Below are 72089 nucleotides of genomic sequence, written 5' to 3'. Positions count from 1 at the left end.
GGTCCTCCTGTGACCCAACAGTACTACCCCCCACATATATATAGTCACAAAGGACAAGTGCAGGGGTGTTCATAGCAGCCCCAAATGAAAACAAGCCATGCTCATTGCTGGTAGAAGGTAATTTACTGTTTATTTATACAATAGACTGTGCTATAGCAATAAAAATGAACAAGCCACCACTACATACAGTAACATGGATGAATCTCAAAAGCATAAGGTTAAAAGAAGCTAATCATGGAAGAGTACGTAATGAATTATTTTGTTTATATGAAGCTCCAAAGAGGGAAAAATTAATCTGTGGTCAGAATAGTTAATTTGGGAAGGTGGTGGATGGGGATTGGGGGAACATGAAGGAAATTTCTGGGAGAGTAGTCATGTTCTATATATTGTGCTAGGTAGTGGTGACACAAGTATATTCATTTGTAAAAGTGTATTAGGCTGCATAATTAAAGTACATGAATTCTATTTTAAAAAAATTTACAAAGACAGTTGATTCACCTATATAAATATTTAGTGGAACATTGTTTTGTGAATGCATAGTAGGTCTTCTAGCAACCTTGGTTCCTGTCTACTAAACTGCTGTAGTATTATATTAAAATATTCACGCAGAATTTCAAATTGTCTCCTGGAAGACATACCTGCTGAGAACCATACTGGGTTTCAGATGTATTCTAAACAAGGTTTCTCAGTAATTTCCATACCACCCAAATTATTACTTAATATTTTTCTTTGACTTACCATTGTAATTTAAATAAATGTATTTTAAGAGAAATATTCTATTATTTATGTAAGTAGAAAAATCAGTCTTGTTTGGCACAGACAGAAAGTAATTATACAAGTTAAATGATGCTGTTATATTCCAACCCAGAACTACTGCCCACAGATCTTTAAGAGAAAGCTTTCTTTCTTTTGATTAGTGTTAGTCATACTAGATTGATGTGAAAAGCAGAAGAGTATCAAATTGAGACCCATTAACATAATCAGAAAGTTTGAAAAATCATTGTAATAATTCCCCTCCAGTACTATTTGTTACCAGTTGTTGCATGGGTTGTGAGCTAGTAGACCCTCATACACATTTAATCATCTTGTTTTTTTCCCTGTGCCTCTCATGGCAGTAAGGAAAAAAAAAAAGTCCACATTGGTGTCTCTTTGTAGGTGAATAGACTTGTTTTACTCCCCTAAGTTTTGCAGCAAATAGTTGGATTTTCTAAAGAACGAACAGACATGAGATTTAATGCATAAAGAAGGGTTAGGTATTATATTTTACCTGGTTATCTATGAGTAAATGTTGGGCGCATGATCTAAGCCCAACTATGTCTACCAACACAACACTTCAAAAGAATGACAGGAGGGGCAACTGGACAGCTCATTCAGTTGGGTGGCGGCTCCTGATTTCAGCTCAGGTCATGATCTCAGGGTACTGGGATCAAGCCCCACAGTGGACTCTGCACTCAGCAGGGGAGTCTGCTTGAGGATTTCTTTCCCTTTCCCTTTGCACCTGCCCCCCACTCACGTGTTCTCTCTTGCTCTCTGAAATAAATCTTTAAAAAAAAAAGAATGATAGGAAAATCAATACAAAAAACAAGAAATCTTTGATTCTGTGTTGATTTTAGGTAAGGAATTATAATCAGGAACACCCTCCACAGAACAGTTAGTATAATTGACACATATCGCACTGGTACTCTTAGCATTCCGAATTTCAGAGATGTATCCCAATATACTGACATAATTCAATGTTATTTAATCTTATTTATGAGTACTATACAAATAATCACATGAATCACTCAAATCATGTACAATATGCCTTACATGTTGGAAAGCGTTGACTCGGGGAAGAGAGTTCTAACTCCAGAACACATGGGAAAAATGACTGCGGTATTAGGTTAAACTATATACAGTTGAGGTTTTTGAAGGTCAAAAATGGTCAACTATTGGCAATTTTATAGGTTTCAGAGTATGACCTTGTAGTAATTATGAGGTTCTTGGTTATAAGCACGGTGGAATGTGGTCCTGTTGGGTGGAAAGAAGAACAAACTGTGAGTTAGGATCCAGTAGTAAGCTCTGCCATTCAACAGTATAGTAAGCAGTAAGTTACTTCTCCTTGAGTAGAGATTGTTCTTGCATATGGAGAAAACATTAACTAGATTTGTGGTTCCTAAAATGTGCACCTTGGCCTCTATGAGTCTGTGGAGTTTATGAAATATGTTCGTGAGTCCATGTTTTCATCAAGCATATCTTACAGAAGGAATAAGTTATATATTGCACATGTATGTGTGATTCCATGATGGTGAATGAAGTTTAAATGCATTCGATTCATAATAGAATTTTGTAATATATTTATTATAAATTATAAGATTAAAAGGTAACCATTGCATTTGATGAATACTCTTAATTGTTTGGGGTTTATTATCAATGTCAAAAGGTAGAATTATTTCCCATCATCAGCTAGTAAAGGATAACATTGAGAAATATTTTAAGCACAAGAGCCAATTAATATCCAGACTAGAGGCAAAGAACAAGTCAAGGATGCACGGGCATTGATCCCTTTATCAGTGTGATGTCTAGTAAATATTTTCATTTGGGCAAACTTATGGAAAAGAGACTTAAGATGTGTTCTCTCACAGAAGCTGGATAAGCTCATGTCTGAAATTAAGTCTTGAGAAAGACAGAGGCTAGTCTGAAAAATCATGAGTGCAGCTCTTTGAACTGGAGCTGAAGGGAATCAAACGTATAAAAAGTCAACTTGAATTTTGAGGTTATATGGCCCAAAGAACCCCAACCTGGATTAAAATAATCTGTGAATATTCAAGACTTAACATGATCTCTAAGGCTTCAAACTTCTTCAAATAGAGAGCAGACTGAGAAAGCTTTTCGACTGTGTAAGGGAGATTCAATATTGTCTTCATATGGGGTCAAGAAGGATAATGGGAAATTTAGGGGTCCCATAGAGCAGAGCCAAGAACTACAATTGGGATAATCAGTTCATTCCCCAGTCCTAGAGAAGTGGGCTGTTGCAACACTTGCTCAGCAGGATTTTAGAGTTGCTATAGTCTGATGATTCTTTGTGCCTCCAATTCTCCTTTCTGGATGGAATTGTGTATTGTGATTACCCCTCTTTGACCATTGTCTGCTGGATGTATGAGGGGCATGCAACTAATTTTTTTAGTTCATAAGTTTCTTGATGTGGACTGGAAGTACTTTCAAGAAGTCTCAGAATATCGGTCTTATACTCTAATTATATGAGACATTTATGACTTTTTTCCAAAGGAGGATGAATGTATTTTGGAGGATATAAAAGAAGGAAATTTATGTTGGAACAAGAGAATAATCTGTGGCAGATTATATGTTTTTCTCAATTATTTGCTGCTCTACTGTGGGAGAATTATACTTTCTGCTTTTTTTTTTTTTAAGTCAGGCTTTGTCATGTGGCTGGCTTTTTTTCACTGCTGCCACAAGAATTGCATGCCCAGATAGGGACTGCTCATTAAGCCTGGGTCTCAGAATGAAGAGCTAGAACAGAGGTGCCATCTACCCTCATCTGACATAAAACACAAGTGAGAAATACATGCTTGTTGTAAATCATTGAGATTTGGAGGTTATAATCTCCTGAAGCATGATGTAGTAAAAACAGGTTAATACCACGAGAGAGCTAAGTATAGCAGAGCCAAAAGCAGAACAAGGGCTGTTGATGCCCACTTAGAGGGCTCTTGTCATAGCATCTCAACTCTTTTCATGAGTTAAGAGTATTTTTGAAAGTTTCAAAGGTGGTCACAATTTTTAAAATACTATTAGAACACACGTGAGTATTAGAACATTAAGATATTTGCCCAGTCCATCAAACTACACTTAGGACACATCTACTCAGCCAAATTAAATAGAAAATGGAAGCAATTGCCTAACTAATTTAAGTTCTGATATCCCTTGGGTTCAATTATCTATATATTTAAAGGGAAAGATACTTAAAAATTATTCATTTTTCTATTCTCTTGGGTTTTTGGGCTTAGGTACAGATGCAATGTTGAAATTTTCAGATTTCCACTAAAGCCATTTTGAAGTATGATAACTCTTGGAATGGAACACTAGATAAAAATGGCCTCTTTCTTTTCCCACTTGAGACCGGATCCAATAAAATCCTGACTAAATTAACTAGAAATCCTTGCATAAGGGTCCAAAGCCACAAAAAATTATTGCATGGAACAGTCTTGAATTATCATACATCACTGCCAACTGCTAAAAGTAATACCCACAGCACTATCATATTTTAGTGTCTATCTCGGAGATATCATTTAATCACTTTTATCTCACATTTGGATTGTCTTGTTTTATGGAATTGCCTTAGCCACGTTCCCCCCCGCCCCCCATGAGCTCATGAGCCCAATGCACCACTTTCTGTGTTCTTAGGTAACTGCTATTTAAATATATTCAACCTAAGTTGTCCTTTATTAAGGCAGAAGGTCTCTGCTCCACAGCTGAATCTGAAAGCTCTTTGGGATGAGATTGACTCTTTATAATAAACCTGCTGTGGACAAGCTCATAGAATGTTTTATTGCAGCAAAAGTAGCTGAATATATTCACTTTATTTTCCATCATTCTTACCCCTTCTCCTCTTAGTTTAGATGGTTTAGATGGTTTTTGTTGTTTTTGCTCAAAGATAATTTTATTTTTCTTAGCTCCCTCATGTTTTAAATTAAATTGTAGCAAAATCTATTCAAGCATTCCTGGATGTCAAGAGAACAGAAAAGATTTTATGAATCACTTTCTAAATGAGCAACCACCCCCCCCAAAACAACCAAAAAACCCCCCGGGGGTGTGGGGGGGAGTCTCAAAGGAAGGAAGGAGGAAAGGAAGGTAGGTAGGTAGGTATATTGTGTCTCAGAAACAGAAGGAGTTTGCCCTGGTGTTTGAGTATAATATTTTAAAAATTGTGGCCCAAATGATAATGGTAAAAAGACCAACACACTGAGTCTCAGAGGTCCAGGTTCATCTTTGGGGTTCTTGACTGACAGAGAACATGAACAGGGACAAATCTTTTCACCTTTCAACTTCCATATTTACAAATTGAAGCCATTAGACCAGTGTATAGTTCTCTTGATTTTCATTTGTGACCTATGATTCTAAAGAAATTGCTTTGGGGAGAGGAACTATTTGGTGTAAAAGGGGTCTTACCCAGTGCATGTTCAAAGAGACCGATGGTCTTCATATGTATCAGCAGTGTTGCTGTCAAAAGTGCGTAAAAGTTCAGGAGATGAAAAAGAAAATTTACTTTCTAAGAGCAGAGCAGTGTTTAATGTACAAATGCTGCTGGCACTACGTTGCTGATCTTATTTGGTAACAGTTCAGCAACCCTTGTTGGGAATCTCTAAAATGACCTTTTTCTGGTTTCGTTTTTATTTTGTTTTTCTCAGACCTTGACTTGTCAGCCACCCAGCATGAAATGTAAGTTTTTTTCCATAAAACACTTAAAAGGAAATATACCCATTCTGAACATTTCTTGAAGAAAATGACCCCTTGCCTACAGAATTGCCAAGGCATTTGTGTTAAAGAAGTGTGCTTTTCACCGGGAGGCAATTTGGTGTATTTTGATTTATGCCCTTGACATGTTTTAAAGGTTAAGAAAATGTTCAGTGTATTTCTCCTTCTGGAGTTAGAGGAGTTGCTTCCTCAGATATGGCTGCTTAATGTTTAATGCTCTTTAAAAATGATTAGAAAGCTGGAATCAGTGAAGGGACAGTTCAGTTTTTGCATGAAGTATAATGTGAAGAGCAGCGGCTGGTGCATATTCCACGTTATTTGGGGGAGTTGAAGCAATTTTAGGTGAGGAGGGGTGAAAGGGGGAGGTGCTTGAAAAGTCATTTCTCTCGTGGCTCTCTTTCTGTGGGGCTGAGTATCTTGTTTGACACTCAGGAGCTCTAAAATAAGGAGGTAAAATAAGCATGCTCTAAGCCACAGCTTTGTCAAGAATTTACTCCCTTTGCTTGTACAAATGAGAGCTGAAAGCTAGAAGAACAAAGGAGATGAAGTGAAAGCACTGCTCTTGCATTTTAGCAATAATGATGAGTTTGATTGAAGTGATGTTAAATTGACTGTGGGGTCTTGGATTCTGGGTCAAAGGTGTAGGTGATGAGATAGAAGGTAGGCCACACTCTGTCCCCTCAGGCTAACCCACTTCATGGAAGCTAACGCGCTTTTTTATTTGTTCATCTCTAGCCCTCATTTCCTTACCATGTAAAATGAAGGTGTTGGACTAGATGATTTTTAGGGTGCCTTTTGTGACATTTCTCTGTTTGTTTTAATTCCCCTATTTTTTTTTTAATTCTTTTGACCTCTGGAACTTTCCTGATATCCTACCCTTTCGTATTGGGAGAAATGGATCTAGTGAGTAGGACTTAATGTGCTGCCTTCCAGAGATATTTAATTATTTTTGGTTGTCGTTGTATATTTTATTTTTAATTTGACTTTGAGTACCACAGAATTTTGTCATTGATTTATGTCAACATTCATTTAGATTCATTTACATTTTTATCACTTCTTTGCTTTTCACTTCTTGTACTTCAAGCTTTCCATCTGTGATCATCTTTCTTACAAAATTCCATCCTTCTTTGGAATTCCCATTAGCTAGGCTTTGCCTCAACTTTTAGTTGGAATATAGTTTTTAGTTGGAACATAGTATGTGGTCTATTAAGATAAGCCCCTATTATTATTGAAATATATATGATTTGTTTACTCATTTGCTTATTATCTATTGACCTCCTCTAAAATGTAGGCCCTAAGGGGGTGGGAGCTCAAATTGCCATATTCCTCATTGTTCTCCATTGTCAGACCAGTTGTGAAGCACTTTGGGGGTGCTCATTAAAGGCTGAATGCATGAATGAATTCACTCATCCACTGACTCGTTCTTTCATTCCACACATGTTGAATGAGTATTCACTGTGGGTCAGACATTGTGCTAGACTTTGGGATTACAAAGATAAATCAGCCTCCATCTCTGTACTCATGGGGCTAACCTTCACGGGAAGAAGTTAAGCGAAGATGGAATGGCAGTACATGTGGCGAGAGCTCTAGCATGAGGTATCATTGATAATTCCTGGGGACTGGTGATATGGAACAGAAAGATGCTTTTGAGTAAGGGTCCTCTAAACAGCACTTTGTACTACTGGCTTGTAAGATTGACCCAAGATTTTGGCTTCTGGAAATGATCTTGGGTAGGTGAAAGTGAGAAGGAGAAATCTGGTTAATTAGTTGTCCTAGATCTCATCAAATTTCTACAATGCAGGGCATGTGAATTTGTGAATCAACAGGCATATTCCAGTGAAACTAATGAGTTGGAAAAAATAGCCCAGAACAAAAAGAACTACTTTGTTGAAAGTGGCCATATTGCACTCCACGGAGTAATGATCATAGACAGCCATTACTTCAGGTTACGATGAAGGTAGTTTCAGTTACCATGGGCCTACAGAGACAGAGCAGTATCCTTGAGAATTTTCCCTTAAGGGCAGAGCACCTTGCTGATCTTCCAACAGAAGGACCTCAAAATATTTGAAGTCAGGGTAACAAGATAAGCATCACAGTCTACCAAAACAAGTAGACTTTAGAATAAAACTACTGAATTCTAACTTCTCTACTTCATAGCTCTGTGATACTGGGTAAAAGACAACCTCTCTGGGAATGTTTCCTATCTTTAAGATGGGGAAAAATATCTACAAGGTTGTGAGTATTAAAAGAGTGTATATAAAATACTTAGCACATAGTAGGCCTTCAGAGTCATATTAATATGAATTGATGGTGACAGTAAATGTACACAATTATGTAAACAAATATGCAAATTAGCTCGTAACTCTTTCTTTGCTGCTATATTTACTATTGTCGATGATTTCTGCCTCACGTGCTAGCAGTTTGGCTCCTTTAAAAATCGTCAGCTCAGGTACATCTGGTAGCCACCCTGCTGTGTTTATACTCAGGTTAACATATCGCTGCTCATGTGATTTTGTGTGAATGGATTTCAGGAGTCATGGAAAAAATCTCATCAATTGTCAAATACTGTCTTGGAGTTTGAAATACTTCCCCAAGGGCAAAGACCTCCCTACCCGCACTGGTCCCCAAATTAAAGATAAGGCTTAGATATTACATTCTTCCTAGAAATGTTTCTTTGCTCTCTCCTCTTTCCCATTTGTCAGTCTACCATTTCCCCTGTGCAGCTTCCAGAAAATAGTCAATCTTCTCTTTGTAGTTTGTCCACATTGCTTATATTTCCTAAATTTATGGAAAGTAAAATGTTATTTATTATAAAATGCATGTAGATATTACAGATGTTGAAATGTGAAAAAATGTGAAATTGGTGAGAATGTGATAAATAATACAGTAGGCTGCAAAGTTTTTGCAGACAGAAACTATATTCAAAGAAACTGGCAAAACTACAGGTTCATTGGGCATAAATAATCAATTTCAGAGTTTTCACTATCGGCTGATTTAGATAGCTGTAAAGTTTAGAAGAGGATGGAGAAATCACAAGGACATTTGAAAGTATGTGATTAGTGGCTGGTGGGAATGAAAGGAGAGACAAATTATGCAGGGAAAGGACATAGCCATAACAGAAGACAAACATCACCAATATTCAGATTTGATGAGGACCTTTCTTACTGAGAACATATTTACAGTCTTAATTTTGCAACATCTCCAAGAAATATAGTTATTTCCATACTACCCTCCCAGTGCTTGTTGGAATATTTTATGCACATAAAAATGTAGTTTTAGGTGGGAGAATCCCAGTGCATTTAAAACCCAAATGCAAGAAAGCATGTTCCCATGCCAATGAATTCATTTTGTAAATAGATGTTTATAATGACTTTAAAGTCCTTATAAAGTAATTTTATAAATTATTAGGTGATAATGAGTTAATATGGCATATATTTGTAAGGGATGAATTATTGTTGTTGAGCTTTTAAGAATACCAATGCTAATTACTGAAAGCTGTATTAGAGTTTAGGGGAAAAAGGCTTTACTAATCCACGTCTGAGGGTATCAGAAGCAAGTGAACAGTATCAATCTGCAACCCATTTGTGTTAGATACATGGTATTTCTCCTGATGTGTTGACCTTTTTCTAAAAGGTAAATTAGGTTAGTTCAGCATAGCTTGTTCTTTGTGCCTATTGATAACTGGGGGTTTTTTTTGTTGTTGTTTGTTTGTTTGTTTGTTTTTTTGGTGGGAGAGGGCAGAAATCTGGCAGGCATTATCAGCCACAGCATGAAACTGACCCCTTAATACCTTTTTCCCAACTGTGAAAACCATGACCACAATTACCCACTTATGGGCTTCTCTCACTTCTCTTTATCAGTTCTCAAAGATTACTGATTTTTGTTTTATGATCAGTTTCTTGTGTTATTTTAGTGTCCTGGATATAATTATTGTAGACTTGCACTCTTGAATTCTTTTAAAACATCTACCTACTTTTATTCCCCTTAAATTTACCATAATTTGCCCTCCAATCCAAAATCCTGAATCTGGCTCTGGAGACCTCCCACCCCTCATAAGCAAACCTGGTGCACCTTTCTTATCTTTAACCATGATTCCTACCTCTCAAGGAGGTTCCTCCCAAAGGAGATGCATCCGATTTAATACATTAATAATTATTGCTTATAAAACCATCTATAAGCTTTCTTGAATCAGGAGTTAAGATCTGGGAGAACAGATTTACAATTAGCACTAAGTAAGGGAAATGCACATAAGTAAAAAGCTTGTTTTAATTCAGCACAAGCCTTTGTGCTAATGAAGGGAAAATGTTGAGGAGCTCTAGCCAAAACTAGACTTATAATTAACATATATACATTGTTTTCTCCCCCTGCAATTAACAATATTCATTGTTTCATACAAAACTTGCCTGAGCAATGATAATTGAGATATAATTGTAAGATGAACAGGAGTCAGGAATCAACCAGGTGAGAAGTTGGAGAAGGCCATTTCAGGCAGGTGACGCCACATATATGACCCCTATGAAACCTTAGTTGGGAGTGCCATTTTGCATTGGAGGTGTCTAAAGGCTAACAGGGCTAGTACAGAGAGAAGGGAAGACTGTCATGGCTGATGAGGTGTTCATAGAAGAGTGCTGATGGAAGAATATGGGGCCAGAAAGCAAGGATTCTGGGCTATGAGGGGCTGTGTATAAAATGCCAATGGGGTCAGATTTTGTCCAAAAGTCTTGATAAGCATTACACTCCCAGGCAGAGCTCTCTTATTTTAGAATGATCACCCTTGGGGTAGTATGAAGAAGCTGGACGTGGGAGGCAACTATAAGGGTCCAGAGGAAAGATGGCAGAAGCATGACCTACCACAGAGAATTGAGGTGAACATGCCCTTGTGGGGTTCTGGAAAGTTCTGGGTAGCCAAGGAAAATAGCCGTAGTATTTAGCCTAAAAGTGTAGAAATAAGTCACAGAAAGAAAGAAAAAAAGGAGCATATTATTTCTCTAAATTCTTTCTTTATTTGGATATTTTATTTTTTCTTCCCAAATTCTTGTGCCCACTCACAATGGCACTCAGTGGGGCTGTAGTGACAATTGACACCACTCCTTCAGGGCAGAAGTCCACCTTATACTGGGAGTCTTCTTGTCTACGGACACAGCAATTTAGAGCATAGTTGCATCACGTACCTGGACTGGGATGTTGTAAATAAATGGCCAGGGACTATTTTGAATGGTAGTGTTTTATTACTGCAGAATAAAAATGACCCAAACAAAGTGAATGAGTATAAACAGGCTCAGGTGTTTATAAGTCCTGTCACCTTACTCTCAGACCACCCAATGCTGAATTCCCATCACAGGCTTTCCCCAGAGAGCCTGAGACCAGGTAGTTAAAAGCTGTAAAGGCACAAGCAGAGGGCAGTTAGTAAGTGTTGGAAACACACTGAGACCATCCAAAGGCAGAATCCTGACTTCCTTGAGTGGTGTGGTAGCCCCAGGAAGAGGAGCAAGTGTCTTTTAGTTAAAAGAATGAAATCTCTTCTTGAAGAGACCAGTGGTAGGAATATTACCTTGCTTTCAACTTTCATCTCACCCAGAAGAAATGAAGGGAAGGTGAGAGGAGGTGAGAGGAGCACAAAGGCCAGACTAAGATCAGAACAGAATCCCTCAGCAGCCGGACTGTTCTCAGGAGAGGGGAAGGAGGGACATTGTTAAAGTCCATAAACAGATAAAACCTACTTTCAAAATTCCTATTCCAGAAAATTAAAAACTTGGCAGGCACATATATTCGTTGTGCATCTTTATAATGTGTGATAGCATCTTTATAATTCAGTATCTTTCTCCATGCTGATAGTCTATTATTCTGTTTTCTAGGGTATTCTGTAAAAGGGCATATGATTTTATATATGCACACACAGCCCCAAGGCCTGTGCCAGTACAAAAGGCACCAGGGCCTTGCATGGGCCAGGTAAGGGACTGCCCACAGGCACCGCAAGCCATGTCATGAGAGGTGTTCATGAAGGACAGAAGCCCAGAGCTTAGACCTGGGAACTGTGTCAATGCCAAGCAACATGACACAGCAAATCAGCAACATGTTTAGAAAGGGAGCATTTAGATGAGTTAGAAGGAATGTTTTCAGATGGAACCTATGAAAGAAGTGTCGTGTTAGGAGCCTTTTCTTGTTAATGTTGGGTTTGTGGAGAGAGGTGACCCTGCATGTTCAGACTGCAGTAGGAATTTGCCATGTTTGTCAGGAATAAACACCTGGCAGACCAATTTTCCAAGGGTGGTCTCTGGACTGGCAGCATCAGAATCACCTGGAAACATGTTAGAAATGCAAATTATTGGACATTTTTTCACATCTACTGACTCAGAAACCCCCTGGGAACTAGAAATGTGTTTTTAGTAAGACCTCCCACTGTAAGAGGGTACAGAAATGTGTGCACGTGGGAGGTATGAAAGGGGACAGAGGAAGGTATGGGCTGGGAAAAGTTGAGTTTCATTTCTTGTAGGTCTAAGTGGCAACCACTAGGTGTCTTACGTGTGTAGGTGACTTTGACTTCCCCTTTCTTGACTCCATGAAGGGTGGAAGAGGATGTAGTAGGGATCCTACCTAGCCCAATAATCTCAAGGTTGATTCAGTAGTATAATGGATTGTCTTCCTTAAGAAATCAAGATGATGCCTACTTTGTTACTTTCTTCCCACATTTCTAATGCTAACCATGATAAATTAAACAAAAAGCCTGTTACGTTGATTTAGTAAGAGCTTAACCACCACTGATTAGTATAATCACTTTGGATGTGGAGGCCACAGAACTCTTCGGGGAGAGACACCTTTCAAATCTTCTCAGCCAAAGAAACCCAGTAGCTCCCAGCTTTTGCCCCCTCGCCCTTCTGAAGCTGTTCAAATAGCTTATGGGGGTTAAAGATTTTTCAAATTACTATTGGAATGATATTAACTTGGAATATTTTCTTCTAGCCCGCAAAGATTTAATTTTTAAAGTTGCTGCTTGATTATTAGCACAATTGGTGTCCTCATTAATAATCTGAGCTGCCAACATCCATGTCCTGGTTACTTCTGTGCTCTGCTATTTACAAGCTGGTTGCAAGGAGCTCACAAGTCATTGCATAATAATCAATTTGCTTTGCTTTCCTTCTAGATTCATTAAATTGTCTTGATGCCCATTAAGCATGCATTTCTCATCAACTAAGTGGTTTAAAATGAGGGCCTTTGAAACACTTCTAATTAGCTGTGTAAAGTTTAGAACAAAGTTAACAGAGACCCCCAAAAGGCTGTTGTTTGGAGTTTGAGGCCACAAATTGCTAGTTGCCAAGTAATGCAAAATCAAGAGTGCAGTTTTTCTTCCCTGAAGATCTCTTTGAAAAACCAAGATAAAAGGAAGTGCACTATTTACAGTAGTTGTCACATTTGTGGCTAATAATTGTTAATTAGGTTAACTCAGTTGCATAAGAAATGTGTTGCCTCACTTGGAGAGTGATGAGTAGGTTTTGTAAACCCTGTAGGCCTTTTCTAAGACTTGAGCCAAGGAGCGCTAACATCTAAAAGATTGTTAAAGTACTCCAGAATGTAAAACATTTTTTCTTGGAGGAAATCAACTGTAAAATTAACTCTTACCCATCTCTAGGAATGGAAGGACCTTAGCAAGGCCACCTTCAAGGTCTTCATGGGGCATGTTGGGAAAATGGATGATCTCCTAGAATTGTCCTCTTAGATTAGCAGGGTTTGTCCAACCTTGGCTGTGCATTGGAATCACTTGGAAGCTTCGGTAAATGGTGATATCTGGACCCCACCCCATATCATTTAAATAAACATTTCTGCTAGTAGGGTAGCCAAAGTGTAGCTATTTTTAAAAAGCTCCAAGGATGATTTTAATGGACAGCCATGGTTGAGCACTATTGTCTTGGAATCTGCTAGTCATCATTTCCTGGTTCCCAAGGAAGAAATATTGGGCCTATTTGGAATAAAAGGATGCCCCTTCCACTTCCCTACTCATTAGAGAATAACTCTTCCTCTATTTCTTTTCCAGAGAAGTAACACAGATTATCCAAAAGTCACTTGTGTGTTTTATTGATTGTTTTATTAAATCTTTAAAAATGTCATCCAGTTGAACTTTGCATAAAGAAATAATAAAATTTGTTTGCATTTGAACTAATCCCATAAGCATTCATAGACTAAGCATAGGGATGCATTTTTGGGGGGAGGAGAGGTGGTGGTTGCTGATCTTAAAATAGACCCTCAAAACATAGAGCAGCTAGACAGTTGAGAGGTGGCTCAAAGATAAATTTTGAGCTCCATAGATTTTCCTTAGTACCTTCAGGTTCTAGAGAGTTCATATAGAATCATGGCCCATACAGGTGAATTAGACAGAGGCCAACACATGACACATTGGGGCTCCACTTGTCTTTCACCTGTGGCCCCGGGTACTATATACTATAATAAGTCTGGCAGAATTCCCTAACTTTGATAGACTGGACTTGGAATTAAATATTTCATATCATTTCTTCATATACTATAAGTGTAAAAAAAATTAGTTTCAAACTGACAACTTTCTTATATTTGACCAGCTTAGAGTTTTAAAACCTTAAACTAATGGAATTCTTCGAGTGTCAGGGTACTGCAAAACAAGAGCCAAACAAGATTTGATATTCATCTATTTTGGATAAAGCGGTCTTATGGGGAACCAGTCTTCCTAACACATTTTCTCCTTGACTGGGCAAACAGAGCAACATCTCATGCTCTGTCTCCCTTTCAAATCTACCAGATGAATTTCTTAAGACTTGGACAAATTTATCATTAGTCAATACTTGGGCGTGTTTTATTGTCTTATACACATAAATATGACTTGTCTCCTCATTTAAGTTACAAATCCCGTGTTGAGAAGAACCACTTGTCCTTCTTTTATATGTCCTGCATTCCATGCAGTACAGTATCAGACGTAACACGGTGGTTAAACAGATGCAGGGGACAGTAGTACAATCAAAGACACATAGGGTGTGTGCGTGCATGTGATCTATACATGTATAAATCAGGGGTGTTGAGGGGAAGAACTGCAGGTCATTCTTAACATTTTATGAGTGTGACCATTGCTCTTGCTAGTAGGCCTGTCACCAAGTGCAGAAACAAACATTATAGACATCAGAATATGGATGTTCTCACTGCTTCAGATGCCCTAACTTCACACACTTACTGCCAGACAGGAAGTAAGGGCCCCAAACTAACATCTGGTAATGAATATTTAAAAAAAAGAATGAGACAAAAGTTAGTAAAGGCGGGTTTTTTTATTTTTTTTGTTTTTTTTTGCTTTAGGCCTTGTTTCAAACTAATTTCACTGTGTCCTCTATAGCTTCTTATGATGTAGAATTTTATTTTCTGGGGAATTGCGGACTCTCTAGAAGAGCATATTAAAAAATTATTCTTATCACTGAAGGCTGTTCTTTGACAGGACATCTGGTAATGAATATTTAAAAAAAAGAATGAGACAAAAGTTAGTAAAGGCGGGTTTTTTTATTTTTTTTGTTTTTTTTTGCTTTAGGCCTTGTTTCAAACTAATTTCACTGTGTCCTCTATAGCTTCTTATGATGTAGAATTTTATTTTCTGGGGAATTGCGGACTCTCTAGAAGAGCATATTAAAAAATTATTCTTATCACTGAAGGCTGTTCTTTGACAGGTACACTCGGAGGCTAAAGAGAAACACCCTTCCCTGGAGGAAATGGGAAATAAGGGGAACAAATGCAAGATATAGTTCTAATGTGTTACATATAGTCTACCTGCACTAGAAAAAGGAGATGAATAATTCAGGAAAAAATAAAGTACAAATTTGAAACCCTTTGTGAACATACTAGCAATCTTAGAAAAAGAGATAAGTAGACTTGGACAAGGCTTTAAAGCTAGATCATTGGACGTCGACTCAGAATTCAGTATTATTTTGTGGCCTGGTTCCAGTCTAGACTGGGCATGGCTGAAAAGTGAGGGGAGAGTGGGTACATGATCAGATTCAGTGACCTATAGCAGTGCAAAGCATATTTCTTCCTTTGTGCAATAACAGGGGAATCTCTGATTTCCGTTTCTATTTTATAGTCATGCTGGTATTTACCTAGAGACCTGTGGTAGGATCGCATCCTAAACTCCCAGACTTGTCTAAATCTGACAGATCAGGTAGAAAAGATAGTAACCAGATAAGTCCAGCATCAGAATTCAATTCTGCTTGTTTTGGCAGTGCTTTGACATTCTGGCTTCTAGTCTCTGCTTGTACGCAAGGCTGGGAAACTGGTGTGATTTTTGTCTTAGCAGTGGACCATGCCTACCAGAGAGGTCCCACTAGTATTCATTAAACTTCTCCTACTTAGCCTTATTGTAACTTTCCCCAGTCAGAACTGTTTCCTCTCTACCCATGACCAACCATGACTTATTTTTCTCTGCCTTTCTCCTCAAATTCAGTGATCTATGAGAATCTCAGACTACCTTCATTCACCTGGATTTTTCCAGATTTGTGATGGTTTGGGACTTCCCCTCCTCCTCATCATCATTTGGGCAGGTTGGAATTATTATGAGGTTGGCTGAGACTCAGTGACTCAGAAAGTTGAAGGTCTGGAAAACTTGCTGGTTGTCTTCTCAAATTCTAACCTCTATTAGCCAATTGGAAATTGCATTTCAGATGCCTTGGGTGAGGTGCCTTCAGAAATCACTACCACTCAAATTCATATTTCAGCTACCATAAAATGGGCAACTGAGACAGAATTAGTTTCTCAGAACACCTCTGTCATGAAATCATGTACCAAAATTGTTTGCTTTTAATAAAAATTTAAACTATATCTGGATGTATTCAGAAAGCCTTTTTAATGACTCTTTCCTGGATGGATTATATTTTCCTGAGGTTGGGAGAGGAGATTATGTATGCAGGGATGAAAAAACTGGCTGCCATCTTATGCGAAATCTCAGTGAGAGTAGGGGGGGTATATTTTAAGGAGAAAAAGATGAAAATTAAAATTTAAAGAACCAATAAAAATTAATGCGATCTCCTTTGTATCTTAGAGAAATGTGTATCTTGGTGCTGTGGAGAAACACCTTCTTGCTATTGTGATTTTAAAGAAGCCCTCCACTTTCTGATAAGTTGTGCTCGGAGAGCTCATTTATAACTTGGATTTTGATGTTTGGTGAATATAACAATTCTGTAAATAACAGTGAGGTCCCCTGGCCTATCCACATGAGTCCATTGAATTCACAGAGTAGCTGAAATACTGCATACTTGCAACACATTAAAATCTTCAATGTTGGTTTTTGAGAAGAGTAAATTTAATTTAAAACCTAATTGGGAAATAGATGTAGACTTTTTAAAAACTCTAGAAGGACTTAAACTCAAGGGAGCTTAGAGCTCCTTTTTTTTTTTTAAGTAGTTTTCATATGACTTTCCTTTTCTTTGATTCAGATATTTATCTACTATTTTTTTCAAATAAGATATGGTTAAGATAATTTCTTGTTTTTGGCTTCATTTGGAAGAGGAGAATAGAGAATTGGAAGAGAGACTATGGACTCTGGGAAACAAACTGAGGGCTTCAGAGGGGAGGGGCGTGGGGGATTGGGATAGACCAGTGATGGGTATTAAGGAGGGCACGTATTGCATGGAGCACTGGGTGTTATATGCAAGTAATGAATCATGGAACTTTACATCAAAAACTAGGGCTGTACTGTATGGTGAAACATAACATAATAAAAATTATAAAAAAAAAGATTTTTCTGTGGTAACTTTGAAGTATTAAAAAGAGATTATTAAAAAGAGTAAGAACAGATTGGTAAGAAAAGGAATTTTTGAGATCTTTATTGGTAAAAGGAAAGCAAAAAGCTAAGTTGGCTGTACAGGTCTTGCTTTGCACAGTTCTGATATGCATGGATTACAGTTACCACACTGGTGTTAAGTAGCACCAGTCCTGAAAATATGGTTCAAATATTAGTACCCCAATATGTTAACTGTACATAATTGCATAAAGAACAAACTTTGCTGGTTCAGTGCACAAATTATTAAGTAAATAACAGATGATATCATGGTCAGTGGCCAGTTACTCATTTTTTTCAAATTCTGTGGTGACTGGTCACCACACATCTATTATTCAGCTGCGCACAGACAGCAAGGCATATGGTCGTGTTGCATCTCCATTTTCCAGTGATGAATCCACTCTTCATTTTACAAAAACAAAATCAAAAGAAAGAAGTAACCAACAAAGATGACAGTGCAGTAAACAAAGAGAAAGTGATAATGCTGGAAGAGAAATTCAAATTGAACATAAATGGAGTTACGGAACAAAGAGCTGACTTTGGGATTGTTGACACTGCAGTCATTTGAGAGACTGCACATACAGCCAGAGAAACTGAGTGAAGGCAAACTTACTGATGTAAAGTGGTTGCAATGAAAAGGATGAAGGTGTCCTAGATGAAGTGATTCCAGTAAAAACTTTGACATTAAAGGAAATCTCAGTTCATAGCATTGAAAGTGCAAAGGGTAAAATCTTGGAAGCCAATCTAAACTTAGGTATATGACAATTTCCCAAGATAGAGAAAAGAAGCTCACTCTGTATTCTAAGTTACACAATGAGAGAGGGAAACACTGTTCACAGAACTCTTGATAAGTTTTTTTTACAAAGAAATAAGCGCTCTAATTCTCAATGTCTCTAATGTTTAAATTGCAGTGTGTTAAATAAATATTTTACTATTTTTCATCACTTTATACATTTATAATTGACAATAAGATTTTTAATATTACAAAAATTTTTAAAGATCAGAGAACAATTTCAATTTTCTCAAATATTGAAGATCCGTTTGCATAGTGTCAGCTTGCCAAATTGTTTTTATGGTCCTGGACTACCATGCAAAGTGAGGACTGCCAGTATTCCTATTAAAGAAAAAGAGATACTGAGTCAGATCTTTTACTGTGAACAAATGAAATGGTAATATTTGTTCAAGACAATTTGATTGGTAGTCTTGAGCACCCTGGAAAACTTTGCATACGAGATGGGGAAAAAATCTTCATTTTGCTCCTTTTCCTGCTTCTATTCTTGCCAAGACATGTACTCCCACCCTATGTTACACATTAAAACACATGCTTCAGAATGTCATCCTTGTAAAGGACAAGGAATTAATGATTTTTTTAGAATATATAAAATCTAAGGAAGGACTAGGTGAGAATGACCAGATGAAGCTATCATATGCATATTTCAAACCACTGGCACTAGACATCTTGGTACCAAGGCCCTCTGGATCCAAGGAGTAACACCTGAGCCCTTGTCTTTGCTCTCACTGGTTCCTGGATGCCTGAGAAGACACATACACCAGACCACCATCCTCAATAAAACTCACCAGATCCTGAACAAAAATGAGACTCTCCTTTCCTTTGAGTCTCCTAGACACTCTTTACCTGCACTCCGTCTATAGTTTCAGTAAACTCTGCCTTCACCTCCTGCTGGCTCACATTTGATTTCTATCCTATGCAAGGAAACCAAGGAACCTCCTGGCTGGTCCTGTGGAATCCCCTCTGGGTCCTCGGACCTGGCCTATAGGAATCAAGAGGACTTAAACAAATTAGGGTCCGGGAATTTGACTCTACTCTGAACCAACAGAAAAAACATTTGAACTTTATTCAGACTCTTAATGCCTTGGAATCACAGACAGATTGGAAAAGGGTATTATCTGGTTGCAGTTTACAGATGATGAAACTGGAGGTCACGCAGGTTTTAAGTGCAGTGACATACCTGAGCCCACATAGCTGGTTAGTGACAAGGGTTAAGAAGAACTAGGATCTCTTGACATCTGGTCTACCTCTTTCTTCAGTGAAGTAAAAGCAGAGTACATCCTTTATGAGACCACCATGGAAGATGGTGGAGAGGTATCTCCGTGTTCACTGCATGGCTCCTATAGATATAAATAATAACTATATTGACAGTGCAAGCTCCCAGTGAATTCCTGTGTTTCCTGTTAATTCTTTAGTGATGTGTGTGTGTGTGTGTGTGTGTATGTGTGTGTTTACCCACCTATCAGAGTGCCTCAGAAGAGCATTTGAAGTAGGACTAGATTTCTCTTGACACTGTTAAATCAAGATCTTTTTCAAGGTAATTCTTAAAAGCTACTTAAGTTTCTCACTAGATAAATACCATCTATTCACCCACTAATTCCTGAGCTTTTTCTTTGCTTGATTGCCTATTTAGTTTGTGTAATTTAATATTTTGGTGTCATATTGTTTTAACTTTTCACTTTTCTTCTTACCAGAGGTAAGCAGATAGATAAGAAAGATTTGTAAATCTTTTAGCTTGAAATTGTTGTCCCTTTCTGTTTCTCTTTGAAATTTAAATAATTTGAGGTGAATAAGGGTTATTTGTACATATTTGGAGTTTGCCTTTTGAAATTTAGTACAAATCACATTTTGAAATTTCTCATGAATTCAATAATACAGTTCAACAAACACATATCACCCTGTTCTTTATAGTGTGTATCACTCTCAGAAGTTACTCTTTATAATGGCTATTTACTTGGTGGCTTTGGTTTTCTAAGCTCTAGTGTTGTCTCTCTTATTCACATGACCTTAGATTAGTGCCCAGGATATAGTAGGACATCCAAAAATATTTATTGAATAATTGATAGGTAATATAAGTACAAAGAACAATATAAATAAATAATACTTAATAACATACATTAAATAATAAGGACCATGACAAGTATCGGGGGATACAATGATGAATAAAAGACAGTTCTTGAACTAAAGGAGCTCCAATCTAGTCAGAAGTGGAAGGCACACATGAAAGGAAAAATACTGCACTGCAGTAAACAAGAAAAACAGAAGAGCATGTTAAAAAAGGAAAGAAACTGCAGTGAGGGGAGAGCAGGCAAGGTGTGAACCTAATTTTGAAGGAGGGCCGGTGGCTCACTCAGCGGACAAGGGAGAGGAAAGAAGAAAGAAAACTCCCAAGAAAGGGAAGAACAAGGGTGAAAACAGAAACACAAAAGAACAAGACATTCCCAGAGAGCTAGCAGTGCCATGTGGTATTGCCTGAGCCGGAAGTGGGAAATGGCTGCAAATGCCAGCAAAGCAAAGGTCAGCTCAGCCAATGAAAGATCAAGTCAGAGCATCAGCTAATGACTTCCCACTTTCTTCTCCTCCTTGCAAGCATTATAGTCATAAAGAGGTATAAGGCATGAATTTTGCAACAACAGTTTAGCTGGGGAGACCTGAGATGAAGCTAAAAAACATAAATAACGGTACAAATTAGCATTAACAGTATGTCAAAGGGTCTTATCTCCATGCTTGTGCATACTCTGTTCCCTCTGTTTGCTCGTATTTCTCTGCCTGGCCCATCCTCCTTTTTTCAAGACTCAGGGGGGCCCTTTTCCTGTTTGGGAAGCCACCTGTCCACATTGACTAAATAACCCATCTCTGCTCCAGTAGTGCCCTGTTCCTCTCTACTTGCCATGCACTCCTGGAGCTTTACCCCCAGTAGTAGTTTCACGTACACCCTTGTACAGCTGTGGAGACATCTTCCTGAAAGAGTCACTTTAGCGCCTCAGCTATATGGGTTCATAAGGCATAATCCTTAAGGACTACATTCTCAGTATTATGTGAGGGAAATTTTGTTGTTGTTGTTTTGTTCTCTTCAAATTCCCTAAAGTCATTATTTCAAGTGTCTTAGACGTGTTTCCTTCCACTTATTAAATGTACAGTCAATTCTTCCAAGCCATGGATGGATCTTTGCTAGATCTCATAGTATCATTGTGTTACCAAATCCCCACATACTCTTTGTGTCAGTTCTCTAGATTATTTCCTAGAAAACACTTCCTTGAATATTTCTCAGTGGGGCATTTTTCTGTGTGTGTGTGTGTGTGTACATGTATGTGTGACTGGCTTACTTCCATTGCTTGTATAACTGTTGTCAACCACTATGGGTTAAAACTGTTCCATGTTACAAAAAGTAAATGATAAAAAGTCTCAGTGGTGTGAACAGCACACTGTAAAACAAACTCACTGGGGATAGCAAAGTAGAGTTCTCTTTGGCTGAGAGCAGAGATAGTATGGTTTGCTAATGTTTATTGGTCTAGAATTATGCAGTTTTGTCTCCCTAGTTCTCATTGGCTGAGAATATTCAGTAATACTTACATATTATAATACGAAGTATAGAAAGTGTTTTATGATACCTTACTGAATATATATTCTTTTTATTTTAGAGAAATAATTGACTTAAGGGGTGTTAGGCATTAAGCTATATATCTGGCATATTAGTTTTCTTTTGCTGTTATAGCAAATTATGGCAAACTTGGCTGAAAACAACACAAATTTATTCTCTTATAGTTCTGGAAGACAGAAGTCCAAAGTAGGTCTCAGTTGACTAAAACTAAGATGTCAGCAGGGCTGCACTCTTTGGAGGCTCCAGGGGAGACTCTGTTTCCTTGACTGTCTTTTTCAGGTTCCAGTTGCTGCTTTCATTCATTAGCCTGTTGGCCCCTTTTTCAAACCTAGCAGCACAGCATCTTCACATCTCTCTTTGACCCTGACTTCCTCTTCTAACCCTCTCTTGCACTTTAAAGAATACATGTAATTACATTGGGCCGTCTAAATAATCCAAGATAATATCTTTAAGTTTGGTTTATTAGCAATTCTTGAAACCTTAATTCCCTCTGGCCGTGTAGCATAACATGTTCCCCAGTTCAGGAGGGTTAAAATGTGGGCACGTTTAGTGAGGGAGCACTTTTCTGTCTACCACATCTCGTTACTCATCTGTCTCTCCATTAGAAAGTGGCTGAGGGCTGTGATTTCCCTGCTTCAGCTCTGCATACTGGCTGGCTCTCTTAGTAGGTACCAACAAGCAGGCTGCAAGAATTCGGAGGAGGGAGCTGTCCCTCAGAGTGTGTGTCATCTGGAAGGAGGCATATTCAAGGGAATGGGGCTTCATTTGGGCCTTGAAGAACAAACATGATTACAAGAAGAGGGATGTGGTCTATCTAAGGAGGGAGGACAGAGGGAGAGGAGATGCAGAAGAAAAAATATAAAAGGCCTGTTTATAGAACTGTGAGCAGAGTGGGGAGAGAAATTTATTTTCCTATGAAGCCGGGCTTTCACTACAGAAACAATGTTGTAGGATGTAAATGACATTTGCAATTACTTTTCTATTTCTTTTTCATGGCTGATTGAGTCTCAATGCTGTTGGGGCTATGGGAGATGTTAGGGAATGAAGCATACCCTGGCTCAACAACGGAGCCTTGATGAGTCCCTTATTTCACAGGGGAGTGGCGAGGTGGGGAAAGGCAGAGTCAGGGAAAGTTTGTCCTTAGCCAAGGACTCCACTAGGAGTCGAAATGTTGGCATTTTTTGATTGCCTTTTTTTTTTCTTTCTCTGACTTCCAGAACAGTCACCAGATTAACGTGCATTTTCATCTCCAACAAATCTGTTATCAGTGGGGCATGACACATAGCCTGATGCAGGCTCATGGCGCTGTGGTAGAGGCTACTGATCAGACGGCCCTGCAATTGCTAAAGAAGAGACAGAACCTTTGGAACATGGAGTGTTTTAAGTAAGAACCCAAGGTTGGTGTAGGAATCACTTGCTCTGTAACCACAGAATGCCCATTCCTGCTTTTACTTCGTTTTCTCAAGTCTCACCTTGATCACAGCAGTAGTATCTCTCCCTGCCTCCCTGCTCATTCATTGCCAAGTAGCCAGATCTGTCTTTCTGAACCATGCATGAGATTATTTCACATTACATCTTAATACCATTCAGTGGCTCCCCCTATCCTAAGCATAGCGTCTAAATTCTTTATAAGTGCTTTCCATGAATAGCTGCCTACTTAGCATCAACTCTTAGCATTCCCACCACCTACTATCTACCTGCATGTCCCACTAACTGTGGAATACCCACATTTGTCCAAGAATTAGTCATTGAGCATCTGCTTTCTGTCTTTACATGAGCTCCTGAATTTCAATAAATTCATCTAACATATCTATTTGACGCTTGCCGGGTGCTTTTGCCTCTGCTCTCTAATGCTGCAGAATACACATGTGTTACTTATTGGTCTGGTAAGGACCACCTTGGCCAGAGCCTTGGCTAGGGCCTGACTTAGGCAGGATGTACCTGAGTCAGTGAACAGGACATTTTCAGAGCATTATTTTTAGGAGAAGCCGTGAAGGGAAGAAATCGCATCAGAAGAGCAGATGGCTTGTATAATTGTGTCTGGATCAGCTATAACCTTAGCGTTGATGGTCCTGGCCATGTTCTCAGCTACTAAACCCTGGTTCCAAGCCAATTACAGAATTCTAGGTTGGGTCTGACTTCTTTTCCCTCTCTCAGAGTCGGAATCCCTGAACATCTTCTTTTTCTTCAGTCTTCTTTCATGAGTCTGGAAGCTTCAACTTTTGGGCACTTAAAACACAGAATATTTGATTTTAATTTTTGAACACTGAGAATAATTCCCCACACTGGTGAGGGCACATGATCATTCCAAATCTCTCCACATCCTCCTCTGGGGTGGAGATTTATTTAAAGCCTAAATAAGAATATGATTGCTCACCTAAGAGTGATTTCCCTGTGACTTTGGCACTGCCCTTTCTTAAACAGACGGAAATATGACACATGCTGCTCAGCTTGGCTGATCTGAGCCATGTAAGTATTTGCTAACTCATATCCACACAAAGGGGCACTCAGAGGCTGCAGTAGTTTGAGCTTGGTCAGACCTATTAATCTGGTCAGCTATATTTATTCTGATGGTTTGTCTTGGCCTCCATCCTTACAGAGGGTATTTCATTACAATTTTTATAATCTTTCTTTGCCTCCTCATTAATCTAATGTCTCCAGACTCAGCAACCCTTCAGTAAGTGTGACCCCCCATTTTTGCAGATCATCTGGCAGTTGACAAGTGTGAAGGAAGGTATTAGGTTTAGAAGGACTTTCTTTCCCATTAGGCAGGTGTCAAATGAGCTGGCAGGCTGGGTTCTATCCATTGGGGGTAGTCTTCCAATAAGGACAGTCAGGCTTCTTTCCTTTGAGCTTCTCTAGGTATAAGTGAGGGCAGGCAGTCCTCTCTCAACCAAAATAAAGGGAATCATTTGAGATTTTCTGGTTAGGCTTCCTCCAGGTGGCTGGCATGGGCAAGATTAGGTCTAGCCACAACTAGGAACATGGTCAATTCCTCCTTGTATAAGGTATCTATGGCAGGTGTCTAATGTTTTTCCTGAATGCATTTCCCTTCTTGTAATAACAAACTTGATAATTCTTTGAGGAGTCACCCGCTGCACAATTTCAGTACAGTTAGGGTAGGCATGCCAAACTCAACATCCAACCCAAACATTCTTTACTATCAAAGAGTATGTTGATGACACTAAACACTATGCCCTGTCATTGACACGTGCAGATTGATGTTTCTTTCCCTAGGTAAGTTCCACCAATCATGCTATGTTACTGAACCCCAGCAGGGGGATGTGGGATTTCTTAAGTGTCTGCAATGGGGTTTACTTGTTCCAGCTGGGATAGAATGAAGCTTGCAGTTGCTAGAGGCCAGCTAGGGATGGCAGGCAATACCAACATTGCTAACAACAGCCATCACTCACGTGGTCAGCTAGATTAATGCAGTATATATAGCTATGGGATATAAAGAATGTATTTGGTTATGAATAATTTAAGACATTTCCTAGAACTTGGGGTAGATTTTTGGCCCAAGCCATTGCAATACAACTTTTATGAGTATTCCTCCAAATGCAAAAAATAGTTCATGTTCTCCTCAAAAGGCTGTATGGCCTAGCAAGGCAAAGACTACTTTGTTACTGAATGTAGCTGATTTTTTTGTCTGTGGCCTGCCGTATGGAGAACATTAGATAGCTTTTGCATAAGTCTTCATTTTTCTTAATGAAGGTTGAGTATCAACCTTGGGGATCCCTGAAAAATCAGGCATCATCTGTTTATACCATTCTTCTGAATGGAACCCTTGGACTTGAGATGTTTGGTTCCATAATAAATTGCAGGTGTTGAAAGAGATTGGCATAGCTCTCCTTAATTGCTTGTCACACAGCTAATCTGATGAGGGGGACATCAGTGCCAGGGAGATGTGTTTTAAGCAGCAGCAGCTGGCAGTTTTCTCACTCACGAACTGAAGCAGATTCTTAGACTAAGAAGTCAGGAGACAAAAATGTTAAGGATTCCTCTCTTTTCTTATAAATAGTTCTAAGAATGTTAGTCGAGGTTTGGCTTAAGTTTGTGAATAAAATGAAAATAAGAACTATATATTTAAAAGAACATAGACTTTGGTGTAAGGGAGTCCTAGGTGAGAATTCTAGCTCATCCCCATTAGCTATGTGTCCTTCAGCAGTCTATTAAATTTTCTGAGTCTCAGTTTCTGCATTAAGAAAATGAGGATAAAAATATCTAACCTTACAGGGTTATTACAATTAGTGCTAACCTAAATACCACACCTAGCATAATGGAGGCCAGAGGTTCTCAAAATGTGGGCCCTGGACCAGTAGCATCAGTATCACTGGGAGCTTGCTAGAAAAGCATTTTTTTTTTAACTTCTTCCCATTCTCTCCCCAAACCTGTTGAAAGAAAAACTCCATGGCCCAGCAGTTTGGTTTAACAAGGTCTCCAGATAATTCTGATACAAGCTAAAGTTTGAGAATTACTGGTGTAGGCAGGCCTTCAAAAAGTGATTGTTTAAATGAAAAAACAAAATGGAGCCAGGATTCAAAATATAAAGTAAACATAAGAAGTCAGGATTTGAAGTCTAATTTCCAGAAGGAAGGAGAAGAGTAGATGAGCAAGGAAGACTATGTAAAACCCACCCTAAATGGAACACAGTGGGATTCGAAGCACATAGTTGTGTGTCCTCGGTAAGACAGTCTCTGGGGAGCCACCTGGAATTGCTGGTCAGCCTGTGGCCACCGTGTTCCCCTGGCTTGCTCCTCAGCAGATGCCTGAGTTACTTCTCTTTCATATCTGATTGCTCTCAAATCAGTCTTCTGGAGTCTCCCCCCCCCCAAATAAACAATATTGAGATTTATATTTGAAATACTTGGAATTCGAACATAAACTTTTATAATGAATTAAGTTTATAAAGATCCTATTTAAAATAATGCAAAGTGTTTTATATTGCGAGAATTATGGCATAACTTACCTCTGAAGGAGAGTCATTGCTGTGTAATAATTACAGGTTTTGCATATAGTCCCTTTTTTATGTTTCCAATGAGGGTTCTGAATATATTTGACCTATGTAAGAGGAATTGTAACATGAACAACCTTTTCAGTATTAGTCACCATACATGAATTTTATATAGCTTTTGTGTGGACTCCCATATGTCCTCATACTTATTCACTCAATCGGATTCCTACCACAGCAGATCAAAAAGAGTGTGAGTTCAGCATTGTCCAGGATTTGGAGGCTATGGCATTATCAGTGTGCAGAGTTGAGGCCACCAGCATTGGGGCACCAGCTGAGCCTGCCCAGTGCTGTTGCAAGGTCAGGGTCTATGGCACCTGTGAGCAGCAGGATGGCAGATTCCATCTGCACAGGCTCCGTCTGCAAATTTCATCTCTAGTCAGCTGGGGTGCCATCCACACCTCCTGGAAGTGCTCCAACCCTGTAATTTTCTTCTGCCTCTCAAATCACGCCTCATCTTTCTAATTGAATAATGCTCCATTTCGTCTTGCTGGTCTTAGATACTTTCTCCTCACATTCCCAGACTTCCTGAGTTAAATAACAGACATCTATCACAGCTCGGTGTATGAGGAAGAGCAGCTCTCTAGAAGTAGGTTCCACCCCTGGAGGCATCTCCCAGCTATCAGGCTACGACACTCTCCGAGGGTCTCTCATACCTCCTCTGTGCCCACAGTCACCAGCTTCTCCCAATCAGAAGATTGACTGGCCCGAAGGGCAGCATCAACCCATGGGACCGTGGCTTGCTGATTAGGAAAGAAGGAACTGCTTTTGCCAGATTTTCTCTTTCGCTTCATTACGGAAACCTCATTTAGTTCTTCAGCTGCTTTAAGCAATATTTCTGGAAGAAGAAACTCTATTATTTAGGAAATTTGGTAGTTGATCCTCATATGCTGCCTTCGGCTGTTATCCCTTCTCAGTGGCTGTGAGCAAATACAAAAGAAATAATAGATGTAGTTCTTTTCACCACTCATTCAATTAATAACCCTGAGTAATTACTCTGCGCAGGCAATTAGAATAGGGAACTATGGATCATATCTAGAATCTATATTTAAGGAACAAGGAATATAAAATCAGTTCTGTTTACTAGTCCGATGGCAAGTCCTCCCTGGAACCACGTCCTATCATGGAAAATCAATGGGGAGGTTAAGAATCTGAAGTGGTATAGAGTCAGGACAGAAGGCTATAAGGATGACCCTTAGGATAGAGGTGCTTCCACTCAACAGTGTCTATTACTGTTAGAATAGTTCCATTAGAGAACTGTCTGTCTAAAAGACAATTCTAACTCAAATGCTTTGAAATAAATAGGAAAAAAAAAGTCCCAAATTTTAAAAGTACATCAGTTTTAACTTCAGGGCAGCGGCATACAGTATGGGGCTTGACCATATACAATTCCTGGGGGCACCATTCACGTAGGTTGTCACCGACCCCGCAATGTACAGCCTGTGGAAATATGTGTGGCAGTTCTGTGTGAATTCTTCTGCAAAGAAAAAAAAATAAAGGCTTTATTTGAAAACATGGTTTATATCTCTTTAATTATTCACGATTTGCAACTTATTTGTAGCCAAACCAGATTTCTGACCTTTTGTTGCCAAACCAGATTTTAGGCATATCTTCTAAATAGGGTGTAACAAAATTTCTCCACCATCAACTTTCCATGAAATGTCCTAGTCCTTACTTTTAGTAACAGTCTCAACCCTTCTATCCCCCTATATTTCCGAACTGGGAGAACTACAGGGTTTTCCTCCCATGGGAAATGCTCATGATCTTTCACTTTTTTCCTTCTTGACCACAAAACTTTACCATTTTATATGACATTTCTTTGTACAGCTCTCCTCTGCTCAATAACTGTAAAATTAGTTTATATTACAGTATTGAAGACATTAGTATGCTTTATAAATATCTCAGATAATACACATGCATTGGACAAAGTGATAACCAGATACCGCTTGAACTCCCTTGTTCTTAGGTTGTAGGGTTTTTCCTCCTCTTCCTCCCTTCCCCCCTCGCCTGCTCTTCTCCTCCTTCTTCTTTTTTCAAAAGCAGCTTTATGTCATAACCTTTGTCTTTGACCCTCCTTCTACATTTTGGACTCTTCATTCCTTACCCATGGGGTCATTTTTACCGTAACTTTCCCATGATCTCCCCTTGTACACACTTTCAAGTTTAAATCATTCCCCCAACATAATCCTTAGCGCAGGTTGAATAAAGGCATGGATTGTTGAAAGGCAGCTCTTGCAGGAAAGTTGGTGATCGCCTTTGGAAGTCTGGGTGCATGGAAGAGAGGGAGAATAGCAGAGGTAAAGCTGAGGTCCTTCAAGGTAGAGAGGGGTGTGACACCCCAAGTTGCTGGATGCATTCCTTTGACAGTGACATAGAATGTCTCTTTATGACTCCAATTGTATTTTATTATTTTATTTTATTTTTATTTTATTATTTTTTTAAATATTTTATTTATTTATAGAGACAGCCAGCAAGAGAGGGAACACAAGCGGGGGGAGTGGGAGAGGAAGAAGCAGGCTCATAGCAGAGGAGCCTGATGTGGGGCTCGATCCCATAACTCCGGGATCACGCCCTGAGCCGAAGGCAGACGCTTAACCGCTGTGCCACCCAGGCGCCCCTATGACTCCAATTTTAAATGTAACTTTTCTTTCAGATGTGTGTGCACACTCCCGTGCACACAAATACTCGTTTTCCAAGGAGAGATGTAGGTCGTCTAAACACCCAGAGAGAAAAAGAATTGTTAAGTGTCCTGTAATTTGCAGTGCCACCTCTTTTTAGCACAGTTAGAACTGAACATTATTATGTAGAGAATGTGTCCTATCTGGTTTATCTAGAAAGCAAAGCCTCAGGAACAAATACAGTGAGTATAGGCCTATCATTTTATTCAAAGTTTAATCCCATGGGATGAGTGTGAGAGACAAAACAGTGACACAGGGCAGGAAAGTCAGCATTTTCTAGACTGTCTTAGGAGACAGTCATTGTTAAGTGTAATTGTTCAAATTCCACAGGAGAAACTGAGTGTTAGGATTGTCCACCAGGGTGAAAAAAGGAAAAATGTATCTGGCGGCTTCTGTGTTTTACTTGTCAAAGTTGACGCCATAGGCAGTTAGTTTCCCCGCACTTAGATTGTGCACGTACGGACTCTAGGGGAGGTTCTCTGATGACGTTCCCAGGGAAACATGGGCGGGGAGGTAGGAGGAGCACCACGCGGGCGAGAGGCAAGGCACTGAAGGCTGTGCCTATGTGAAGTAGTGGGACCCAGATACCAGCAAGGGAACTCTAAAGCGATCCGCAAGACGTGTCTGATACAGTCTCTTCATTTGTCCTGCTTCTCAAGTCTTAGGTCCTCGGACATGAGACAAATTAGAAATCATGTGTAATCTATTCTTTTCTTCTTTCCCTCTCTCTGTCCCTCCTTCCTTCCTTTTTCATTGTGTAAAAGAACATGTCTGTATTTCCTTTGTCTCTCTCTCTCTCTCTCTCACACACACACACACACCCCAAATAGTACCAAATGGGTTATGTGAAAAATAACTATTCTCAGCCAAGTTTTACTCCCAAAAGAAACCACGTCTTAAATATTTTTAAAGAAAAATGACTTTACTGATTTTTTTTTAAAATGGCATATTGTCATTGTTTAAAATTCAAACAAAATAGTAAGTATAACAAAGTTAAAACATTATCTAAAATCCTGCCACTGACAAATAATCATCATTAACATGAGAGGCATAGATTTTTAAACAGCATTCTAAGTATAAAGGTGGAAATAGGTTAATAGATAGATGTAGACACAGTTTATTAAATAAGAAGGCTCCTCATTTTCTATCAAATTAGTTACATTTATTTTCTCTTTGTTTTTACAGAAGTAAAAGACCAAAATCCAATAGAGAGAATTGCAAGTAAGTATGAGGATTGTACAAATCATACTCAGATAAGTATTTTTTTTAACCACAAGAGATGCATTTATCTTAAATATTGTAAAATCTCTATGTAAAAACAAAAGAATTGTGAAACTCAGTAAGAATTTTCAGTGATTATATTTTTTAATATATATATTTTTATAGTACACCAATTAACTCTGTGAAAGATGGGGAAATTAACACTCTTTTTTTTTCACTTTTTTTCTTCTCAACTTTCACTATTATTTTTTATGATTTGAAGGTTGATAACCATTGTAGTCCAAACATTATAGTCAGTATAGAATTATAGTCAGTAACCATAAGTCCCACAGTTACGTAACCTTACTTTTCTATTTAATAGAATTGCGTGTTCATAACCATCATTTTGCAATGCTTTCTGTACTCCTGGTTCTTTATTTATACAATAGTTGGATGGATTTCGTTATTAAAATGGCTTCTAGGAGTTAAATTTCTTGAGTTCTTGCATGCTTAAGAACATCCCTTTGTTGCCTTTTTGCTTAAAGCCAAACCATGTTGGGTAGGATGTTCTTAGATCACTCTATCTTTTCTTTCAGATCTCTATAGACACTGCTCCACAGACTTCCGTATTGACTATTAAACTAGACTAGGCTCCTTGAATTATCTTTTAATTGACTGGATTTGTTTGTGAAATGTCATTGTCATCTTTTTTTATTTTTTTTTATTTTTTTTTAAAGATTTTATTTATTTATTTGACAGAGATAGAGACAGCCAGTGAGAGAGGGAACACAAGCAGGGGGAGTGGGAGAGGAAGAAGCAGGCCATAGCAAAGGAGCCTGATGTGGGGCTCGATCCCAGAACGCTGAGATCACGCCCTGAGCCGAAGGCAGATGCTTAACCGCTGTGCCACCCAGGTGCCCCTGTCATCTTTTTTTTTTAAGATTTATTTATTTTAGAGAGAAAGGGAGAGAGCATGAGTGGGGGGGAGGGGCAGAAGGAGAGAGTCTTCAGGGGCGCCTGGGTGGCACAGCGGTTAAGCGTCTGCCTTCGGCTCAGGGCGTGCGTGATCCCGGCGTTATGGGTTCGAGCCCCACATCAGGGCTCCTCTGCTATGAGCCTGCTTCTTCCTCTCGCACTCCCCCTGCTTGTGTTCCCTCTCTCGCTAGCTGTCTCTATCTCTGTCAAATAAATAAATAAAATCTTTAAAAAAAAAAAAAAGAAGGAGAGAGTCTTCAAGTAGACTCCCCACTGAACACGGAACCAGACACTGGGCTCGAATCCAGGACCCTGAGATCATGACTTGAGCCAAAATCAAGAGTTGGACACTTAACTGACTGAGCCATCCAGGTGCCTGCTGTCATCTTTTGACATACGATATTATATTAATAGTGATTCAATATTTGTATACATTGTGAAATGGTCGCCACAATAAGTAGAGTTACCATCTGTCACCTTACAAAGTTACTACAACATTATTGACTATATTCCCTGGGCAGTACATCACATCCCAGGATTTATTTATTTATTTTGTAACTAGAATTTTGTACTTCTTGATCTCCTTTACCCACTTTGCCCCTTCCCAATGCCTCTGGCAACCACCAATGTATTCTCCATGTCTATGAACTTGGGTTTTGCTTGTTATGTTTGTTTTGTTTTTTTTAGATTCATACAAGTGAAACCATATAGTATTTGTCTTTCTCTGTTTCACTTCGTATAATACCCACAAGGTCCATCCATATTGTCACAAATGCTAAGGTTTCATTTATTATGGCTGAATAATATTCCATTATGTGTATATATTCTATTGTATGTATGTTGTGTGGTATCTATATATCTATATTTCATATCTTCTTTAATCATAAATCCATTGATGGACATTTAGCTTGTTTCTTAGCTTTTATAAATAATAATTAAATAAACGTAGGGATGCATATATTTTTTCAGCTGTGTGGTCCTAGACTTTTGTGTGTTGAAAGGTATTTGATTCCTGATTCAGTCTCCTTATTAGTAATTGGTATGTTCAGATTTTCCATTTCTTTAAGATTTTATTTTATTTATTTGACAGAGAGAGAAAGCACAAGCAGGGGGAGAAGCAGGCGGAGGGAAAAGGAGAAGCAGTATCCCTGCTATGCAGGGAACCTGACCTGGGGCTCAATCCCAGGACCCTGGGATCATGACATGAGCTGAAGGCAGACGCTTAACCAACTGAGCCCCCCCAGGTGCCCCACAGATTTTCCATTTCTTCTTGATTCAGTCCTGGAAGATTATACAATTTTAGGAATTTATCTGTTTTTCTAGGTTGTTTAATTTGTTGTCTATAATTATACATAGTAGTCTTATGGTTCTTTGTATTTTTGTCATATCAGTTGTAATTTCTCCTTTTTCATATCTGATTTTAGTCATTAGAGCCCTCTCTTTTTTTCTTGTGAGTCTCACTAACAGGTTGTCAATTTTGTTTATCTTTTCAGAGAACCAGCTCTTATTTTGATATTTTCTATTTTCTTTTTAGTGTCTATTTCATTTATCTCCACACTGATGTTTACTATTTTCTCTTATACTAACTTTGGGCTCTGTTTGTTCTTTCTTTTCCTTGTCCCTTCAGGTATAAAGTTAAATTGTTTGATCTTTTTCCTGTTTCTTGGGGATTTTGTTCCTTTTTTCTACATTACTGTGAACTTGCCTCTTATTGTTAGAGAAATGTTGATATAATTTCAATCTTGTTGATTTATTGCGAGTCATTTTGTGGCTAACATGTGATCCATGCTGGAGAATATTCCCATGCATTTGAGAAGAATGTGCATTCTGCTGCTTTTGGTGGAATGCTCTGTATGCCTATCAGAGTGCACCTGGTCTAATGTGTCCTTAAAGGCCGATGTTTCCTTGTTGATTTTCTGTCTGGATGATATATTCATTGATATAAGTGGGGTGTTAAAGCCTTCTATTACTGTATTGCTGTCAATTTCTCCCTTTGTTATATTTGCTTTATATATTTTGGTGCTCCTATGTTGTGTCTGTATATATTTACAAATGCTGTATCTTCTTGCTGGATCAACCCCTTTATCATTATTTGATGCCCTCTCTTTTATTGCAGTCTTACTTTTGAAGTCTATTTTGTCTGATATGTGTATTGCTGCTACAGTTTTCTTTTTAATCCCCTTTGCATAGAGTATCTATTTCCATCCCTTTACTTTCAGTCTGCATGTGTCCTTACTTCTTAACAGAATCTATTGTAGGCAGAATATAGGTGTGTTTTTTTTTTTGTAAAGATTTTATTTATTTATTCGACAGAGAGAGAGACAGCCAGAGAGAGAGGGAACACAAGCAGGGGGAGTGGGAGAGGAAGAAGCAGGCTCATAGCAGAGGAGCCTGATGTGGGGCTCGATTCCAGATCGCCGGGATCATGCCCTGAGCCGAAGGCAGACGCTCAACCGCTGTGCCACCCAGGCGCCCCTGGTGTGTTTTTTTAATCCACCGAGCTATTCTAGGTCTTTTGATTAGAGAATGTAGTCTATTTAAAGTAATAATTGATAGATACATACTTATTGCCATTTTGTTCATTGCTTTTTGGCTGCTTTTATAGTTTATCTTTGTTCCTTTCTTTTCTTTCTCTCTTCCCTTGTGGTTTGATGGTTTTATTTAGTGCTATGTTTAGATTTGTTTTTCATTTTCTTTTGTGTATTTACTATAAGTTTTTGCTTTGTGGTTACTGTGAAGTTCACAAATATCATTCTAGGTATGTAACAGCCTATTTTTAAGCTGATAGCAAGTTAAATTTAAACACATACCAAAGCTCTGCATTTTACTACACATTCTGTGTTTTTGATATCACCTTTTACATCTTTTTATTTTTTAACTCATTATTGTAGTTTTAATTTTTCTACTTTTATCTTTTAACCCTATTAGTAGTTTTATAAGTGATTAATTTACCAACTTTACTACATATTCACCTTTTCCAGTGAGACTTTTACATTTGTATGCTTTCTTGTCATTACTTAGTGTCATTTCTTTTCAGGTTAAGGAAATCCCTTTAATATTTCTTGTAAAGCTGGTTTGGTAGTGATGAATTTCTTTAGCTTTTGCTTGTCTGGAAAACTCTTTATCTCTCTGTCAAATCTAAATGATAACCTTGCTGGATAGAGTATTTTTGGTTGGAAGTTTTTTCCTTTTAGTACTTTGAATGTGTCATGCCATTCCCTTCTGGCTCACAAAGATTCTATTGAAAATTATGCTGGTAGTGTTACGGGGTTTCCCTTGTATGTAACAACTTGGATTTTTCTTGCTGCTTCTAAGATTCTCTTTTTAGCTTTTGAAATTTTAATTATAATGTATCTTGGTGTGTCTCTTTGAGTTCATTTTATGTGGAACTCTCTGGGCTTCCTGAATCTGGATTTCTGTTTCCTTTCCCAGGTTAGGGGAATTCTGAACCATTATTTCTTCACATAAGCTTGCTTGTTTGCTTGCTTTGCTTCACATAAGCTTTCTTTTCTTTTTTTCCTTTTTTTTCTTTTTTAAGATTTGTTTATTTTAGAGGGGGTGTGGAAGGGCAGAGGGAGAGGGAGAGAATCCTTAAGCATACTTCTTGCTGAGTGCAGAGCCTGACACAGGGCTCAAACCCAGGACCCCGAGATCACTGCCAGAGCTAAAATCAAGAGTTGGACACTCAACCAACTGAGACACCTGGATGCCCCTCTTCACATAAGCTTTCTGCCCCTTTCTCTCTCTCTCTCTTCACCTTTTAGGACCCCTATAGTGCAAATGTTATTCCACCTGATGTTGTTCCAGATGTCCTTTAAGTTCTCTTCATTTTTAAAACCCTTTTCTTTTTGCTGCTCTGAGTGAGTTCCATTACTTTAACTCCAGGTCACCGATCCGTACTTTGACTTCATCTAGTGTTGTTGACCCCGCTAGTGTATGTTTCAGTTTAGTCATTATATTCTTTTTCTCTGTGACTTCTGTTTGGTACTGTTTTATGTTTTCTATCTCCTTGTTGAAGCTTTCACTGTTTTAATCCATTCTTCAAGTTGGTAGAGCATCTTTATGGCCGTTACTTTGAACTCTTTGTCAGGTAGATTGTATCATTAAGGTATATTTTCTGATGTTTTTGCCTTGTTCTTTCATTTGGAACATACTTCCCTGTTTTCTCCTTTTGCTTGAATCTCCTTGTTTCTGTGTATTAGGTAAAACAGCTACCTCTTTCAGTTTAAAGAAATGGCCTCATGCGGATGATAATCCTTCTTGTTCAGCCTTTCCCTAGATCTTGGTTGTCTCTCAAACCTTTGTGATTGTCTGAACCACCTGATTCACTCTAGATTATGTTCTCGTCTTTGAGGGTGTGTCAAGATCTGTCAGTGATCCAAGGGGAGGAATCTCATTTAGCATCCAGCTTAAGGCTGATTGGAAGACAGACCCTCAGGCAGATGCTTTTAAAGTTGCAAATATTTACAGTACTGTGGGTTGGTAGCCATAATACCTGTTGGCCTCCACAGCAAGGGATGTAGAGGGATTGCCTGGGCAACAGTTAAAAACATCAGGGATCTAGATGACTATATACGCTCCTTTCTGAGAATTCTGGTAAAGCTGTAGTGAGCCCAAGAGGGTGTGCAAGGATGATGTCTTTTTGCTTCTTTTCCCTGGTGGTGCCTCTTTAGCCTCTGGATGTGTGGGAAACCGGAAGCCTGTCCCTCAGGCTGAAGTTCCAGACTAAGTAAATAGGTGTTTCTCACAGAATGACTGAGGTGGTGTTTCAGTCTGCTGTCTGGATAGTGCCCTGGGGGCGGTGGTCTGCCACGAGCTGTCTTTCAGTTGTTACAGTCCCATGGAGCTCTGAAACTCTAGACCTCTTGGCTACCTCAGCCATGTGGTCAAGGGGTGTTCCTTGTGTGGCTTTCACATGCCCTCTGGCTTGAGCAAGGCATTAGTGTAGTGGGCTGGGCATCTTGTTGACTTCTGAAAGGCAGCAGGGAGTTTTGTCTGTGGGCACCTGTGAGCTTCAACAAGGCAGCAGCAGAGCGCCTCGTCTGTGCGTGCACACTTGCTCTAGGCTGCAAGTGGCAGCCCCAATCAGGGGACAGAAGAGGTTGCAGTTGCCTACACCCACAGATTTTAGCTAGGGAACAGGAGAACTCCAGGACTATTTACACTCACCCACTCAAGCCGGGGAGCGGGGGAGCACTGCAATTACCCATCCTCTCCAGTCTCAGCAAGTGCTGCTGCCATAAGGGGGTGGGAGGATGCCAGATGAGCTCACCCATATGTGCTAGCAGGCTATGTAAAGAATACAACAGTGGTGTCTGCCAGGCCGTTTGTCTCCGGGGAGCATCTCAACTCGCCCACCCCTCCAGCCAGTGCCCCCTGATCAGCAAATGACTCCTCCTCACATATAATCTGGGTGATTTTCAAACTGTTCCCCCACCCCCAGGTCTCAGGGCAAGTAAGACCACATGTGAACCCCCTCAGAGGGAAATCTCAGTTTCCGGTATAGCACATTGGGACCCCATTGGCTTTCCAGGCCAGATGCTGTGAAAAGCTTATTCTTAAGGTGCAGATGCCAGGAGGCTGGATGTTCCATGTGGGGCATCAAGCCCTTGCTCTTCCAGGGGACGTGTCTCTCTGGTGAGATCCCTTCATATTGTGTGTCACTGCACTGGGCGTGAGTATTTTGTGTTTTTTTTTTTTTTTGCAAGACCATGTCTATGTCCCTTACTTGTCTCGATGTGGCCCTTTCATCCCTTGTTATAGAGAGAAGTTCATCTAGTTTTCAGATCTTTTTCAGAGGGAAAGGATCCATATGTAGCTGTAGATTTGGTATGTCAGGTAGGAGGAGGTGGTTTAGAATCTTCCTGTGCTGCCATCTTGGATCCTCCTCCTCCTTTTCTTTCACTCCCCTTCTCCCCTCCTCCCCACCCCCTCCGCCTCTTCTCCTACCTTGGTTCTTAATATATTTACTTGATTTATTTTGTATTTGAGAATATCAAACTATTTATTGTCTTTAAAATTGAGGAACATTGGTGATTATTATTACCTCAAAATTCAGTGCCTTTTTCCTTAAAGTGTTGCCTCATACTTGTTGGTAAAATAATTGTATAACTTTGCTTATTGATTTCCAGGTTCTTTGTGATTATTTCCTCTTTAATTACATTCTCTCAATAATCCTTCGTGGACCATACTGTCATCCTCAATTCATTGATCAAGAAGTTGAGATTAAGAAAGAATAATCCTCAGGGTCACAGGCAAGTAGTGGAGATACGATGTGTACAGGTCTGTTTCCAGTGTCTCTCCTTTTTATTCCCTGCCACACTGCCTTCTCCTAGATGTGGGGAGTGGATGTGGCAGACATGGGACAATGTGAGGCATGGTCAGTGTGGTGAATGGACAGGAAAGGAAAGATGACTTGCCTTCTGAATTCTATTTCCAGACGTGCAAAAAAAATGGTACTTCCAAGAATCCTGAAGTCAAAAGTAAATAATGCTAGTGAAATTGGAGAATATTTCTTAGCCCTATGCTCTTTGGAAGATTTCTTTTCAGGTTGACAGTTTCTTGGAATTCTCATGGCTGGGCATAATGTACTTTGCTCTATCATGTTACTATAAAATATGTCTTCTGTTTAGGAAAATTAAAGATATTACATCAAATCCATACTTTTATGTCAGCTCCATTATCTTGAGTCATATTTAATGCTGTAATATTTGATATCTGTTGTTATAAACTCTCCTTTGGGATTGGTATTTAAAATATTCCTTATGCCTAATCAATTCATGTGATTCTATACCTGACACCAACAGGCACCTTCAGTCAGATAACAAAACAGTGAGCATCTATGAGCAGAGTTTAGAACAGCTACAATGAAGATCATATTTACATATATAAAATCTGATAACAATTAATGGTTTGTATGTCACAAATGGGATACATGGCTCTGGTAGACTGAAAGCACTTCATTATTTACAGTTTCAGAGAAAAGTAGAGCTATTAAACTATATGATGTGCAAAACCCAAAAGGATCTCTTTCACACAGGAAACTAAAGTTGGAGATTCTGAGTTTCCACTAACACAATCAGAAAGGTTGTCTGGGTCTTCAGGATGAACTTAAAGGGCAACGTGACAGTGATGAGTGCTCTCCTCTTCCTTCCATGACCTCCCACAGCACTCATCCTCTCTATTACCTTTTGGCACCTCATCAATCAGTGGCATTAATTTTTTAATTGATTAGTTTCTTATTAACATCCACCACTAGATGTTAGCTCTGGAAGGAACCATGTATTCCCTCCACCTGTGTAGTTCTTGGCACATAATAGGCATTCAATAAATATTTATTAAATATTGTACTTCCTGCAAGTCTTGTCTTCTGAACTAAATTATAAACTACCAGAGGACAGAGTTCACAGTGTATACTCTGAATGGTCCATTGGACTCAATAATGCTGAGGGGACAACACGATCTTGATGATTTGTTACATTGAGTTGAATTAAATCAGATGGAATATGAAAGGCTGACTTCCTGGCTTCTGGTTCTGTGTTTCCATAGTACTTTGTACATGCTTGTTTTATAGCCTCTAATCAACTCTATTTTAACTTTTTATTTTAACATCTGGCTATCTCTCTGCATTTTGTATTCTCTGAGAGAAGTATTTATACATCATTCTTCTTTGAATAATTTTGCACATAGCAAATGATGGGTAAAGAAGAGCTAACATTCTATCTACTCTGCCAACCATGTGACTGTTTTGTGTGCTTTACCAATGTTAATTCAATTAATTTTCCCAAATCCTATGAAGTTGGTGATTTGATCTTCATTTTGTAGTGGGCCACACTAAAACTCAATTGCCCTATATCACGTATCTGGCAAGATATAGACCAGAAATGGGCACTCAGATCATTCCAACTCCAAAGCCCTTATTCATTCTTCTACTGTGCTGACTCACTTTTGCATAATTTAATGAGCTAACTAGTGGAAATAGCCAGGGTAGGCTACAAGTGGAAGTTTTGTTTTCTGCCCACCTCACAATAAAATCTGAATATTTAGGATGTTCTCACAGGGAAACATTTTCATTTCAAACTCAAACATTTAAGCACTACTTCTTACTCCTGTTTATCAATATTACTTTATTCAAGTGTATCCTTCCTCATATTAGTAAAAGTAGACAGAATAGGATACTATACTAGAGAAAATTTATGTTTTTATCTGTTTTCTAGTGAGATATATGCCAGAAACCTCAATTTGAAATCTTTAAAGATGGCCTATGTCATTCCACCAGCTTTCAGCCCCAAAGATTAAGTGTGGGCACCTTGGGATAACTTGGGCTACCTCCCTTAGAAACATAAATCACCTTTGAGTTACAAGGGTGATTTCCCTAAAAAGGGTACAGATAGGGCCTCCTGGAGTCTCTGATGACAGCTTCCCTTGGGAGGGTTAGTAAGTAGCTCCATTGTCCAAAGAAAGGCAATGTCATAAGACCTTTGGATGAAGGAGTTCAAAAAGAAGTTGTACTCCCGGGAGGGAGGTAAGGTATAGAGTTATTCTGGGTCTGTTAAGTGATGGGTGCTCTAATATACCAGTCTTTATAACTTGATTAGGGGTACCTCTGGACACGGAGAGCTTTAAGGATATCAATTTCCAGATCCCTAATTTCTAGATGTGTATATATGTTTTTCCTAAAATATATCTGCCTGAAGAATTTGCCTGTGCTTAAAAGAATGCTTCGTTCACTTTATTTTTAAAAAGGCATATTCCTCATTCATCACCCATCCCAAACAAAAGTGCACAGCTTCAGGGTATTAAAAAAAATCTGGACATCTCTGGTGAAGATTGCTTTAATAAGTAAGGTACCATAAGTCCTCAGAGCTTTTAGTCTTTTTATGTATTAAAAATGTTAGGTTGATAGACTTGTTAGATAGAAAATATTTGGGGTTGCATTGGGATTTCTGATTTCAAATATATGGCAGAGTGGGATAGTGGGGCTAATTACAATAGTCACTTAGTGATTTTACCTCTTTATTCTTTAAGTATTGTCAAAGAATGTATTCCTCTTAAGGCAGAGTCCTGTAGAAGCAAAGAAAAGAGACTATCACTAAGAAGCACAGAACACAAAAACTGGCTTTTCTTCCCATGTTTTTAGAAGTAAGTATTTCTTTTCAGCTCTTATCGACACTTATTCTTATGATCTGCAATGTGTTCATAAGAAAAACACCTTCAAACAGCCAAAGAACTAGAGATTCTTTTAAAGGATTTGAAATGTGTTTGAGAATTACAAAAATGTCAGGTTATATTCAATAAAACCCACCAACCAAAGGAAATTAAATGATTTCTTTCATGTGAAGGTTTTTTTTAAATCAAATTACAACATTGATATATTTTAAATTGCAGGTAATCTTGAATTGGTTTAAATTTTCTATGTCCTATTAAGATATACATTTGCGTACTGGGTTTTAGTCATTTTAGTAGTATATAATTTATTATAAACTATGCCCTAAGACTTTGATTAGGAAGCTTAAAAACCGATTAAGTTATTTCTTATTTATAGATGTCACATAGTATTTATATTTAATTATTTTAAAGAGCTGTACAACAGATTTAGATCTAACAACACACATACACAATTTAAAGGAATCCATGCTTTTATCATATTCTTTGCTTTCCAAATAAGTTAAAATTCAGGTATCTATCTTACTACATTATTTAAAAAAAACTGATAAACTATGTATTTACTTATTCGAGAAGATAAAGTATCTTAGATTTACATAATTTCAAGCAAATTAATTTTGTTTATATTTCATAATGTGACTGCAATTTATCTCAGTAGTGTTTCTAATGTTTCCTTAAAGGATTAACATATTTTTGAATTGAAAATTATAGTTTGGTTCCTGGATTGGCTTGAAACTGTGAGCTATCTTAGCCAAACTAGGTTACTTGTTGTTTTTTCAACATTGTTAGGATATATTAATTTGTTTCTGTGCAATGGCTGAGCTAAATCAGCAATGCCAAGGTTTAGATGAAAATATTTTTAAAGGATTTGAAAACATAAAATATAGTACCAAAAATACTGTGTGAAGTAAATATTTAATGAAATTAATAGCATTTCAATTTTCCCCAAACTTTTCTGAGAATAATAGGTTATACAGGTGTATCTAAGTAAAAGAATAAAAAGTATGAGTAACAAATCTTGGTAAATTAGGGGTGCCTGGGTGGCACAGCGGTTGAGCGTCTGCCTTCGGCTCAGGGCGTGATTCCGGCATTCCGGGATCAAGCCCCATGTCAGGCTCCTCCGCTGTGAGTCTGCTTCTTCCTCTCCCACTCCCCCTGCTTGTGTTCCCTCTCTCACTGGCTGTCTCTATCTCTGTCAAATAAATAAAATCTTAAAAAAAAAAAAAAAACCTTGGTAAACTAGGTAATTGATAAAAATGCCTAGGTAGTAAGTCCTTTTGCTGGCTAGCAAAAGTGGTTTTTATTACCTGTTTTCAGCAGCCAGAGGGTAGGATATTGAACTTTCCTCCTATAAAGGCTGTGGATTAATTAGGAAAATAAAAGGGATTTTGTTGTGTTTACACCCTGATTTAGCAGAGTGAGACATAGTCAGTTACATAAACAGAGGAAGAATTGTCAGTTAATTAATCCACCAGCTCCATGGAATAAGGGATTTCTAAATATGCAGTCTTGACACCTGGTAAATGCCTAATTAAGATAGTGAAGAAAAAATTTTTCTATCATTCATTCCACAAATATCTTGAAAGTTCATATAGAAGTTGTCCCAGATTTTGGTGGTGGAGCATTGCACGTCAGATATAACCTCAGTCCACAGAGACTTCCTTTCAGTGGGCAGAGTTAGACAATCACAGGAAAGGAAATACATAAGGTTCTTTAAGATTATGGTATTCATTATGAAGAAAACAATATGTGGTAAGGATTGACTGGATGAGGATGGAGGAATTCCTTAACATGGGCAGTTAGAGCCGTTGGCTAAGCCCTCTATGATAGGAAGTAGCAGCCAAGTAAGAACTTCTCAGTAAAGGGAACAGCAAGTGCCGTCTTGAGGTGGGCAAAAGCTTGACACTTAGTCAGGCTTACATCTTAGATGGTAGGAAGCACCTTCCATTTGAACAGCTCTTTACAACAGCCACAGATCTTCATATCCCTGATATTTCCATGGCTTGTCTTAACTGCTAATTCTACAAAAAGTGATAGTTTTGGAGTCCTCACTGCCCATAAACTCTCATACTGGTAGTTTCCCCTCCCTTTCTGTCTGCTCTAATAATTAGATATGAGGAAATACTACTTTTATTTTTGTCTGATCATCAGATAATATATATCTGTTGTGAAAGTGTTGATAGAAATATAAAAGACAAAAAAAAGCGCCCGTAAACAAAGAACTAAAGCTTTGAAGAAAATAATATTAAAATATGTTGAAAAGTACTGAAGAAAATATAATGAAAAGTATAAAGACAAAAGGAAAAAGCAGATGGAATCCCCATTCCTGAAATGAATCAGTATTAACACTTGTGTGAATTCCTTTTCTTTTATTTCTAATCTTTTTCAAAAGCGAACATGCACACCATATAATTACATGTATATATTCATAATAGTGCATTTTATTCTTTTGATTTTAGCCAAATACATGTTTCTCCATCATCTGTCTCTGTCTCATCTATATCTATATGTATATCTAATCCCGTCTGTCTACCTACCTATTATCATACAAAGAAGCAGGGAAGCTAGTGACTAGTTTAGCCGACTACGTTATATGTTAGTTTATTCAGTATTGTTAAGATACCCCTTTAATGCATTATAAACCACTCTGTCTTGACCTAGAGTTACCTTTTCATATTGGTCAGTTGGGACAACCCTGCCAACATTACTGTTAAGCATGCACTACTGGCACTGGATGTGAACATTTATAAAGAGTAGAGAGACAGGGAATGTGTGAGATATGAAAGCTTTATTTTCTATCATGGTAACTTATTACTTCAGAAGGATTGACGCTTTCTTCCTTTTGGTCCCCACGTGTTTCTTTGATGGTGCACATCCCTTATTGCATTTATTTGAGTAGCAGAAGTGAGCTTCCTACACAAGGCAAGTACAAAAAACATCAGATTTCTTAATTTTTATGTCAAGTCAATCTGGATCCAAGCTCTTGCTTGAGAGAGTATACACTAATTCAGTTTCAGTCATAAATTTCCTATAATACAGGAACCCAATGATCACCTGAGAAAGGTAGAAGGACCTCTATCATGACAACCAGTCCCCCCCATGTCCATTTCCCAAGGCCTTCTGAGCTTGTCAAAGACATGTGATCTCATTCCCAGAAAGGGAACTCCATTTTCTTGGTGACTAGTATGGACCTGTAAATCCTTCATCAGGGGTCTTAGTTCAGGATGTTATCATTTCCCACTAATGTTTCATCCTCTGGTTAGAGGGGCATTGAGTATGAGTCACAGAAAATCCCCAATTCCAAACCCTTGTTTCTTTTTTGTGGTCTTCAGGTATATTTCATCTCTTCAAACTCTGACTTCCATCTTTCTCAGTGATTCTGGGCTCCTGAAGAAAAGTCTGGGTTAAAAAGTATGTTCACTTGCCCTGCAACTTCTGTTTCTGTCCCACATACCAGAGTCTGTGATATTTTCTCAAGTTAGAAAGGTAGAAATATGGAGGAAGTTCTTTCCACTTAACTCCACCATGAGAAAACAGCGAGAAGTTAGCATCACAACAAATAACCTAGCATGATTATTTTCATGTCTATGTCACTCTACAGTTCTGGACTTTCTTTAGCTCTGGATCCCTCAGACCAGTGTTTGGCACATAGTAATGTATCCAACAAATATTAGTTGAATAAATTTATTCGTTCATTATTACTTCTGATTTGGAAACACAATAAGGCACAACACTTTGTAATTTGCATGTTGCTCCATGACCCACAGTTTGGAGATCAAGGTCCTTTTTCTAGCCAACCTATTTTTTTCCACCCCTATAGAGATACTGGATAGTAAAACAAATCTTTAAACATGGTTATTTTGACAGGGCAGATTCTAGGAAGAAGGATTTGAGAGCCTGAAACAAAGAAGAACATATCTGGGTGGTTGGTTCTTTCCCTTGAGAAAGACCTCTTAGAACGAAATATTTTATATTTGCTCTATTGCAGCTTTTGGCTCACTTGAGAAATTAATTGTAAACTATTGCTATGGGTCTCCCATAAGGCAAGCTGAGACTTTGTGATGGGCTGGTACGAAGAGGGAATAAGCAGCATATGGCCTGGGGGGAATTTTCAGTGCTTTGTGTTGACACCTTGCACAGGCACGGTGAGGGGTAGGTAGCAATCCAAATCGGTGTTTAAATGTCAGAAAACTCTGGATGGCTCTAGGCTGACATCAGTCAGACTCCTGGGCAAGTCGATCTGATGGATTGAGTGTTGTGCAGGAATTTGTACTAGTCACGAGGGTTAGCTGTGTTGTTTTTAATGCCATAGGATGGTGATTTGACAGATAGAACTATTTATTAAGTGGATTTTAATTTCATACTGAAATCATTAATGCTATAAAATTCAAACCTAGATTAAAAAAAACTGTTAGTCTACGTAAAATTTTTTAACTTCTTTGATTACATAACAAAGATTGAGTGGAACATTTTCTTTAAGAATTCTAGTATAAACCTTGAAGTGGAGAGCAATAGGGCAGTGCTGAAGTCATCCGTGTAGGACTTACTAAAAGATGGAAAAACTGGTCCTGGGACTCTCATCTCCTCTGTCCTCTTCCAACCATGTTAAAAGAGGAAAAGGAATATGGAAAGGCAGAATAAGGGGAATTCCTAAGGGTATAGAGCCTTTAGAATTCCTTCCTTCCTCTTATTTATTTGATCTACCTGAGGGGGCTCAAAGAGTCTACCTGTGGAGATTGAGTGCCTGCAAAAAGGGGGCACTGATATTTTGCTCCTGGGCTGGAGGTTTGCTTAGCTGCAAAGATCCCACTGTATCATATGTGGTGAAAGAGCTCCTGGGAGAACCTGACATATGTGCCTCGCAGTATGGAGTAAGGATGGAGGTGAGCTACAGGAACCCATGCCAACGGAGCAAGGAGAGAGGAGCAAAGTAAGGAAAAGCCTGTACTTCCATAGTTTGGCAAGGCAAGGATGTATGTGATTCCCCATGCAGAACAAATAGGAAGAAACTTGGCTGAAGCCAAATTGAAAGACTTTCTACAGAAGAAGGCTGCCTGCTGAGCAGTGCCAGAATCCTGCTCTTGTGGTGAGGTTGAAAGTAATTATTTCACCACTTGATTTTTTTTTTAGATACTCTCTTTATTGACTGGAAACTGCATTCCCTCCCAAAATAACTATACAATTGTATGGTCATCTTCCTGATAAAAGTCATGAAGGAGACCTAAAATATAGTTTCAGACGCCCTTCAGTTTGAAGTAGATCTTTTTTTAAAATAATTTTTTTATTATATTCTGTTAGTCACCATACAGTACATCCCTGGTTTTTGATGTAAAGTTCCATGATTCATTAGTTGCGTTTGACACCCAGTGCACCATGCAATACGTGCCCTCCTTACTACCCATCGCCAGCCTATCCCATTCCCCCACCCCCTCCACTCTGAAGCCCTCAGTTTGTTTCTCAGAGACCATAGTCTCTCATGCTTCATTCCCTTTCTGATTATCCCCCGTTCTTAATCCCTTCCTTCTCCTACCGATCTTCCTAGTTCTATTCTTAATCCAGAAGCTGATCAAGAGAAACCATCCCACAATAGGCCGGGAGTAAGAAGCTTTAGGGCTTAAAACCCGATGAGCCTCAGAGAAGGGGGCTTGATTCAGTGAGAGAAAAGAGTAGATCTAAGGCTGTGGGATAAATTTATACATAAGAAACTTACGCTCTTCAAGACTTTTTGTCTAACCTGCTGATTTCAATGTTCTACTCTTAAATATTCCTTTTAAATTATAGATTATCTTTTTGGGGGGGATTGAGATAGCAATGATTTTAGTACCTTTTCCTTTTCAACAGATTTATGTTGTTTATCAAGAGCCAAATGAACTATTTCTCAATTTAGTGATGAAAATGGGATTGCTAGAATAAGTCACCCCTCTGTGGATACAGTCTGCAAATGATCAAACATTGCTGGGTTCTGATTGGCTAGTGGAGGAGTGTGGTCCAATTGTTCTAAATATCCTGTCAGTGATGAAAATCGTAAGTGTGTAAGCTGTTGACACCACTCATGACGTAAGTGATTTTGCTTTATATTTTATTAGCTGATAAACACATTTTTTTTGCTTAAAAAATCTGATAATAGATTCTGCTTTAAAAAATTTCTTCCCCTAGAAAAAACTAAAAATACACATGTGTGTATGTTGTACAGCTTATACCAACCACAGTTAGGTGAATCAATGTGGATATTTTCAAATGCAATAGAGTGTTTCACATTCTTAAGCTAAATTTGGAAATGGGGAAAGGGATATGGAAACATTTTTCAGAGTTTATCATGGCCCGATGTATGGGTCACTTAAAGTAGACCTGTTTGTGGGACATTAAGGGGGAAGTCTGAGCGGTCAGCACGCTGGTGGAAATAAGGCTGAGCAAGAAGGTTCCTTCTTGCTCTGAGTACCCAGAGAAACTTAACTGACTTAAGGAAACCAGACTAATTCCACAGTCTATACACTAGTTGGTCCTGGTTTTTTACATATTGCCAAGCTTGGGTTGGGACAGGGTCTGGACACAGATGGCCTAGATGACGGTATTCCTTTGTGCTGACAATCAGGATTGGGAAAAGAGAGAAACTTTTGGACATAAAAATGAATTGGAGGAAGCACATAGAATGGGTGAGCGAGAAAGTGACACAGAAGCTAGAACTATAAAACTCTAGCTTGGATGTATTGTTTACTTTATCAGTATAAGTGGATTGGTACCTTCTCCTAGGATAGAGGAGGAAAGTGAGAAATTCCTCAACTGTGGATGCTAACTAGGTTTTGTATACTTCGGTTATGTTTTTCATGAATAAATATTTATAGCAGGGAATCTTTGGTTTAAAATTTTGTTATTTTATTAAACTTAAAGCCATTGTATCAATCAGGAATCTGATCAAATGCAAAATATAGAAAACCTGATTAGCTCTGCATGAAAAACCTAAAGGCATATTTGCCAAACGATATAAGAAGTTTGGCATTAACAGTCCAGGGCAGGTGGGTTTAATAATGACCTTGGAGACCAATGTTTCTCTCATGTTTCTATTCCACCATCCTTAGTGATTTGGCATTGATGTTTGTGCATATTGCTTTATGGGCACAGGAACTGCCAGATCTCCAGGCTTCATGACTACATTACAGACTATATAACAGGTTCTTATAATAGGCAGGGAAAAGAGTATTGAAAGTGCAAGTTTCATTAGCCAACCTGTACTGTTGGCCTACAGCCATTCTATGGATAAATACATAAGCAATTAGTAGATAACACAATATGTTCTAAATTATTAATATTTATCATCTCCTCAATATAGTAATATGAGAGCAGGTGGTTTTACTTGCTTTTAACCTAATTTATCTCACATTCAGCCTAGTTTTTACTATACCTAGGCCTGTGGCTCTGTGAAAAAAAAAAATGGAAGGCTGAGTTATACTCAGGTATGGCAAGTAAATTCTATTGTGCCTGCCAACTCCTGTCAATTGGAAGGGCTGCCAAGACTGGCATGTAGAAATGGACTTTAAGGTTGCCCTAAGGCATGGCAGAAAAGTGGCCTTTGATATTTGCCATGAGGGAAAATGGGGAAAATATTTGCCTATGTGCTGAATGTCTGTTCTCCCTTTCTATAAAATTTAACTATAGTATAAATCCTTCCATGGAAATTGTACTAATTTTTCCTCTTTCCCATGTAACTCTTTAATGCCAGTATTTATTAAGCAGGGTAAACTGATGCTTTTGCTAAGTAAGCAATTAGTAGATAAAAATGAGTTCAGTTGAGAAGCTCCTATTTATAGAAAGGAAAGCCAGGTAGACAGTCAACTAAACTTGTTTCTTTGAAAATTAAGGAATTCCGCTAGTCTTTGGAATATCACCTTAAGTTGTATATTCTAAGTAATGTACAAAAGAGTGACAGATGCCACATTATGTTGAAGTTTATGCTATCACTCTTGTAACTAGTTTTCTGTTGGAACAAAGCGTTGTGCCCAGAATAGCATCCTTAAATTTCTCTACTCAAAGATAGTTCCCAAAATTTTCTGTTCATGTAAATGAACATTCATATTTCCTTGTATTAGTTTACTTAGGCTGACATAAGAAAATGCCATAGACCGGTATAGTTTTAAACACCAGAAATTTATTTTCCTATAGTTCTGGAGGCTGGGAAGTCTGAGATTGAGGTGTTGGCAACATAGGCTTCCTTCCGAGTTCTTTTCTCTTGGCCTGCACGCAGCATCTACCTTGCTGTGTGCTCACATGACCACTTTGTTCATGTAGGGAGAGAGAGAGAGAGAGAGAGAGAGAGAGAGAGAGAGAGAGATGGGAAGATATCTAGTGTTTTATCTTATGTGGACATTAATACTACAGTATCAGAGCCCCACCCTTATGATCTCCTTTAACCTTAGTTTACTCCTTATAGGTTCTATCTCCAAATACAGTCACATTTGTGGGTTAGAGTTTCAAAATAGGAATTTTGGAGGAATACAATTCAGTCCTTAACATCCCTAGAAGACTTAATTATAAGGAAGTTTTAATCCTAAGACAGAAGATGTATTTTTTTCATTATAGGTTCAATAAACTATCTTTTATTCTAACCTATATCATAAGTCATGACATCCTCAATCCACAGAATGTTCAAGGTCTTTAGGAAGATTTGTGAGGAAGCATGAAAAGCAACCTAAACACACTTTTCATTTCAGGCCTATTTTTGGCCAGAATTATTCAGCCTGAGAGGTCACCAAGGCTGATAAATAACAGCAGTCCAAAGGTTAAGTTCTTTCCTTTCACATAAACCTTAATCAGTTTTATGATTTTTAATTCTTGTTTTAATTAGACATCAGAGAATATTGAAAAATTCCCTCTAATGAGGTTTTTTCCCCTTTCCATGAGAGATGACTTAATAGGGTTTGCCAAGTATATATCAGCTCTTGATTAAGAAAATCGTTCTGAGCTATTTACTATAACATTTAAAACCAATGACATAAACAAGCCACATTGATAAGCTGATCACTGTGATTTGGCAGAAAAAACACTGAAATAGCATTTAGGAAAAAATACAACAATAACAACAACAAACAAACAGTTTTACTTCTGATTGTCTCTGGTCTCCCAAAATAAATCCTAAGAGAAGAAAGCAAGTACAAAAGTGGAAAGAGCCCTTGGACTGGAAGATAGGAGATCTGAGTTTGAATGTATCACCACTTAAGTTTTCTGAGTCTCAGTTTCTTTGTGAAATGAGAGTACTCATTTCTATCTAAAAGTGGGGGGGTATGAGTATGAATATATTTAGAATTGTGTCAGCCACATTATTGGCATGAACTAAATTTGTACTAAATGATTAGTCCTGTGTGGAAAGATATGCATTGAACTAATGGCTGTAACTCCAACATACGTTTAATTTTTGACTAAATAGACACTCAAAGAATGTTTGTTGAATGAATGAGAGAATGTCTTATAGATAAGTGACTCATCACCTAGCTTCCTTTCCTCCAATATTCAGAGTTTGCCCCCTGTGATCTTCCAGCTCTTGTAATTTACAATATTCAATTCAGAATAGGATTCAAATTCATAATACTTAAGAGTGGAAGGAGCACCAAGTGAAAGTCCCATCTTAGGCAAGACAAAGTGTGTACTAATGGATAAACCACTAACACTCCACAGCCTGGACAACAATTTTCTCTTTTTGGATTTCTCCTGTCAAAATCACAGAAGTAGTGCATATTTATTGAAAGTGTGAACAAATCCAGTCCTGTATACAGTTTTGTTTTGTTTTTTATAAAAGAGAATGTCTTGCTTTCCCCGTTCTTACCTTCCTTCAAGTCCTACTTCCTAGGAATAAATAATGACAAATGTTTGATGCATATTTTTCTTCTGATCTCTCTCTCTCTCTCATATATTCAGATGAAGGAATAGATGGATAGAGTATTTTTTAATGAATTATGCCAGACAGTAGGCACATTTATAATTTATAAAGAAGGATCAGAGAGAAAATCCCCAAAGAATGACTCTGCTCTGTATAGTTTGCTGTACTATTAAACATGAGGGATATGTAGGATTGGACCTGGTGAATGAGTTTTTGCTCAGAATAGGTCATCTTGTCACATTACAATTATATCTCATGGATGACAATCTTTTTACATCTATCCTGGTCTGGCTTGGTAATGATTGAGCTAGTTGAGGTTCCTGCCTCCTTTTTAAACCCAAGTCTGATATTAAATAATGAAACTCTTCAACTGATCAAAAGGATGTGTTGGGTACTCATTGGATCGGGCATTGGGCATAGGTATGGAAACAGAACTGAGACATGGTTTCAGAAATCTAGACTTTAATGGATGAAAATCCAATTATGTTTCATTATTTTAACACCTTGCTTTCCCCCCCGCCCCACTCCAGTAGAGTTAGATGGACTGCTTGCGAAACTGTACTTAGAGTTTGCCTGAAACTTACCACTTAGAGAAGTTTATATCCCAGCATTACCAGAAGCTGGGGATGGTTAAGCTTTTCAAGTTTTCACTGTGACATTTTGTGCTTCTGTCTTCTGTTTCTGTTTGCTTTTGGTCATGTGGGCCTTAGCACTTAGTACTGAGGTTGGAAATGGAGACCTGGCATATAGCTATATGCCCTGCATATCCCTTAAAAAGTTTACTTTTAAATATCCTTAGTTGTTGTCTCTATAAACCACAACCATGTCCTAGTAAAATCTTGGGGTCTGAAAGCCTCCACAAGATTGCATTAGAACTGGCACAGACTCTCTTAAATTCTGATTTTGCTTCTAAATTCATCACTGTGCATCCACATTCCTTATTTCTATCAAAATCTCTGCCAGTTTCTATAGATGGCTGAAATAAGGCAATTTTTAGTAGGGGTAGGGCAAAGATAAATGAAGACCAGAGTCAGACAAATCTACTCAAGGTTTCCTGTATACAAGTCCCTAACCCCCTTTGGGCCTTTGGCCTCTAGTTCCAATAACTCCAGTCCATTCTGAGAACCTTGCCCAGTCTAAGGATTATGTGGTATAAAAGCATTTCAATTTCTGTAAAAAGAAACTAGATAAGTGATATACTCTTAAGGAGCTCAGTTTTGTAAAAAGGGGGAGTAGTGAAAAAATGGCAGAACAGAGTAGACTCTACCTGGATAGGAGAAATCTGTATTCAATTTTGGAAGAGACAGGACTGATATTCAGCCAGTGTGCACCATAATTAGTTTTCTCTATTAAAATTCTTCTCTAGTGGAAGGATATCTCCCCATGACTTTGCCTTTAGTGATCACATCTGTCTGGATGGGAAGAGGACCTAGGACAGGACAGAGATAGCACCTAGTTGGTGCTATAGACAAAAGGGAAAGAAACTTTGAAACCATTGTTGAAAGTTTTGACTGTTTTCTACTTGAAAGGGGGAAAACAGTACATGAGCTGAGATGATAGAGACAAGAAGACTTAAAGAAGAGTAAGAGAAAATCCAAAAGACTAGAGAGTGATCAGGACGAATTGCTAACATGAACGTCAGGGTTGCAGAGACTTCTCTGTGCTAGGAGACAGTGTAGGAATTAAGTTTCAGTGAAAATGCTTTGGAACATTCAGCCCAAGCTCACTCTGCAGTATCTCTGTACCTGTCCAGTGAGTTGCAAACACTGGCTACAACCAAATCTCTTCTAGAACTTTGCAATCCATCAACGATACTGGTTGAATAGCCACACCATTTCTCAAACAGCACTTGTTTATTGGTAGTGGATTATCAAGTTTAAAAGCACCATTATCTGCTGCCTCAAGAAGACATGCCTAGGTGACTGGTTCAGTGCCTCAACCAGGCGGGCTGGCATTAAAGTTAACCATTCACAAGAAACTCAGAACTTTCTCTCAGTGGTATTGCTACTGTGTTCCTCCTGCTGCTTCCCTGTTCTGAGTCACTTCTTAGCATCAAGGGCCTCTGTAGAACATTCACCCAGCCATTCAGGCAATCAATATTTTTTAGCCTTCTATTAAATGTCAGTCACCAGGCAGTGGTGAAGAGTTGAGGAGTAGGTGGTGCCAGGAAGTTAACTCTGAGTTGCTATTCACTGATGGAAGAGCCTGAGTAATGGAGAAGGTTTTGGTATCAAGAGGACCTGGGTTTCAATATTGACTCCAGGGTTTAGTAGCTCTAATGTTTATTAGCCCTCGGGCAAATTAACCTCTCTGAGTCTCACTTTCTTTATTTGTCTTTTAAAGGCAGTTGTACTTGACACATCTTGTGTGGTTACTTTGAGAAAAAGTAACATGTAAAAAGTGCTGGGAGCGAGACTGAGTCAGAGTGGTGACACCATAATGGTTTATTTCATTTCCTTCTGTCTCCCGATCAATATGAGACTCCACATCTGGATATTAAAACAGCATGAAGGATGGACTCATCAACTTAAAGTTATTCGTGTTGCTCAGAGAGAGGTTCAAAGACTTGAAATAATTTCTGAAGCTCCTTTAAGATCTCAATTACCTTGTCATTTGAACAAATTTCCATGGGGTTAGGGGTGGGCTGGCAGACATGTAAGTGGAGAAGCAAAGAAAAACCAATAGCCTGGGCATTTTGCCAGAGAGAGAGCAAGAAAGAGAGAAAGTGTCTTCTAGACTTTGCCTCCTTGGTGTTATTTAATCATTGTAGCTTTGCTGGAGTTCTCCGGTAGGCATTTATTATTGATATTAGGGCTGTTCTTTTTACTTTGCAGTTCCCAGTGACACAGAACAGCTGAAAATCTGATCGCAACATGCCGTTTTGAGTTCACTTAATGTTCTCTATCTCCTAGGCCCCATAAATAAAGAATCAGTGTGTTTGGAGATTTACTTTGCAGCCTCGTTCATCTTCCTTGTCTTTAAGTATAGGAAAGCCCAACTGCAGGTTTGCATCATTCTGCAGTCTTTGGACTGTAAGCCAAAGGCAGTGAAGAGATTCTCTCTGAATCTAAGGCCTCTCTTACCTCTGGATGGGTATTGGGCACAGATTTTAATTACTGTGTATCATTGACCCTTAAGTACCACACCTCCATGTAGACGAAGATAAAGTTTTTAGGTGATAGCAGGATCCACACAGCTGTCTACAGTCTTAGGTACTTTGTGTGTGTCTGACTCCTGTGTTCGAGAAGGCTCTGCCATATCAGAACCATTTATATTTGCTAGAGTTTGAGTCCCCATAACCAGGAGTAAGAGAGACACATCCCATTTGACTCCGTTGCTATTTTCTACCACATTGAACTTAATGCTTCAGAGAGAGCTTTCAGAAACAATAAACATTAGTAAGTAATGGGGACTATATCATTACTGACATTTCAGCCATATCCTAATCAAAATTCTTTACTACCTTATATCACCTGAGTCGCTAACACAGCTCTTTTTCTCCCATTCCTTGCAGTGGTTTTCTCTTTTGGATTTGCATTGATTTGACACTTAGCTCTTTGCTAGTTGACTGCTCCACTCTTTCTGAATCCTAAAGAACACTGTAGGATTTTTCTAGGAAAATCTCTTCTTTTCTCCTAAGTATAAATACTGCTTTTCCCTTCTCTTTCTAAAATTACAATGAGCTAGCAGAAAGTTTCTGCAATTTTTTTTTTCTATAAAGTTGCTCCTTTGGGGTCTTAGTGAGCTTTGACCATCTCATACTAAAATCACCTGGTTGGGGTGGGGCACTCTTACAAAAGAATAGTTTTGCATGGGCCCCACCTGAGACCAGCCAAAAAGAAGTTTTGGATAAGTGGTTCTCAGATGATTTTAACTTTTAGCTAGTGTTGGCAACAACTGGGTCATGATTTCATTTCTTAATTTAATAATTAAGAAGACTTTATAATGCCTTATAAAGTCCTGAATAACAGCAATATACAGTTTTCGATGATGGTGACAACTACTTTTTTGGTACAGATTACAAATCTCTGATGTGATCTCTCACGTTTTCAACTGTAAGCATATATGTTGGTTCTCTGCAGTGTACTATGCCTTAGCTACTTCTCCGGTCCAGCAAATGTCAGGGCTTTCTATTCTGCCTCTTCCTGCCACCCACTCTGAAGCTGTCCCTCAGGTATTGGGGATATGGAAATATACACATCTGTCCTCACATTGTTGTTGGATTGCAAGTAACACCTACCTCATTTAAAGTAGGTAAAGCAAAATGAAGAAATCAAAGGGAACCTCAAGGAAACCAAAATAAGCACTGTTGGACCTCGCAGGGTCCTAGAGCCAGGAATTGGGAGAGTTGAGGGCCAGCCCACTCCTCTGTTTCTCTGCATATCTTGTTGTCTTTGCTGGTGCTGCTGCTGCTGTTCTTGGCTTTGGCAGGTGTAACCCAGATATGGTTGCCTTGGTTCCAACTCCAGCTACTCAGTTTTTCTGGTTTAAGTTCCCAGTAGACACTGGCTGTTTTCGCTATTTTTCAATTCTAGATTCCAGAAAGAGAAGTTTGTTTTGTTTGTATGTCACTCTCTAATCAACACCCCTAGTTATCACCATGAGGAATGGGCTCCTGGAGTCTGTTTACTCCTTACTAGAAGTTGTGAAAACAAATATTTTGCGGAATTAGGAAAACTGGAAGGATAAGATAGCAATCTCTAGTACAATTCTACACATACGTGCACACATCACATATGTACATACACAATATCCCTCCATAAAAAAAGGACATGTAGGTTGGAAAACTGAAGTTGAGAAGCCAGTGTGAAAGAGAAGAAAAAACCTTGAGGTGAGAGGAGAGAGACATGGACTCCAACTGGCTTCATCTTGGGCAACTGCCTTACTGTCTCTGAATTTCATTTTTCTCATCTGTAAAGGAGGGGGCTGGACTAGTAGTTGGTTATGCATTTCCATTATACCTGTTACTTAAAAAAAAAAACTATTAAAAATTTTCTTCTCCATATCCACTATCCTCCTTACCTTAAACTACTGGTTCTCAAACATTTTGGTTTCAGGAATGCCAACATTTTATTTTATTTTTTAAGAAATTTAGAATCCCAAAGACCTATTGTTTATATGGGTCATACCTATTGATATTAACTCTATTGGAAATTAAAACTAAGAAATTTTAAAAAGTATTTATTCACTTAAGAGTCACAATAACATACCCATTATGAATTAACATAAGGAACATATTTTTATGAAAAGTAACTATAATTCCCAAAGCAAAACAAAATCTCTTTAATGTCTGCCTTAAGAGTAAACAGATGGATTTTCATACCTATGTCTGCATTCAATTTGTTGCAGTTTGTTGTTTTTGTTAAAGTGCGTGAAGACAATTGAGCTCACTCAGTAATGTGATTGGAAAAGAGAGGAGTACTTTAGTAGACTTTTCGGATAATCATGGGTCTTTTTCTTTGATACCAAACCAAAACTCTACTAATGGTAGTTTCTTAAATTTTAGTTGCAATGTGGAATCTGAAACCATATCAATTAACTTTTCATTGTGAAAAGATTATTATTATTATTTTCTAAAGATTTTATTTATTTGACAGAGAGAGAGACAGCCAGTGAGAGAGGGAGCACAAGCAGGGGGAGTGGGAGAGGAAGAAGCAGGCTCCCAGTGGAGGAGCCTGACGTGGGGCTCGATCCCAGAATGCTGGGATCACACCCTGAGCCAAAGGCAGACGCTTAACAACTGCGCCACCCGGGCGCCCCCATTGTGAAAAGATTATAAATCTGTTTTGTACTTTGAATCTTATCTATACCTGATTCTTTAATATCATGCATTTCTCATTTGGAAAATATTGGCTTACCAATTTAGATGTTGCAAATGTTGACAAATTGCATTATATAACATTAAAAATATCAGATTTGTTAATGTCACCACCAGTCTCATCAGAAAAGTCTTTAAGTATTGGGAAGGTGGTAATCTCACATGACAGACACAGTTTTCTAAATTCTAATTTTGGTTTGATAGTTCAGACTGTAATATTGGTAACAGATAGTGTCAGCTGTTTTCCTGGTCATAGGCTTACTTTGTTCATTTTAGAGAAAATATCTGTCAAATATCCAAGTATGAATAACCATCGTTTGTCAGTTGTTTTTTCAAGTAGAAGTGCAATTCCATTGAAAAATAGCCAATTTACAATTTAATTGCACAATCATTGTGCTTTGATTAATAGTAGTGTTTTACGCAATTTCAAGAACAGTCTTATAATGAACATTTACAGAAGCTTAATAAAAAAGAATATGTGGGAGATAAATATTTTGTGATTTACTATCTGAAGATATTTTTGTTTGATCTTCCTACTTGATTGATAGTTTGGCTAGGTATAGAATTCTGTGCTAGACATAATTTTCCTTGAGTGTGTTCCACACAGCCTATCACTTTCCAGAATTTGTGTTGAGAAACTCATGGCTACTTTAATTCCTCATTGTTTGTATACAACACTTTTATTTTTCCTCCATGGAATCTCTTAGCATCTTTGTTCAGTATGTTATAAAATTTCACAGTGATTTTTGTTTTTTTCATTTGTTTGTTTTTGTATTGGGCACTCAGTGGGCATTGTCATTCTGAATATCTGACCCTTCCATTCCTAGAAAAATTCAAGAATTATTTGGTTGATCATTTCTTCTTTCCTGTTCCCTTTCTTTCTAGAATTCCCAGAATTTATGTATCAGACCACTGCAAAAAAGTCCTCTATTTTCTTTCTCTTATATCTCTTTAAAAATGCTCTGTTTATGTGAGTTTCCTTAAGCTTGCATTATGTTAATTTTTAAATTCTAATATCAATATCATGTTTTTAATTTTAAAGAGTTTTTTTTCCCTTGAATTCTTCTCATCTAATTTTTAAAATATTTTTCCCATTTTGTTTTGTGGATATAATACCCTCATCATTCTTAATGATAGCTTTTTTTAAATTTATTTTTCTCTCTTCATAGAACTTATTTCTTCCAATTTTTCCCCCTCTATTTCATTTTATTTAATTTGGTCTCTATATTGGAGGTGGAGAATGTTCTCAAATGTCTAATAATCCTTAGTTTTCTACTCATGATTCAAAATAGGAGCTTAAAATGTGATTAAACCTCTGAGCACATGATTACAGTTCATGGACTCTGAACTTCTTTACAGGTGATCAAGGTGGGTGGTTAGGGTCTCTTAACGTCAGTGTCTTTGGGTTTTTCCTTGGAGTTGCTAATATCTTATTTGGAAAACACAGATCTGACTACCAGGGTCTGGACAGGAAGAAAGGAGGAAAGGAGTTCCATCAACACTCCATATGTGTTTGGTGTTTAATATTATTGGTTTTAGAAGAGCATCCAGCTTTTCAAATGGATCTGGTGTCCTCTTGTGCTAATACCTTCTATTTATAGTCACAGAGTTGAACTTTCCAGAAGTTCACTGATAAAAGTCCAGAATTCTGCTGGAGTTGAGAATGCATGATCACCTGAAGGCATAGCATGGGGAAGGGCTCTGAGGATCTAATTATTTCTCAGAAAACTTTAAATTATAATTTTGCTCTTCATTTAAACTCTCCTTCACTCCCATTGTCAAAGGTATCTGGGGCTGTCACTTCTGGGATCTTTCGATGATTCCCATGTACAGATACAGTTGTTTTGCAATCTTTCACGGTACCAACTTTAGACTTCCACTGCTTTTAGTCCACTAAGTCACTTAATGCTCATCTTTCAGTCTTCTAAAAATTTATTGCTGTTGAATCCACTCTTGCGCTTTCCATTCTTGTAAGTTAATGTCTTTGAAGAAAAAAATGTCTTTACTTGTCTGGTGGGTTTTTTGAAGGGAGCAAAAGTAGATGTATATATTCAACTTGCTATCTTCTTCTGCATTTACCCTTTTTTATATTTTGAAAGAGAACTGAAATGCCGTAAGCACCATAGTGAATGGTATGGACATTTCAGGCAACCAGCAACAGTGGAATAAGAACTTGGAACTCTGGTGATCTCTAACCCATGTAACGCAAGAAGCTTGCCTTGACGTTCTTGCAAATCACTCTTTGGCATTACTGCTGTGGCCTTTTCAGCTAGACCCTTATTTCTCTCACAGACTTTTTTGTTTCTCTTTGATCTGCCTGCGCACAATTCTTGTCAGGAAGTAGCTGTTTATATAAATTAGAGTTAGCACTCTCATTTAGCATAGAATTTGTTCATGTATTTCAAATTCTCACCTTGATATGGTGACAGATCTGCAGTGGACCTCATATGAGTCCTTTCCTTCTGTCTCATTGAAAATGGAAAGCTCTTCTTCATTAAAAACTGGTCTTGTAATCAGTAATCTTAATTCCATTCCCTCAGATTTTTTCCTGAAAATTGCTGCATTATTTTTTTTTCTTGTTTCTTTCCACTTTTCTACCTGGTTAACTCCCATATCTCACCTTTGATGACCCAGCTCATGCTTTATGCCTTCTCTAAAGCCTTTTGTGATCCCATGCCCTGAGAGCGGGTTGATTAATACCTGGTACCACCATTTGATCTTGTCTCTTCGTACTTAAATATAAGCTCAGTGAAGAGAATTATTGTTGCTCACTTATGATCTACTAATATCTAGCACATTGCTTAGAACATAATAGGTACACAAAATGTTTCCACAATCAACCAATGAATGCTTTAACTATTGTGATAAGAGCCGGAAACTATTAGTGTTTAAATGGTTCTTCAGTAGAAATTCCTTAATAGGAAAGCATCTTTTTAGGATTTTTAAATTCTAAATCATTGCATTGTTTAGCCCTCAGGAGCACAAAAGGAGTTAACACTAATATTAAGCAGGCAATCCCCCTAAATATAAGAACCCTTTTATATTATAAAATTGAGAAAACTCTAGAACTTAAGTATTGTTTTTTCAAAGTTCAGAATGAAACATGGTTTCCTTGGTGTTGCTACCTCCTTTCTTACTGTTATTCCAGACTCTGTGTATATTGTTTAAATTTTCTAATAAGCACACCTGCTGTTGGTTCCCATGCTGACTCGTATCTGATATATTCGTTGGGAGAAGAGGATAGATTTAGTATATTTTTAGAGAGAAGAAAAATTTAGCAGTTTCTATAGACTTCATGATGTATTATTGTTGTTGTTAACAACAACAACAACAACTTTTATTTTTATGGTGCTGTTACCTTTTCCAAGCACATATTTCTCTTGTCAGCCAAGTTCCTTAAGAGTGGTCCACATTTCCTGTGTCTGTTTTCTCATATTTTGTTCACACTTTGACCCACTGAAATCTGATGTCTCTTTTATCATTCTACCAAAAGTGCTCTGAGCAAGGTTAAATGTGACTAATTTATTGCTATACTTGATAAACAGGCTTTATTTGATAACTAATTGATATCGCATGCAATTATTGATCTGTGTACATAGCATGCACTAATGTATTTCATGGTGTACGAAGGATTTTGACCCATAATTTTATCTCTCAAAAACCTTATGGGAAAGTTAATAGACATAGAAATAATACAAAACTAAGTTACCAAAATCAGAATGTGATTAATATCATAAAAGAGACAAAGATAGGGGCGCCTGGGTGGCACAGCGGTTAAGCGTCTGCCTTCGGCTCAGGGCGTGATCCCGGCGTTATGGGATCGAGCCCCACGTCAGGCTCTTCGCTATGAGCCTGCTTCTTCCTCTCCCACTCCCCCTACTTGTGTTCCCTCTCTCGCTGGCTGTCTCTGTCTCTGTCGAATAAATAAATAAAATCTTTAAAAAACAAAAAAACAAAAAAACAAAAAAAAAAAGAGACAAAGATAAAATGCGAGAAGGAAGATTAGCTTTATTTGGAGAAATACAGAAGAAAAATTGATGAAAGAACTAACATTTTATTTATTTTATTTAATTTACTTTTTTTAAAGAAAGAGAGAGGGAGGGGCAAAGGGAGAGGGAGAGAGAATCTTAACTGATTGAGCCACACAGATGCCCCAAGAGCTAACATTTTAAAAAACTGTGTAAGAATATGCAATGATGTGGGTGCCTCGGTGGCTCAGTCATTAAGCGTCTGCCTTTGGCTCAGGTCATGATCCAAGGGTCCTGGCATTGAGCCCAGGATGGGGCTCCCTGCTCAGCGGGAAGCCTGCTTCTCCCTCTCCCACTCCCCCTGCTTGTGTTCCCTCTCTCACTGTCTCTCTCTCTGTCAAACAAATAAATAAAATGTTTTAAAAAAAAAAGAATATGCAATGCTTGGGAATGGCAGGGAGGGAATAAAATTAGCACATTTCCAATCTTTTTGCAGAAGTTCAACAGTAATCCTTTTAGCTTTGATTTTAGGATCCTCCTGGAATGGCACAATGGCTAGCATGGAAAAGGAGATCATTTGAATTTGGGTCCTTTAATTGCAGTCTCCAAAGATGATAAACAATTGATTTGTTTCAAGACTTCTTAGAATTTCATTCCAGAAGACTGACGTGTGACCTTAATTTTGTTGAGATAGGAGAAAATTTCCAAATAAATACTTTGTTCTCTTACAAAATGTACAAAATACAAAAGTTACAAACCACACTTGCTATGGTACCTCTTTACTGCTGCAATCATAGAAGTTAGACCCCGAGTTGGGCACTATCTGCAGTTGAAGGTATGTGTTTACTATCTGTTTATTGTAAAAGAGAGGAGACTAGGTTCTGGAAATCAATGGTTCTTCACTCTGCTGATTGGGAAGTATGGGGCATGCAGTGGGATCCAGGTCTGAATGCCTGCCAGAGCTCCCTATATAGTAATAGTGATGGCTTTTTTGGGCTTATCAATTATCTACCTTAAATGTGAACTTCATGCAGGTCAAAAATGTTGGGATAGTCCTCAGAACAGGAAGGATTGAGACCAGGAGGAATGGGTGACCAGGGAGCTATAGTCTAGGTTCCTAATAGTCGGATCCTGGAACTTCAGAATAGTGTAGGGTGGCTTGGGGGACTACTGTCACTAATAGCTGAACTGGATGAAGTAGTCTGTTCTTAGGTGTCCGGGGAACTACCGTGCCTTTTATGTGTGCATTTCTGTCTTCACAGTAATTTATGATTTTGGCCATAGAGAGAATTTATTGAAGGCATTTGTCAGCGATTGCAGAGCAGAAATTGTTTTTGCTTACATGAGGAGTTACCTCCAGTGTTTATTTCTGTGTATTCTGTGTATTCATGGAAGCATCCGTATGTAGAACTGGACGTTTCTATGGCGCTTTGGGGGTCCTGTTTGCTGAATTATTTTAACTGGAGAAGTAGAGGTGAGAAGAGATCCAGAAATCTCTCTTGAGGGAATCATGGCTATCTATTTTGGTGTTCTATAAATTTAGGGTTTGGATCACATTTTCAGTTGGCAGTTTTGCAAAGAGAATTATTCTACAAAACATAAATGTCACCATTAAAAATGAAAGCCTAAGACTGAATGACATTAGCAGAGATAACGTGGTGGCTTTCCATTGGTGTGGAACTCCACTTTGGATAAGAAATAATTTCTGAGATGTTTATGTTTGGTTCTGGTTGGTGAAGAGCAGGGGGAAGTGAAACCTGTCAAGAATGTCAGTCAACTGATCTGTGACAGTTGTATACCCTGTGTCTACCCTCTATTTTACGTGTTTAATAAATATCCAGTGTACTTTGAAGCAGGTAATTCTCAGGATAGGAGCAAATTATAATCACAAAAAGACATCAGGGGTCAGCCAATTATCTAGCCTAAGGAGTTTGTGGAAACCGCTAAGAGATGAAACAAGGAAAGAAGAGTGAAAAAAAAATCAGGAGAACAAACCAATAAAGACAGATATAGAAAGGGACAATTCATACTAATTAATAGCTGTTGTTTTGGTTCTTACTGGATGTGGAAATGGGGAGTCAGTTGAAGAGCTTAACTGGCACAAGCAAGACAATAACTTCCCTTACTTATCAATTCTAATCCTTCCTCACATCTATCTATTTAGGCAATACCTCATGAGTGAGAATAATAAAGCACTTTGTTATTTAAAATGGAAGATAAATTGAAAATGTAAAGCAAGTGCTTCCCAGATGAGATTGATATATATCCATGGCTTTATAAATTATCATCTTTGTGATTCCTTCAACATATTGTTTAGTTGCAATATTACGTGACAGGATTCTGGAGATGTGGGTTGTAGACAGTGAGTCATACAGAAGTTGACCACCTAAAATAAAAGTGAGTTTAGATATCTGTGTTATTTTTTCCTCATAAACTTCAATTTATTGCTACTTGAGAGTTCATAGTACTATCTTTACGCTCTTTCAAGCAGACCTTGAAATGATTCCTGTTGAAAGAATGAAAACAGTGACTTCCACTTTTTTTGTGTTAGTGGAATTACAATGCTTAGAAGGATAAAAGAATCTGTCTTTCCCTGGTGCGGCACAGTGGTTAAGAACATGTACTCTGGATGTTGTCAGATCTGACTTCTCTGCCACTAACCAAAGTCCCCAGCCTTTGCAGAGTTATATATACCAGCAGGGGGAAAACGTACAAACCTAGCTTACATTCAGCTCTGGTATTTTCCGGCAAAAAAAGATTAGCATAGGTCTGTGTTCTACCCTTGAATATCCCAGGAAAAGATACTATGAAAACCTTGTTAATTACAGGACACGTAAGATAAGGAAGTTCTGTCATATATCTACCTATAATCTCTTCCAAATGAACTCGTCATAGGCTGCAGAGCCTCAGATTTTAGCACACTGGCATTGTGAGGCTGACTGGAATAGAGGGGGATATGGCTCTGCGGTATAGAACAAGACCAGCAACAGGGCTGTGATTATTAGGGCTGTTCACTACAATTCTGATTCCATTCCTCTTTGGGCATGTAGTGAAGTTACTTCCTTATTACCTAAACTTGGTTGTGACCGTTAACTGGCTTTGGCCGGTGGAATGCAAGTAGAGGTGATATATGCCATTACCAGGTGGAAGCCTTTAAATGAGAGGATCGTTTGCCATCTTTTCTTCCCTCTGCCATGTTGATTGTGGAAGTTTACATCAAGATGGAGTGTCCATCAACCTGAGTTCTCTTAGAGAGGAAGAACTTCCCTGCCAATGTAGTACTGACATATGGCATCATGAGAAATAAACCTTCATTATTTTAAGCCACTGACATTTTGAGGTTATTTATTATTGTAGGATAACCTTGTCTGCCTTGACTGATATATGTTGTTTCTAGGAAAGATCAGTTCTTAAAGACAACATAGGAATTAGATTATGCCTTGACATCTACCTGGATGAAATCAGGGAACAGTCTGAAGCTGAGGAGCTATCAGAAGCAGATGCCATTTATGGAGAAAGAGGCAGAAGGCAGGGAGTAGCTGAAGGCCTTAAATTCCAAGTAAATGAAGCTGTTGATTTGAAATTACATTCCAGTTCTAATGAGAAATGCAAAAGACTTGGTGGACAGGACAAGCAGGAGACCAGGACATACACAGTGGGTGTTAAGAGGAGGAGTTTGTTTCCTCTATGTTTACATGGAATTTGGATTCTTGATAATGGACTCCAGATATCAAAGAAATAGCCTAATAGCCTTTCAGATAGCATTTTAATTGACCAAGGTACTGGAGTTGCCCAAGTCTGCAATTGGTAGGTCATCATGGTGACCAGCTGGTTAGAGCAGATAGGGCCTGAATCATAGAGTACTTGATAGTAGAGTCTAGCTGGTAGTGTGACAAGGCTTTTCTAAAGAAATATTTTCATTAAGCCAATTTTAGCTCTCTATTTCCAAGATCAAACAATACTTGTTCCAGTAACCTCAGAAGTTATATTTCATAAAATTACTAGGCACCTTTCTTGTCTTTTTGTGAGGAGGTTAAGAGGGACTCATTCCTAATTTCCCACAAACTGTGGAACCTGAAAATAATATATTTTTATATGGTTATCACTAATGTTGGTTAAATCTAAAATTGGTTCTTTGGATTAAATTGCCTAAAATTTCTAGTTCACTATAATGCACTGTATAGTGTTTCCTGAGTAGATCTAAACATTTTTAAAAATCCGACCATGTGAAAAGCTATGATGGAATTTTGCAGCTGTTTTCACACTAAACATACTGAACCAAATATATCCCAATTAGAATAATTGTATATGAATGTATACTTCTTAAACAGTATTTATAATTTTTTAGCATTTGGCTAAAGTTTTAAAATCTCTATTTTTTCTGGTTGTACATTCCAACTGAACATATTAAGACACAGCAGATTTTGCAAAATTATGAAAAATCTATATGCTTGAAATAGAAATGTTTTAAAATTACTATGGTTTTAATTTTCTTGATTCATGAAATGATAATGTAAAAGGAAAAACAATACCAAAAATGAGGTTTGGGTGATACATTTTGTTCTGAACAATTGATTTTCTTGGGACTTAGAGTTTGATATAATGATAGGTGTGGGATGTAGAAAGAGTATACAGTGTAGACTTGTCATCCTTTTCTCTTAATGTGCCTTCTCCTTTTTATTTATGAAATTCAACCCTGGGCAAGGATTTTAGGTGGATTCTGGTCACTTACCTATAAATAGTAATGCCAGTGCCTTTTTTGCATCAACCTACCTGCCTTCTAAGTGGGGATGCAAAGGAGTTTTGACGAATTTTGGAAAAGCAATAGCAATGAATCCTCATGTGACCATAGTGGTTGTAATCTAGCTGCCCATGCCTTTTTGCAGCAGGCTTGTAAATGTTGGCTCTAGTACTGGTGGTTCATTTTATATTGTATGATGTGGGTGAGAAATCCTATCTGAACTTTTGCACCCTGTCCCTCAGGACACTCCTGACCCGGCCATTCTGCTTGGACCACCCAGATAATTTAGTTTGGAGGTTCCTCAGATATCTGCTACCAAGTAATACCTAAGAAAGAGGAGCTGAGCCAACCCTAGTCGTGTAGGATATTTATTTCTTTAGAGATGTCAGATTGTTAAGTGTATGTTGACACGTTCATCAGCTTGTTCACTGGCTTTGTATTATTTTTAACTTCATTAATTTTTTCCATCCTTGTTATTATTTGCTCCCCTGTCTTATTTGAGTTCATTTTATCATTCTTTTTATAACTCCTAGAGATCAACATTTGGCTTATTAATTATTAATTTTATGCCTTTCTGCATTTATAATATGTACATTTAAGTACATACAGTTTCTCTAAATACTGATGTAGCTGCATCTCACAAATGAGATGCACTTCTCATAATTTTCAAATGCATAATGTTTTAAAATTTCAAATTATCACTGTGCAATAAAAGTATAATGTAAGGCATAGTATCAGCCACATTTGTGATTTAAAATCTTTTTTTTTTAAGATTTTATTTATTTATTCGACAGAGATAGAGACAGCCAGCGAGAGAGGGAACAGAAGCAGGGGGAGTGGGAGAGGAAGAAACAGGCTCATAGCGGAAGAGCCTGATGTGGGGCTCGATCCCGTAATGCTGGGATCACGCCCTGAGCCGAAGACAGATGCTTAACCGCTGTGCCACCCAGGCGCCCCTGTGATTTAAAATCTTAACCTTTGAGTCACAAGATTTCTTGGTCCTCTGGTTGTACTCAATGTATTGTTATGATACTGCTATCCTAGGTCATTGCACAAAGCTTTTGCCTGTTTTTTATTGCCTCCATATCCTTGCTCATGATTTCCTTGATTACTCTAGTACTCCTGCTGTTAAACTTTCTCACATCAGACTGCCTGATCTTGCTACTGTCCAATCCTTACCTATATGGTGCTGCCAGAACTATCACCCTTGGAAACCCAGCCATTCTCAAATGTTTGGACTACTGTTCAGAATGTTTAGTTCCCTTTCCTATTTCAGAACAGGATATACTTTTTAAAGAAGAATATATAAATTTAATCATGTCACCAAACTTATTTGTCTGTTTCTTCTCATACTATCAGTAATGTTCTTGGCCCACTCATAAAGCTTCCTGAGAGCTTCATGCAGTTTACTCTTATAAACTTGTCATTTCACAAGCAGGGTATATTTCTGATAAGTAAAAAGTGTTAGTCTTCAAAAATACATGCGACATACACACTTAGCTTATGCTTCATTCAATACTTTATAATAAATATTGGAAAATAACATACTCCATTAAGTCAAGCCTACAGGATATTTTATTTCCAACTAGTATACTAGTTGGTGCCAGTTTGACAATGGGAACTGGTTACTCTGTAGAAACCTTATTCATAAGCATTTATGACTTATTTTGCAAAAAAAAAAAAGTCATTTGGGACAGAGAGGTAACTATGTGGGAAGTTGGACTGGCATGAGGTAAATACTAGCTAGTCCCAGGGAATTTTTTAAAAATGACATCAAGGAAAGAGATGGTTAAAAATAAAAAGAAAAAAGAATAAAGAAATGAGTTTCTTGTTTTGGTGCAATGTCTAGTAACTATTATATTTGAAAACTTTTTTTATATACCGTAAGCTTTCTCACAGCTTACAGAAGAATCAGTATCTTTTCTGGCTGTAACTGCAGAATTTCTTAAATATCCATAGAGATTGTAAATCCTTTACCATCCTTATGTAAAAATCTGCAGTGTTAAACCAGGCAACAGGTCCTTCCCCAGCATTTACTGCTGTTTTGACTGCAAACACTGCCTAGGAAGAAACAAAATTTAGTATTAGAATGAGAATGGATTATGGTAAAGAAAAATCCAGCAGAGAGGGGGAGAGAGAGACAGAGAAAGATTCTTTTGTACTGAAAAAAAGTATAAACTGGTTAGAAGCAGGGAGGGTAGTTGAGAGTGTCCCTTTAAACTGTGGTACTGCAATTGATCTCTGTATGTTTTCTGGTATTCGTCCCTTTGAAAGGAGAATGAGAGCCAAGATCATTGGCTGTACTGTGAAGCTGTCACATCTCAGTACTGAAAAGGTACAGTACAAGTGAATTGAAACAGTCTGTAGCTTTCTATTCCATATCGTCAAGAGCTTTGAGACTGATGAACCAAATGAATGCTTTATTTATGGCTGAGATACAGATCCCTCCGATCTGACAGCGTTTCAGCCTTCGGAGTGAGAAAGCAGCAGCGGCAGCAGGAGCAGAAGCAACAGCAGTAGCAACAGCAACAGCAGCAGCCCCTGCTCAAGTCCAGTAGAAGAGACTTGATCTCCAGTTCGTCCTGGAACTCCACCTGGGATCGTGCGCTGTCCAGGGTCCTGAAACATGAACCAAACGGCCAGCGTGTCCCATCACATCAAATGTCAACCCTCCAAAACAGTCAAGGTAGGACCCAGGTTTCCTTCTTGCCTCTGTTTCTGCACATGTATCTTCATTCATCTCCCGAACACATGGATGTTGGTATGGCAGGGCACTGACAGTAGAGATATCTAGTTGCTTTGAGTTTGAATTAAAGGTTGGATCGGAGTAAAGAGTTTGGATCTGTTTGCATATGTGTATAGACTGGAGAGAGTAGTTTTCACTTAACAATTTTTTTAACTTGATGACTTTCACTTTTTTGACCGAGAATCTATCAGTGGTATATTTCAGGAAGAAAGTTTCGTGAGCTTTGAGCTTCTAGAGGAGTTTTTATTCCATGTCAGTTTTCTTGATGAAACCGGTGAAGAATTTGCAAACTGCTGGAAACAGATAGTATTAAATTGAATACAAATGTGATAACAGCATTTAATTGCCATATGGATTTGGGAATTCTTATTATCCTTTCCAAAGAAAAGCATATTTGTCATTTTGAGTGTTGAACTGTTGGGTTATACTAAAGCAACTATAGTGAGGGAGTACAAAAGTCTACGGAGGAAGTATGCAAACATATGCTCTTATGTATGCCATCATGTAACTCAAAACCAGGGAGGTGATTGGGGGTGCTCTTTAATACAAGTGTTTGTTTTAAGTTTGAGACTTGTCTGATACGTTTAAAAGAAAAGGACCAAGCTCAGAATTTGTTCTGTTTTAGTTTTAAGTAATGTTTATGCTATTGTCTTTGTTCTTATTTTGATGTTCTTACTTACATGGAGACTTTTAAATAACCAGACTTATAATAACCCAATGGAGGAATTATTTTATCTCGTAGTTCATCTGTGTGGATATTTTGCATGCTGGGGGGAAGTAATGGGCTCCTCTGGAACTCCTTTATGGAATAAACTGATAACCTGATTGATCATTTTTACTTACTGCAATCTCTAATCTATATGCAATTCATATCTTTTATTGAGATTTTAAAATTTGACATGACTGGATATTTATGATGATAGTACTTTTGTTTTATATCTCAGGCCTTTGAAAATACTGCATAGACTGTAATTTAAAAAATATTAATTGTAGCAGTAAGTTTTTTCTGGTGAACTTACCTACCCTTTGTCAGTCTTTCAGTTATAAATAGACCATAAACTGCACTCCATTTATCTGCAGTTATTTTTAAAAGTAACGAAGTATCCAGGATGTATTAAATGATACATAATTAGACTTTCATCATATATAAATACATAAAGTTAACTGAAACCACAAAAAGCTCAAATTCAGATAATTTACACCATCTCTAATGGCATAAGCAACATCTTTCTCAGTATTGAATTTTTTCACTGTGTCCAACTTTAGAAATAAAATGCTGTACTTTATAAGTTTTTCTCTGCATGTCAGATTCCCACATCTGTCATTTATATAAGCATACCATCACTGAACAATGACTGAACAGTACATATATGACACTCTACATTGTGATATATAAACTCTGGTGGGAAATATGTGCTGTAACCTAAAGTGGGATAGAATTACAAACTGGCTGTCTACCTTTCAGTATGTTTAGAAAGCCATAAACTGACCAGTGGCTTTCTGTTTAAGTGTTTGAGGTCATAGGAATCAAGTGTTTTATTTGCCCTTTTATTTATTGGGTAAGGACAAATGAATGCTACTTTCTGGGACTTACAATCATTTCCCTTATTGGTCCTCTGGCATTGACTGCCCTCAGACAAACTGTGGAGGCAGAAAAAATGTTTCTAGTGTAAGGGTTTTGCATCATCTTGCTGATCTTGCAGATGCTGTTTTTTTTCCCCCATTCTAACTGCAGCCATTGAATTGAAATGAAAGGCATCATAAAAATTGGAGAAACCACCACTTAGTAATTTATTATATTAATGGCTTAATGAAGGAATCTTGAATCAAAGCAATGGATGATTTGGTTAATTGTACAAGTTAAGTTCTTTTGTATTCCCCTCCCCTCCCCCCCATATTGCTCTGGGGAGCAAAAGATGCTGTGATGTTCGTAAAGTATATAAAGTTGCAAGCATTGAACTATTAAGGGAGTAATTACTTGAGTATTTTCTAATTTGCAACAGTAAAAGAGGATGAGTGGAAAAGCTCTCTTACTTCAAATTATGTGCTCAATTATGAAACATTTATGGCTTTTGGAATTTATACTAAAAATGGCTATCTATATTTAGGTAATGCATTAGCCTATGAACAAAATGCAGTAACAACCTAAGGAAAAACCCTAAGATGAGAGGTTTTTGGAAAGCTATTAGATATTGGAGCTAAAAAGACTTTTTGTATTTTTGGAATCTATCTTTTTTCAAGCATGATTTTTTTAGAGTTAATTTTCCCTTCACTCTTAAAGTTACTATTTGAAAACTTTAAACAAAACTCCCTTATGAAAGCTGATTGGCCTGCAGATAATGATAAGTGACCCAGTTTGGGGCTCCAGAAATATCCAGATACTTAATAAGTTGTAAATTGCTCCATTTTAAAAATTCTAAAACCTCTAGGGACTTTTTCCCCATACATCAGTGTAATAATCCTCTAGGGAATTGTTCCCCCCCATTGTCAGTGTAGTAGTAAATGCTGGCTGTTCCTTCTCTTGACAGTTAAACTACTGCTAAAAAGAATGCAATGGGATTGGACAAAAATGAATTGCTTTGGCTAAAAATAGCTTTAAAGGCCAAAATGTGTGGGAGGAGAAAGAGCAGGTGTATTTGTGTGTCTTTTCCCCGCCTGAAGTTTAAAAAGTGGTATCTGCAGTGAGTCTAATTTAGCGACTATTATCAGTGAAGGCTGTTTGTGGTCATGGTGGTGGCAAAGCTGAAGAAGGAGGGGTTGGGAGGACTCGTAATGGAATAAAATGGTCAACATTATTCAGGTTGCTTGACATTTGTTTTTGTCATTCTGGCCATTCTCCAGCTCAACCAGTCCTTGACACATTTCTCCTGAAGTACTTGAACAGGTATGTTCCTATAGTCAAAACTGATAAGTGAGAACAGAGCAGAGGCAGTCAAATAAAGGTGTCAGTTGTGTTTTCAGATCACTTACGACGAAATGTTGAATGCAATGCACTCATAAAACCCTCTCCCATTTCAGAGCTTGAAAAGCAATAAAGCTTTTCTTGAAATGATTACAAATCTTACCGTCAAGGTAGCAGCACTCTAAAAAAAGGATCTTTTACTCTGAGATCTGTAATGGAAAGTTTTTAGGGACAATCTGGGAATGCTAAATACAGATCTAATCTTGGCTTATTATAAACTTCATTTCTGAAAAATTGTCCCCACTTTGGGCGACAAACTTGGCATTATCTTCCCTATCTTAGCTTCTCTTGGCTAAACTGAAAGCAAATTAAATCTTCCAGTCAAATCTCTGAACTTGGTTTACTTTTTTTTTCCAGTGGAATTGCAAATTTAGAACTTTGCCTAAAAAAGTGAGAGGTTTTTCTTCCTTCATATTTTAGTAGAAATCTAGCACCCATGTATGTCTAAGAGTAATAGAAGAATTGTCTATCCTTTCTTTGAAGTTGGAAGTTGTGTGTGAATCCTTGGGATTGGTGATTCCTGGATCACGAATCCTATGTATTTTATTTTATAATGGAAACTCCAAAATCCAGTACACAGTATTTCTTTACTTCTTCCATCTAGTGACCTTTTCATGTCAGTCTCTTTCCCTTTCCCCTTTTTAAGACCTGCCTGGGTTATTCTTTCACTACCTTCACACTCAGGTTCTCTGTGTTCTGTGTAAAAAAATGATCTCAGAAGTACATAGTACTGGAGAATTAGCTACAACTTTTTACAAAATATATTTGAAGGTGTATTTAGGATTTTTATTGTCTTCAGAGTAGATCCTCTATGAGCAAATACATTTCATGACATTTTGACTGCCTTTTCTATTGTAATATTGAAGTGTTATGCGAATATAGACATTTTCCCCTTACTACCTCTAATCCACAGCCCCATCCAAAATTGCTGTGTATGAAACAGGAGATAAAATTAGGGAGTGAAAGAGAATGAAAATCTTCTCATGTGTACATTTTATTTTATTGAATCTGTAGGCTTGAGGGCATGGTCATTAGAAAATGATTTCTGTCCTTAGCAGTTGGTATTTTGGAGTATGACAATGTGATGAGTTGGTGTGGTGACACTGGTTTGGAAATATACCAACTGGCACCAATTTTTACTGGGTGGCAATTCCACACTCCCAGCTTAAAGGATGGACACAACATCTGTATTTCACATAGTGTTGAATGTAGTCTTAAAGAGTATTTCATACTTACATCTACAAAAAATTAGGACTATAGATAGTGTAGAAAAAAAAAACTCCACTTCTTTATGTCATTACAATGTGCAAAATGTACCCTC

Source organism: Ailuropoda melanoleuca, chromosome 2, assembly GCF_002007445.2.
Source record: "Ailuropoda melanoleuca isolate Jingjing chromosome 2, ASM200744v2, whole genome shotgun sequence".
NCBI lineage: Eukaryota > Metazoa > Chordata > Mammalia > Carnivora > Ursidae > Ailuropoda > Ailuropoda melanoleuca.
This window is presented reverse-complemented; position numbering follows the sequence as displayed.